We start from the raw sequence: 72,089 nt of genomic DNA, 5'->3' as shown, positions 1-72,089 counted from the left end.
TGAATGGCAGAGAGGTGGAAAAGCATGCAGCCCTGAGGGGGTCTTAGAGTGAGACTAGAGAGCTTGGGAAAGCAGAGGTCTCTGGAATTTGGGTTTAGATGGAGAAAAAGGAGAAATAGGGAGGAATCGTGGGCCTCCTCCTTGCACAGATGTTGTGGATGGCATGTCATGTGAGTTACTCCTTTTCAACCCTACCCAGGAGTTATTATAGCCTCTGTGTGAGTTGAGGTTTGTGAGTCTAAGTGAATTGCCCAAAGATAAATCATTTAAGTAGCAAGAGCAGGATTCAAACCCAGCTCTTCTGATTTACCTGCCTTCACATAGTTAGGCTTTGATGTCCCCCACTTTATACAGAAGAAGACTGAGGTCTGGAGAAGCCAGCTGATGGAAGGCAGAGCAGGAATCAGAACTCAGAGCTCCGGCCTCACTCTTTCTAAGCCCTTCATGATCTGCCTGATTTTCTCTGGTGACACAGGTCTCCCTTATTCCAGGTGGCACTGCATGCATTCCTAGGCTCATCCTGTCCCCAAGGGGGCCGGGACTCCCCCATCCCACAGTCTTCTTCTTCTCCTGCGTCTGCTCATCATGAGCCAGGGAATCCTGGGCAGCCCCTTTGGGGAGGGCAGACATCTGGCTCACAGCTGGCCCAAGTATGGCTCATGCAAGTCTATGACAGAGAATGCAGGCTTTGTGTGTGTTTGTTTTCCTTTTCGCTGTGGATAATAAAATTGGATAATTAGCCTGATGAATGAGACGCCTCCAGAGACTGGTCAGGAGTCCTGGTTCTACCACTTGCTAGAGGTGCTGAGCTGTGCCCCTGGAGTGCTCTCTCTGGATCCCCATGTTCCATGTGAAACGTTGGAAGTTGTACCAAATGATAGCCAAGGTCTTTTCCTAGTGCTGACTTTCTAGAAATCTATTTAAAACAGGTCAGCACATATACACCAAAAGAGTCAAATACTCTTCCTTAGGTAGTGAACTCTAAAACAAATGTAAAATATTTTGATATTTAAATCAAACTTTGACATTTTATGTCCCCTTTATCTTTTTATCCTCAAGTGAATTTTTAAAAATAGTCTTTGTTTTATGAAATAAGTATATTTTCCCTTCATAAATGCAGAGAATTTCAAACTCTTATTCTCATGCATTTCCCCCCCTAAAATGTAATTTAAAAAACCACAAAAATTGCGATGGCTACAGTGAGGTAAATATAAACACTTTGTGGGGTCCCTGTTTATCTCTATCTTATGATGGTTAATTTTACGTGTAAACTTGGGTGAGGTTAGAGTGCAAAGTTGTTGGTCAAACACTAGTCCAGATGTTGTCATGAATACAGTTTTTAGGTTATGAACAGCAGTTGTAGTCAGTTGACTGTAAGTAAAGCAGATTACCCACCCCCCCATTTGTGAGTGGGCCTCATTCAATCAGTTGAAGGCTTTAAAAGCCAGGACTAAAGTTTCCTGCAGAAGAAGGAATTTTGCCTCAAGATTCAACATAGAGGATTCCCTGGTGGCACAGTAGATAAGGGTCTGCCTGTCAATGCAGGGGACACGGGTTAAATCCCTGGGATGGGAAGATTTTGCATGCCATTGTGCAACTAAGCTCTTGTGCCAAGAGCAGCAGCTGAGAGAGTTAATGTTTAGTAGGTCAATAAGGAGTCCAGGGCCCTCAAGGAGGAGAATGGGGTCCAGGGAGAAAGGGACAATTTTTTTTTTTTTCTATATTCCTTTGTCTTAGTCACATGAGAGGTTTTTTTCTTAAGCTCTAAATTGTTATGACAACAATCCATTTTGCCTAAAACTTACTTTCTTTAAGCCCAGAGCTAATGATTACACCACAAAGCAACTCGTCTTGCTCAAGGGTATTTTCCCTTAAACTCTGTGAGTGAAGTCACTCAGTGACTTCCAGGCTCCTCTGTCCATGGGATTTTCCAGGCAATAGTAATGGAGTGGATTGCCATTTCCTTCTCCAGGGGATCTTCCCAACCCAGGGATTGAACCCGAGTCTCCCGCATTGTAGACAGACACTATACCATCTGAGCCACCAGGGAAGTGTGCACTGAAACTCTGTACTAATGATTATATAGCAAAGTATCTTGCTTGAGGACATGTTTCTCCTTAAGAACCTTCTGACTAATCCAGTTATCTTATGTGAGAGTGGGTCTGGTAAGACCTCTCTATTGTTAGCAACCAACTGAAAAATTATATGAGGCCTTGATAAGGCTAGCCAGTGGGGCACTCTACTCCCTTCTGATGTATATATCGCTTTCTCTGTCCCCTTTTCACCATAATAAAACTTCTGCCACACGAAGCTCCGAGAGCCTGAAGCCTCGTCTCTGGTCCCGAAGCTAAATTCTGTCCTTCAGAGATCATGAATCCTACACCATTCACCCTAACCTATCGCAACTACTGAGCGCATGTACTTCTACTACTGAAGCTCACATGCTCTAGGGCTTGTGAGCCAAAACTATGGTGCCTGTGTACCGCCATTACAGAAACTCTTGCACCCTAGGGCTGGAGTGCCACAACTACTGAGCTCATGTGCTGCAACTACTGAACCCACATGCCTAGAGCCTTTGCTCTGCAACAAGAAGGACCACTGCAATGAGAAGCCCGCACACCACAATAAAGAGTAGCCCCCACTTACCACAACTAGAGGAAGCCTGCACAAGGCAGTAAAGGCCCAGCACAGTCAAACATGAAATAAAGATAAATTTAAAAATACTAAATATATTTATACATATATAAAAGATATAACATAGAAAGTGGCCTACTAGTTCTGTTTCTCTGGAAAGTGCTGACTGATATATTTGTTAGATTCAAAGATTTTTTTTCCCACCAGAAATGTAATAAAATTCATTATTGTTATTCATTCCCTCCCCGCCCCCCCCCCCCGCCCCCCCCCCTGCCGGCCCCAGGAATGCTGTCTTCACTCTCTGGCTGTGTTTCATCACCATCATGAGTTTGGGACTCAAGCAACCTGAGTGGGACTCCAGTCCTACTGCTTAATAGTGCGGGGTCTTGTGTGGGCAGGGGTCCCAGTGAAGTTCAGTCTCCTTACCCATCAAGCAGGAGCTGGGGAGCAGAGTGTGTGATGATGACCCCTTTGCTCAGGGGTTCCTGGGAAGGTCAGAAGAGATGATGTGTTAAATCATCTGAAACAGAGCATGAACTTGATAAAGAATAAACACAGCTAATATGATGAATAAGATAGCTGACAAAGGTCTGTATAGTCAAAGCTATGGTTTTTCCAGTAGTCATATACAGATGTGAAAGTTGGACCATAAAGAAGGCTGAGCACTGAAGAACTGATGCTTTTGAACTGTGGTGTTGGAGAAGATTATTGAGAGTCCCTTGAACTGAAAGGAAATCAAATCAGTCAATCCTAAAGGAAATCAACCCTGAATATTCATTGGAAGGAGTGAGGTTGAAGCTCTAATACTCTGGTCACCTGATGCAAAGACCTGACTTATTGGAAAAGACCCTGATGCTGGGCAAGATTGGAGGCAGGAGGAGAAGAGGGCAACAGAGGATAAGATGGTTAGATGGCATCACCAACTCGACAGACATGAGTTGAAGCAAACTCAGGGAGGTGGTGAAGGACAGGGAAGCCTGGAGTGCTGCAGTCCATGGGGTCGTGGAGAGTCGGACATGACTTAGCAACTGAACAGCAATAACAAATATGATGAGTATGACTCTTCATCCTTCTATCAGCATTATTAATGGGACTCAAACAATATTTTTTGGTGCACCAGCTGACTGCCAGATTGTATGTTTTGGTGCTGGCGGTGGGAGATGAAAGCCAACATTCTTCCCCTTCAGGAGCTGAGTTACCTGAGAGTAGAAAGCTCCGTGTATTCCATGATCTACAGGACAAGAAGGTATAAATCATAGCTCTCCCAAGCTTTCAAGGCCCAGCCCAAATCCTATCTCCTTCATGAAACCTTCCCAGACCCCGCCTCTTATAAATTAATCTCCCAGCTACCATGTCCCCAGGCCCTTTGGTTTGTGCCTTTCCTGCGGTCCTTACCACTCTTTACCTTGTGTTAGAGTGATTTATGCATAGGTCAGCCTCTTCTACGATGTGAGTTTTGGGGGACAGAGCTATGAAGGGCCTTCCCGTGACTTTGGCTTTCGCGTGAAGCAGCAACACAACAGCATCAATAATCTGCCTCACATTTAAAAATTATTCTGTGGCAAAATATTGAAAATGAAATATAGTTTAAATTATTTTCATAATTTTAATTCTCATGGCCATCTTCTGTTTCTTGATGTCTATTTTAAAGATGCTGTGCAAGAGGCAGAGAGCTTGCCATGACTTATACAAGGTCACAGAGCCAGTTAGCAGCAAGGCCAAGCCCAGAACTTGGCCTGTTTGGGCTACGATTTAACTAAGATGACTGTGTTCATATTCCTGGTCCTATTAAATCACTCTTACCAAGTCCATATCCCGCCATGCACAAGCAGTTTGGCATCCTAGTCATGTGAGTTCCCTCCCCGTTTAGACATAAAATGAAGCCATATGAAACAAACTGCACCCTTTAACTGCCTCTGCAGTCTGGCTGCGACTCCTGCCTTGATGATTTTCAGGTTGGCAGAGGCCCTTCTCTAGCAATTTCTCAACAAAACCATGTGGATTCAGAGTGATGAGAGCTGGGTGTGCTTGCCCACTGATCTTTCCACTCTTCCTCCCTCAGATTTCTCAAGGCCTTGTGACAACATTGAGATATAAGCTCAATTATCTGCTCTTGACAGATGAGAACCTTGAGACTTGAAAGGGCGGAGTGAGTTACATGCCCAAGGCCACACACAGCCACAGTTCAAATCCATGTTTCTTCTGATGCTAAAGACTTTCCATTATGCCCACACTGGATTCCTTCTCTAATTAGGAGAGACTTGGAAAGCAGAGACTGATTCTCCTATCTATACCTGACCAACTTCATAAGATGCTATTCAAAGGAGTGATTTTCTGGGAGAATTAGTCAAAAGCATTTGATGACGACTGTGACGCAAAGAATCACTTTTGAGATTGGTACCTACTGATAGAAGGCTGAATGTGATTCTTTTTGTTTCCTCTTCTAGTTTGGAGTTTGAACACATTAATTGGCAAAATTCTGCACTGTGACTTCCTATTGCGCCCTTCCTCCCTGCAGTTGCATCTGACTAATGAGAACACTGAGTAAAATCCTTCACCCTCTCACCGTCACGACTTTACTTCTGTCACGTTCCCCACTTGGAATGTCCTTTCTCCACACTCGTAATGAGGCTTCCTTCTTTTCTTCAAGATCTTACTTGATTGGGACTTGGACTGACTGAAATAAATTAATGCAAATTTGTACCTTGGTGAGACCTGGCTTCACGCAATAAATAGGAGAGGAAGAGTCAAAAGTAAAGGACAACTAATAATTGGAGGCAAAGTAGGGATTTGGTAAGGGTCATATTTGATTAAGAAATTTGTACTCCCTTTGTTGGGTGGTGGGAAGCCATGCAAGAGAGGGGTGGGCCATGTGATAGGACTTATGTTTTGGGAGTGTGAGCCTGGTAGGAGAAAATAAAAGCATTTTCACTTTTACTACTCCATGATAGACTCAAAGTTATGTTTTTTCCAGTAGTCATGTATGGATGTGAGAGTTAGGCTGTGAGAAGGCTGAGTGCTGAAGAATTGATGCTTTTGAACTCTGGTATTGGAGAAGACTCTCGAGAGTTCCTTGGACTGCAAGGAGATCAAACCAGTCAATCCTAAGGGAAAGCAGTCCTGAATATTCATTGGAAGGACTGATGCTGAAGTTGAAGCTTCAATACTGTGGCTACCTGATGAGAAGAGTCAACTCCCTGGAAGATACCCTGATGCTGGGAAAGACTGAAGGCAAAAGAAGAAAGGGATGGCAGAGGATGAGATGGTTGGATGGCATCACCGACCTAATGGACAAGAGATTGAGCAAGCTCCTGGAGATAGTGAAGGACAGGAAAACCTGGCGTCCTGCAGTCCATGGGGTTGCAAAGTGTCAGACACGACTTAGCCACTAAGCAACAGCAACAATAATAGACTCATAGAATCATCTAATCATATGGTGGTGAGGGCCTGAGCCAGGGAAGTAGCCATGGACTGGAGAGGAGGGAGAGACCCAGGGTTTTTAGGAAGGACAAACTAGAGTTATTCCCCAATGGAACCTTGAAAAAAGGTGCCACAACACAGAAGAATGTGGGCTCTAGAAGGAAGCAGGCTCGATTTTGAATTTCAGCTCAGCCACCTGCAGGCATGTGACTTTGGCAAGTCATGTGAACTCGCTGAGATTCAGTTTCTTCATCTGTCAAATAGTAATATTATTGACCACTCATAAGCTTTTGTGGGAATCAGCAGAAACAACAAAAACCCAGAGTTAGCCAGTCACATGGTAGGTGATCAGTTAGTGATTATCCTCCTGGGGAACAGAGGGCATCCTGGCTGAGACCTGGGCTAGAAGCATTGGTCTGCTGTCCCCTGCCAGCCGTCTGACCTTGGGCACATGACGGAAGCCAGACGAACTAGGTAAAGTGGAGATGACAGCTGTCACAGATCTCTTGTAATAAACTAAGTTCACTTGAATAAAAGTATGTTAAGTGATGGGCCCAGAGGAAGCCCTCTGGTAGGAGGGAGTTATTATCAGCATATTAGTGCCCCATGGGGCTTCCCTGCTGGCTCAGGTGGTAAAGAATCTGCCTGAAATGCAGGAGACCCAGTTCAATCCCTGGGTCGGAAAGATCTTCTCGAGAAGGAAACTGCAACTCATTCCAGTATTGTTGCCTGGAGAATTCCATAGATAGAGGACCCTGGCGTGCTACAGTCCATGGTGTCACAGAGTTAGACATGACTGAGCGACTAACACTTCACACTTAACTAAGTGCCCCATGAATACCGCTGGTTAGAGAACCAACTTCCATCCCTTCCCTCTTTCCTTTCACATAAAAGAATCTATCAATGAAAATACGCTTTTCCGCAGCTTCCTTTGCAGCTAGGAGTAAACATATGATAGAATTCCGGTGAATAAGACCCGAGCACATGTCTTCTAAGGGTATCCTTTGCATGGATTTACTTCCACAATAAGAGGAGAAGACCCAATTAGTGTGGCCCAGCACCCCACCGCCCCTGATTCCTGCTTTAAATTCAAGGATGATGTCTGAGGCTGGGACCACAAACTCAAAGCCATAGAGAGAAGTCCAAGAGAATGACAAAGATGCCAGCCTGCCCAGCCCTGGGGAGCTGCCAGTGTACACTGGTGCCAGTGGCCATCCATTTATCCAGAGTCCTTGTCATGTGAGAAAAATAAACCCTTATGTCCAAGTCACTGAGTCTGAGTTTCCTGTGTACTTGTAGCTGAAATGTTGGCCCAACTGATGTAAGAGGTAAAGGAAGACAGAAGAGAAAGTCACTAGGAGGTTTTGACCAGCAACTTTCCAGCTCAAGGAAACTGTTACAAATTCTCCACATCGGCTCTCTGCTCTCTCCTCTTTCTGTGCGTTTTCTTACGGGAATCTCCCTAGCAGGAACTTTCCTGCTCTGTTCTGCCTCCCCAACACTCATCTCTGAGTGCCTAAATCTTCCCATTGGAAGAACTGATGCTGAAGCTGAAACTCCAATACTTTGGCCACCTGATGTGAACAGCTGACTCATTTGAAAAGACCCTGATGCTGGGAAAGATTGAGGGCAGGAGGAGAAGGGGACGACAGAGGATGAGATGGTTGGATGGCATCCCTGACTCAGTGGATATGAGTCTGAGTAAACTCCAGGAGTTGGTGATGGACAGGGAGGCCTGGCGTGCTGCGGTTCATGGGGTCGCAAAAGTCGGAGACGACTGAGCTACTGAACGGAACTGAACTGAAATCTTCCCAGGCTCAGCCTAGCACCACCTCATCCATGAACCATCTCCATCTCCATGTACAATGGATCTGTCTTTATATTTCCGTTCTGTTTTGGGGATCTTATTTTTTAAATTATATTAAGTACCGTGTAGTTTGTTATTAGCGTTCGTATCTTATCTCTTCTCACAGAAACTAAGCTCTATTACATACATTATTTCTAAATAAGATTGTGTGTGACAGGTGTTTGGCACAGTCTTACAAAAAATTGGATATTATCATTATTTTGTACTTCCAATGTTTGGTCTATTCAGTCAACATATATGTACCAAGAATCTACTTAGTACAAACATGTACTGACAATGTACGTGTACCATCAGGATTAATAGCATTTGCTCTGAGGATAAACAGATTGGGCTCTATGGGACAACTTTCTCAGTTTCTTCATCTTTCAAATAGGGTAATAGAGATATTATGAGGAATCATTGATTTAATATGTCTGAAGCATACAGAACAGTGTATAGCATGCATCAAACATTCAGGGGATATTATTATCAACCACATTGTCGATTAGTTTCAGGGGATACACCTAACATGCGTTCCACCATATAGTACAACCTCAATAAATATTGAATGGATAACTTTTGGGTAACAGTACATATAAAAAATTCCAAGTAAGACTAATTTAAATTCATATAGAGTTAAGTATATTAACATTCATGAATGATTCACAGTAACAAACATGTGTTTTTAAATTGATTTTCTTTAGAGATTACATTGAGCATTTCACAACAGCCCTTGAAGCAATTGGAGAAGCCCTGGCAAATACCACAAAACCGGAAAGAGGAATGACTTAGGTCAACTAGGAAATTCACTCACTTCCAGACTCCGCAACTGTCTGCATGCTCCATGTTTCACCTCAGCACCTGGGGAGGCTTCTACCGCCTTCTACCAATTTTTCGGAAGTGAAAGTCAACTCTCTCCTCTCACGGGTTCATGGGAACCCCAGCCCCACCCCAGGCTGAGCCCAACACCCGAGATCAGCTTTGTTTTCAACCCCTCACTGAGTCTGGGCTCTGTGGTCAGAATGCCTGGGATCACCCTCCTACCCTGTTGGTGGGAGTGTGAACTGGTGCAGCAACCACAGAAAGCAGTGTGGCGGTTCCTCAAAACACTACAGATAGCGTTGCCAGAGGGTCACGGATGGCTCAGATGATAAAGAATCTGACCACAATGTGGGAGACCCTGGGTTCCATCCCCTGGGTTCGATCCCTGGTTCGGGAAGACCCTCTAGAGAAGGGAATGGCAACCCACTCCAGTATTCTTGCCTGGAGAATTCCATGGACACAGGAGCCTGGCGGGCCCCAACCCATGGGGTCGCAAACAGTTGGACATGACTGAGCAACTAACATTTTCACTTTCACTTTATGAAATGGCAATCCCCCTCCTGGGCATATATCCAAACAAAACTATAACTCGAAAAGATACATGCACTTCCAATGTTCACTGCTGTACTACTCAGCCATAAAAAAGAATGAAATAATACCATTTGCAGCAACATGGAGGGACCTAGAAATGGTCATACGAAATGAAATCAGTCAGAAAAAGAAAGACAAATATCATACATCATTTACATGTGGAATCTAAAGTATGACAAAAATTAACTTACCTATGAAACAGAAATAGACTCACAGACAGAGAATAGGCTTGTGGCTGCCAGGGTGTTTGAAGTGGGAGAAATATATTGTGAGTTTTGGGTTAATAGGTGCCAACTATTATGCATGGAATGGATAAACAGCAAGGTCCTACTGTATAGCACAGGGAATAATATCCAATATCCTGTGATAATGAAAAAGAACCTGAAAACTATATATATATATAACTATATATATAAAACTATATATATATAACTATATATATAAAACTATATATATATAACTATATATATATCTATATATAACTATGTCTATATCTGAATCACTTTGCTGTATGGTGGAAATTAAAACAACATTGTAAATTAAGGATACTTCCATAAAACAGTGGGCTTAAATGGGCTTCCCCAGTGGCTCAGCAGTAAAGAATCTGCCGGCTGTGCAGGAGTTGCAGGAGCCGCAGTTTCAATGCCTGGGTGGGGAAGATTCCCCTGCAGGAGGGCATGGTAACCCACTCCAGTATTCTTGCTTGGAGAATCCCATGGGCAGGGCCTGGTGGGCTACAGTCCATGGGGTTTCAAAGAGTTGGACACGACTCCTTGTGGCTGAGTAGAATTCCATTGTGTGTCGGGACCACGTCTTCTTTGTCCTTTCACCTGTCAATGGACATGTAGGCTGTTTCCAGGTCTTGGCTATTGTAAACAGTGCAGCAGTGAACTTCAGAAGTGCATGTATCTTTTTGAATGCCGGGGCGGGGGTGCGGATTGCCATTTCATAAAGTGAAACATAAAGTGACTTAGCATGTAGCACCCTGAAATAAATTAAAAAAAGAATGCCTGGGTTGAGAGTCTTGTCCTGCTACTTGCTGACAATCCCTCTGGGCCTTAGTCCACTATATGCACAAGGATAGTAAGAGTATCCCCCATATTGAGTGATCGGGGAGCTGAGTTAATCCAAGTAAAGTGCTGAGCACTATGCGTAGCACAGGCTGTGTGCTCAGTAGCTGTGACTCGTCTCGTTCTAGCCCCCAGCAGGGCAGCCTCTCTGAGCTACTCCCTGAGCTCCTTCCACACTTCACAACTTAGCATCTGTTCAGTCCCATACCAGGCCCCTCTCTGATTCAGCATAGATTGAATATTCTACCTCCATTTCAAGAGAACAAGACTCTCTCCCCAGATGTTAGCACTCACTCACATCAAACGGTGACTAGAAAGACATGCCAACATCCCAGACTAGTAGCATCTATGGGTGCTTGGGAAAGGTGTCCTTTAAGGGATTCACTTTTAGGATTGTTGCTGTTGAGAGTAACACACCATTCTTTTTTTTTTTTTTTTTTGGTTCTTCACTGTATAAACAGCTATTGATTCGTCCAGACTCATTACAAATGGCACCCTCAGAGGGTATATGACACGGCACAATCGTACATTCCCAGGTTTATCATCTTCAGGGGGAAACCACAAACAATTGCACTCTCAACAGCCACAGACAATCTTAAAAATGAATCACTTGAAGGACCCCTTTCCCCAGCACCCAGGATATTTAATATGCCTTTCTATTCACCGTTTGAGGTAAGTGAGTGCTAACAAAAGCCTGAGAAAGAGAGCCGTGTTCTCTTGAAACTGAGGTAGAGTATTTGACCTGTGCTGAGTTGGGGAGGGGACTGGTATCTGTGGGATGCCCACCACATGTTGGCCCTGCAGGAGTGGCTTACACCCTCATATTGAATCTTAACTACCATCCTACGAAGTAGATGGTGTTCCTCATTTTAAACACGAGGAAACCGAGGCACAGAGCGGTCATAGTACTTGCTTGCATTTACTCAGCTATATATTGACTCTATAATTTGCATTTGGATCTTTGTGCTGACAGAGGCCTGTCCCCCTGGGTTTCGTTGAAGAGGAGATGGAGCGGTCCGGGATTAGGAGAGAATGAATAGAGGAGTTCGGGCAGGCAGGAAAGCCAGACTTTTCTCCCCTCGCCAATCCTATTAAGGGCTGATTCTGACTAAAATCCTGCCAGGTGTACATCAATAAGAGAGGAAAACATTCCTGCGAAGGCTTCTTTTATTTGCAGAGTGGGAATTACCGGGCCATGATCACCAGAAGAAGTGTTTTGCTTGGAAACCAAGAACTCTGGCCATCGTCTTCTTCTGAATTCGTATCAAATTACTCATGGTGTGCTGGAAAGCCTGCTTTGGAGGAAGTCATTCCTAACTGGGGATCTGGATTCTGACGCATGAGTTGCCAGACTTCAGGCTAGTGATAGGAGCTGATGGAACCTCAGTTGCCTCATCTAAAAATGGGATTATCAGAGATATCAACTCGGAGGATGATAATGAGGGACTGTTAAATGACTGTATATAATTGGTCGTTTGAATGGGGACACTGCCTGGGGAGAGTCCTGCTGAGAATTATGCTGGGAAAACAGGGGTAAACTGATGCCATCCCGTGCAAACTGGTCACATCAGGGGTGAGTTGTAAGAAGTGGTAAGAAGCCCCCCAGCAGATGTGCTGCCACCGGCTAAGTCCCTGCACATGCGCTTCCCTGACAGTATTTTAAGCACAATACCAAAGCCAAGCTACTGTAGTGCACAATTTACCCCTTTTCTGACCGTATTAGACTCACAGGCAGAGATGTGAGCCCAGCCTGGCTCCTATTAGTCGTCAGTTAGTCATATTTCTGAGGCTGATCAACTGTGAACACGTGCAGACTCATCTACATCTGATTTCTAAGTCATATTTCTAAGTCTGACCGACTGTGAACATGTGGAGACTCATCAGAACAACACAGAGGCTTCTCAGAGTAGTCAGAACAAGACCAAGGGAGAGAGTTTGTTCATAGGCAAGAGGAAGGAAGGTGTGTGCTGAAATCTATTTAAAAACAGACAGGAGACACAGCAGCTTCAGAGCAGAAGATGGGAAAGGGGATGTAAATGCACAGTGGGGAACAAGCTAGAACATCTTATTTAGTCACATACATCTGCCAAGAAGTGAAGATGCAGGGGCCAAAATATTCCAGCAAGAAGCGTCTTTAGCAACTGCTGGACAAAAAAGTTATGTTGCTCAGTCGTGTCTGACCCTTTGTGACCCCCTACCGGGCTCCTCCGTCCATGGGATTTTCCAGGCAAGAGTACTGGAGTGGGGTGCCATTGCCTTCTCCAGGCAATAACTGGTGGAAATAACACGGGAGGAAGGCAGAAATCCTAGGATTTCATTCTCCCAGATAAGCAGGGGATACTTAGTACTTATTTGTTTCTTTCCTCTTGCTTCTTTTGTGGTAAGGATTTATAAAGTAATCTGAGCAGGTGATTTACAGTTTACACCCACAGCCTAGAAGCTGATGATCACGAATGCCTGCCTGGTCATCAATTTCTCTTCCTTTCCTCCCCGCTCCCTACCCCCTCCTTTCCTCTCACAGCTCTTTATTGAGCCAGGCACTGAGGATGCGGGGGTGAAGAGACAGGTTCGTATTTGTCAGGGAAGAGGGGCACTGAGCAGATAATCAACCACAACTGGAGGAAGTGCCCTGAGATAGAATCCGCTCCTCACCCCAGACCCTTGACTTTTGCTCTGGTTGACACGTCCCTGTGTCCTCAAAGCATCTCACGTAACACGTCCAGCACTGAGCTCATGGTCTTCCTCCCACGTTCTTCCTGCCCCTATTGTCAAAGTTGATGAGATCACTAACTCTCAAGCCCTTGTCTTTTTACTACACCACAGTGCATGGTTCACCAGAGCAGAGTCTTGGGGAGAATGTGATTTGTGTTCTTAGAGACCTACAGAGAGCTGTGGTGTTGGAGAAGACTCTTGAGAATCCCTTGGACTGTTAGGAGATCAAATCAGTCAATCCTAAAGAAAATCAATCCTGAATATTCATTAGAATGGCTGATGCTAAAGCTGAAGCTCCAATACTTTGGCCACCTGATGTGAAGAACTGCCTCATTGGAAAAGACCCTGACGCTGGGAAAGATTGAAGGTGGGAGAAGGGGACGACAGAGGATGACATGGTTGGATGGCATCACCGACTCAATGGACATGAGCTTGAGCAAACTCTGGGAGATGGTGGACAGGGAGGACTGGTGTGCTGGAGTCCTTGGGGTCACATAGAGTCAGACACAACTGAGCGACTGAACAACGGAGAGCTGATGGGAGAGCAAGTATTGGGGGCTGCACATTCTGACCATTAACTTTGGGGTTGCTTTACAAGTGGATGTGTGTGTGGAGGGGGCAGGAGGGGGATATGGTGGCAGGAAGCAAATTGGTGAGTCAAGATAACAGTCCTGGCTCTGATGAATCTAAGCCCCTCTCCCCTTCTGCTGTGGAATCACCTTCCCCTCTTGCTTTGCCATTTTCATCATCAGTAGCAACAAAAACCTAAAATGCAGAACTCAAGCCTCTGTTCAACCTGTATTCTCAGAATAAGAGAGGCTCATTTGCTAAATGCCTCCTGTGGCAAGCAGACAGCAGCTCTGGTTGCAATCCCCACCCTGACACTCTCCACCCCCATCCCTCCTTATCTATCATCTATTTACCCACTTGAGTAATGGGAGGAAAAACCAGCTCTGTAATCAATCTCATTTTCCCTGAGTGCTCAGAGTTAAAAATCATTTGCATTTCGACAATGGCCCAGCAGTTTCTTACCCCATCCATCAAGGTGAATGATAAATTGGCTGCCCAGTTTCCATCTGATCTTTAATTGAATAACTGCATGCTATCAACACAAATTTGCAGTTTGGCCTAGAGCTTGTTTTGGAGTGGTGGGGTGGGCTTTGCTTCTTTACTAAAGTGTTTCCAATTTTAAATTTATATTATGTCCATATAATAGTGTGTATGTGTTTGGAGAGAAAATGGGGGTAGTGGACAAAGAGAGGGCAGAGTGATGGGGCTGGGAAAGAGGGTACATGAAGGGGTGAAAGCATGCAAACCACTAATTAAAATGGGAAAATAAAATTCTTTCACTTGGGGCCACAGGCAGTGAATGTTTCTTGCAAGAAGAAAAAAAAAAGTGTAGCCCCTAATACTTAGAGATTTGCAACTGGGAAATAACTTTGTAAAATGTGATGGACAGTTACTGGATTATCTCCTTAATCACACCTTTATTTCTATTAAGCAGGGCTTATGCTCCCAGCAGGTTTCAAACATGTGTTAACACTGAACATCCCGTGAAGGAATCAAAGGGCTGTAGCAACTGCAGCTTTGTGGAGGGACTCTACAAATAGAAACATCCAGAGAGAGGGGCAGAAAAACCAGAGCAGGGCAAAAACAGCTTCAGTCTGCTCTGGCTTAAGTAAATCTCTCTTCCCCCCAACCACTGCAGAATGTCAGGAACTTTGGAGGGAGATGATAGAAACACAGGGAAAGGCATACAGATCAGCAATACTGCAGAAATTCTTCTTCTTTTTTTTCCTCAATGAAATCTTAGGATTCTAAGAGTTGGTTGTTTTAAAGGACTAATTCCCATAAGACATAATTAGCATTTATGACATTTTATTATGAGTATTCTTTTTCTTATAATCCAAATGTGTAACCACTCTGAACAGTTAACCTGCCAGTAAACCCTCAGCAAGAGATGAAAATGATCAGAGTCCCAGTTTGTGGTTTAAAATTGAGCTCCTCATAAGGTACAAAGTACTCTAGTAGTTACTGGAATCTCTTCCCAGGAGTTTGCACAGGAGGGAAAAAAGGGGATAGATGCTAATGGAGGATGCGGACCAAGTACTGACTATCTATTAACTTGGCCAATCCTACCTTCTGCGCTGTGGGTTCTGGTATCCCATATTGGAAATGAGGAAACTGAGCCCAGAGAGAGCCATTAACCGGCTCATACTTACAAAATCATAGGATTTAAACTCAGATCCTCCCGCTCATTAGCCAGCTTAAGTGAAAGAAGCGAAGAGCTCAGCAGCTATTTGGAGGTCTTGTCTCTGGATCCTGTTTTTAAGGATCCTTGCTTCCCCTCTGTTTTTTTAAAATTCCCTTCCAATATCCAAATGTGCTCATAGTTTCCACTGACTCTTCCATATTCACTCTTTTCTACCCTGATCTGTGCCTCAGAGAACGGCCACCCTTGCTCTCTGGCATTGTGTCCAGCCAAGGGAGGGCCTGGAGGCAGACTGGAAGGAGGGACGAGATGACATTGGGGTTTCTCTCTCCCAGGCTCCCTGCCTGCAAAGTTGCAGCAGCGGCTGCCCAGGCCCCAGGTGGCCATCTTCACAACTGTCTCCAAACTACAATCATCCAACAGTTCCCTGAGCGCCGAAGAATTTCGAATTCAAACTGCAGTGCTGAAGAGGACTCTTGAGAGTCCCTTGGACTGCAAGGAGATCCAGCCAGTCCATCCTAAAGGAAATCAGTCCTGAGTATTCACTGGAAGGACTGATGCTGAAATTCCAATACTTTGGCCGTCTGATACGAAGAAATGACTCATTGGAAAAGACCCTGATGCTGGGAAAGATTGAAGGCAGGAGGAGAAGGGGATGACAGAGTTTGGACATGAGTTTGAACAAACTCCAGGAGATCGTGAAGGACAGGAAGGCCAGATGTACCGCATTCCATGGGGTTGCAGAGTCGAATACGACTTGGTAACTGAACAGCACCAATAACAGTTTCCAAATGTTTTGATCTCAGAATCCTTTTAGAAATTGTGGAAGACACCCCTCCCCAAGAGCTTTTGCTTTTCTCTCAATGTTTACCATGCTAGAAATTAAAACTGAGAAATTCTCAAACACAAGACCTGCAAACACACATTCCAGTAGCCATCAGAGTGGAGACACCATCTCAGGTCACATAGAAAACTCCCTTGAGCGCTCATGATGGAACAAGAACAGAGGAGGCAAAAAAACTATCTCACTATCACTTGTAAGGTGGTTTTGATGCTGTGGATCTCTGATAGTCTCAGGGATCCCCACAGGCTTCCAGCCTAAGAACCGCTGCCCACACTGCCCCTACAGATTCACTCCAGGACGCTTCCCCAGCCTTGCTAGGTTTCTCACTCTGCCTGTACCTTCGTAATTCAACTTTATGCTTCTCTCCTCCACCATTCCATTTTGAGTATGTCCTCTGTTTTCTACCAGAAGGCTGACTTATCACAGACCAGGGGGTGACTGGAAATTTACCTTGGAAATAGGGCTGGGGCCAGAAGAGGCTGAGGAATGCCAGCAGCAAAGGAAAAAAAAAAACATTCCTTCTGCCTGGGCTGACCTTTTTCCTGTGAACGTTGATTCATCTTTTCAATGGTATTTATTAGTTCCTCACTGATGAAAGGGTGTATGTAGAATCAGAGAGATGACGGCTTCTTTTTCCTGGACTCAGGCCAGAATGTAGAGATGTAGACAAGACAAGCCCTCTTCAGAGGAGACTCTGGAAATGAGTTCATGAGGAAGAAACGAAGGAAAGTTTCCTCTGAAGGAAGGGAATTTCTTCCCGTCTTCCGGGCTCCCACTGAATTTGGATCAGATCTCAGCTGTCCCATATCACTTTATATTGTCATTTATATGACATATTTCTCTCCCCTCTTCTAGACTGTAAGCTCCTCAAGACGCTTTCAGTCACCAAGGCAGTTCTATTTTCAGTGTGTGATACATGTTTGTTGAAGGATGGAGTAGAGAGAGAACTCTTTTTCATAACCACCATTTTGTTACCCGTAGTCAAGAGGAGACAGTTCATGCTTAGCTGCAAAGACCTGTTTTTTTTTTTTTAAAGTTTTCTAGAGGTATAATTGATCTGCAACAAAACTCCATATATTGAAGATGTATAATTTGATGATATTGGACCTACGCCCATGATACCATTAGTACAATCAAGGATAAAGCAAATACCACCTAAACTTTTCTTAAGCTTATGTCTTTTATTTATCATTTTCTGTGGTAAGAATATGTAACATGAGATTTACCCTCCTATACATAACAAATTTTTAAGTACAAATACTGTTAACTGTGGGTACCATGTTGTACAACAGGTCTCTAGAATTTGCTTATCCAGCTTAAGTGAAACTTTATACATTGTTGAACAATGACCTTCCATTTCCCTCACACATAGCCCCTGACAACCGCCATTCTATTCTCCGCTTCTATGAGTTTGACTATTTTAGAAACCTCAAGTAAGTGGAACCATGCGGTGTTATTTTTATAAATCACATGGGAAGTCATTTGATATGCCTGCAGAAGCAGAAAGGGAAGCCCCTGAAATGTTTATGCAGGTGTTGTGATACCTTCGGGATAAATGATTGGAAATAAAAAGCCCCGAGTTTCCATCTCAGCCCCACCACTGACTGGTGGGACTGCCTTTCACAAGTCACTTCCTTTCTCTGAGCCTCATGTCCTCAGAATGAATGGTTTGGACTAGAAGAGTGAATGCCAACTTATGGTTCCACATATCAGGGTGCAGCTACAAGGGATCTGAAATCTACAAGGGTACCAAACATTGTTGGATGCTTAAAAATTAGTATCTCTGACACATATCTGAATTATGTTATCACATATGTGGAGATGTGCTTATAATTGATGAAATATGAGACTCAGGTCATTCTTGAAATTGGTATGTTTATTTTGACTTTTTTCCAATCAAAAGATAATACAATTATTTAGTGTGTCATAATCTGACTCTAGAGAGAAGCTCTTCTTCTTGGAAAAACTGGAAATTGCTGAGCCTCAAGCCTTAGTTTTGCCTCTGAAGGCTCTAGATCTGATGCATGAAGCAAGAATGGACAGTTTTCCTCGCCTGCAGATTGGAAGGGCTTTGCTCACCACTGTTATATACACTGATGGAGGAAATATCTGCCTAAAGCCAATGAACATGTCTTCTAGTTTTCTAGTTCGTTTCTTTCTCCACAGACAGCACCCACGACATAAGCTCAAGCCCCATATTATGAGAAGAGCCTGAAAGTGTTTAAAGTGTGTGGTGGAAAAACTTTTTTTTTTTAACCAGACAAAGCAATTTTTGCTCTCACCTTCACCCATTGTATCTATAATCATCACTCAAAAATATTTTAGAAACTTCCTTTCTCCAACGGATGAGACAGATTTGAAGGAACTAAAGCTACAGAACTACATGTTTGGGGAGCCGCTGAACAGATGAAAAGAAACTTGTTAACTTTCAGGGATGTTTGTTAATGCCCAGTTCAAGAAATTCACTGACAACTGAATGGGAATGGTCAACTCTTAGGACCAATGTACTAAATAATTATGCTTTAAACATTTTTAATAATATTTTTTTCCTATATTTCTGCTACCAAAATGATACATATCTACTGTAGAATTTGGAAAAGATAGAAAGCCTCAAACGAATATCTAAACCACCATCAATCTACATTTAGCATTTTACATGCTTGCATGTATCTTTATACTTGGAAATTTTAAATTGCTTCCTATTATTCATATGTTTGATAACTTGCCTTCTCTTAAAAGCTTTTATTACAGAATATTAGACACATATGAAGAACTGTAAGTTACATTATAAGGCATGATAATAAAATGAATTATGTTTAGAGATTCAAATATCACCATTATTGTTTAACCTGTCTTTATGCTTCTCCTCAGTTCTCCTGACTTGGAATGCAGGTGTAAGGCTGGGAGCTAGAGCAGCCGTATGGTGAGTATGAGGAAAGGCTAAGAAAATTAATGAAAAATCTGACCTTGACCATCCTGGCGCCCATCTCTCTACAAATTTATGCTTATGCCATTTTAAAATCTGGTTATATGATCTGCTTAAATACTACATTTAGTTTTCTGTGAATGAGACTGAATGTAGTACTGATTGGGATGGCATCTCTCCCCCACTTATTCTCCAAACTAGACTCTTAAATCCAGCAGTATCCAAAAAGTTAGTGAGGAAGTTCCACAAATATTCTTTTAAAACATGTTATACTTTAAAAAAATTTTATATATTCATATATTTGGCCATGTCACTTGTGGGATCCTTGCTCCCTGACTAGGGATCAAACACATGACCCCTGCATTGGAAGCATGAAGAGTCTTTGACCACCAGGGAAGTCCCCTCTATAAGCAGGTTTATTAAATCAGGGTTCACATTTCTTAGTGAAGCTCACATGATCTGGCTACTCCCTATTTTCTTATCCTCATGAGAATCACTCTGCCTCTCATGAATTTGGTCACCTACTTTACCCTTTATAATTTCCAAGAAAATACTAAATTCTTTCCAATTTCATGGCTTTCAAGCATTCAATTTCATCTGCTTGGATCTCTTCTCCCCTGAGTTACCGTCCCATTCTAAACGAGCCCCACCTCTTTGTAAGCAAATCACTAGGCTTGGAGTTTCACTAGAGGAAACTCTTTATCAATTTTGTTGATTGTATACCAAGCAGAGCCTAGCACAGTGCATAACAGATTATAATTGCTCAAAAGTATTTTGTTAGATGAGCGGGTGAATACATTATGTGCTAAGCAAGTGTCAAAGAAAACCTATCCTTAGTTCCTCTTTAATTTCCCAAGCCAGGTTCTTCATCTTTGAGATGGGTAAATGATCCTTCTGTTTCAGCATGGTTTGAGAAATAAATGTGATCATTGTGTTTAGGGGCTTAATAGGTGCTTGAAATATGGCGTATTTGCCTCTGATAGGGGAGTCTTTATTCCCCAATTAAAATTTTTTTCCTTCCAACTTCACACTTCAAAACTAACACTTGGTAGAATTATTATTAGTGATAATTATAATCCATTCCAATACATGCTGAGCACTTGTTCATATGCCAATATGTTATATATATATGACCTTATTTTTATGTCATAGGCCTCTGTTATTATCCCTTTGTTGCAGATGAAGAAACTGAGGGTGAGACTAAGGACAAGCTTCTTGGGGTACCTGGCCGGTGCCTACAAGTGGACACTGACAATCAGGCTTCATCAGAAACTAGCCAGCAGAGAGCCTGATATTTACAGGATGTGTTCCCTGCCCTTGCTTCATTTTGTTCTTTTCCTGAGAAAAAGGCAAAGCAGAATAAAATGAGCTGATACCATTTTTTTTTTTTTAAAGAAAAGCAAGTTCCAAAGACTGCTCTGAGGTCAATACAGATTTTTATTCCAATCTTCTCTCCTCCTAGATCCACAGGCTCTGGAATGAAAATTGACACTCAAGCTGGTGACCCTAAGGCAGAATTCTCAACCAGAAAACAAGGCCCGAGTCAGACCTGCGGCAGCGTAACTTCCAGGTCCAGAAAGCAGACTGATACGCAGGACAGAAATTTACCTACAAGAATTGAAAGCAAAAGGCATTTGCTTTAACCTGAGCTCCTTATGTACTGATTGGCCAAAAAGTCTGTTCAGGATTTTCCAAAGCAGTTTATGGCCAACCTGATCTTTGTGGCCAACTCAATAGAAACTTACACATAGGAGGTGCTTAATAATTGCTGGCTGAAATGCATTTCATGGGTCTCATGATATAGTGAGATTTTATGATTTTAATAGAGTTTATTATGTCACACAATTTAATATAGCAACCCATACTCTTCAAAACTTGCCCCAACCTTGCCTTCCAGTTTCTTCTCTTAATAATCCAGCCCTGGTACATAGTTCTAACTACATCTGGGTACTGTTTCCTAGATGTGCCCTAGTGTTTAGTTGCTATGTTTAGCTGCTCTGGGCCTTTGCACCTGCTCTGTACCTGCTTCCAAGAATTCCTGTACCCCAGTCTGACCTCTTTTCATAGACTTGGCCAACTTATCCAGTAGGTCTCTGTTACACAGGCTTTTCCCCCGTGAAGCCCATCCCAGATAAGACAGATCCACACCAGTGAGCTTTCAAATCTTCCAGACATAATTATAGTAACGTTTTCCATTTTTTGGCACAATGTGGCTAGCAGATATTTAATAAAACATGGACTTTAGAGTTGGAAAGATGGGGCTAGAAATTCTAACTCCACCACATTGAAGTCATGCATCCTGGTGATCTACCTAAATGTGAGCTTCCATTTCCTCTTTGGAAATGAGGGTGCTCTGACCTGCCTGTTAGGGCTGTTTGGGAATGGGAGGGGAGGACGTTTATAGTTCCCACCACAGATCTGGTTCACGGTCAGGTGCCTCATGCTGGTTACTCAGGCTCTCAGCTCAAAGTTCTCTCATGAGAATCAATTCGGTCAGTTCAGTAGCTTAGTCGTGTCCGACTCTTTGCGACCCCATGAACCACAGCACGCCAGGCCTCCCTGTCATTCACCAACTCCTGGAGTTCACTCAGACTCATGTCCATCGAGTCAGTGATGCCATCCAGCCATCGCATCCTCTGTCGTCCCCTTCTCCTCCTGCCCCCAACCCCTCCCAGCATCAGAGTCTTTTCCAATGAGTCAACTCTTCGCATGACGTGGCCAAAGGACTGGAGTTTCAGCTTCAGCACTCTTGAGAATGGCCCCCATCTAATATCCCACTCCTCCATTCTACCCTCTTCTTTAAAGCTCTGGGCCCAGGTTGTCCAATTTCAAATTCCAGCTCTACACTTCTGAGTGTGGGTAAGTAACTTAATTCTGTCCTCTCATTTTCCTCACCTGTAAACTGGGGCTAATAATAATAAGGATGGACTCATAAGCCTATCACAGGCACGGAAAGCTCAGATGAGCACCGATGATGAATACTCTAGTTGCAACTGTACTGTTCACTCCTGTGTCCCCGGGGTACACATTAGCGCCTGGCCCAGAGAGCAACTCATCTTGTATTTGTTGAATGAATAAATGCACATGCTCTGGTTCTATTTTCCTTTTCTTACCTCCTATCCCTGTTTCTTGGAATAGAATGTGGGCTCCCCTGGGGCAGGAAGAAGGTGTCATTGCTATTAGGTGGTCAACCGCCAGCTCAGTGTCTGGCACCAGCAGTTAGTCAGTTTCATGGAATAGAAGGGGCATTGTCTGCAGCGTATTCCCACTGCGTTCCCCTGGAAGTGAACTCAATAGCATCAGCTGGCAGAACAGTCAGCACTCCGCCCAACACTCAGCAACCTCTTGCCACCACTTACTCAAGCTCACTTAACAGAGGGTGACCCAGGGATGCTAAGCTGCTTCCTCTCTGGCATGACAAGGACCTGGGCCATTGTCTCTCTTGACTGAGTACAAGACTTATTCTGCTGGCAGATGCATTTAGAGGATGCCCTGTTTGGCTGGCAGCAAGAGGACTCTTTTCTTTCTTTGTGGGTCTAATCCCTTGAATCAATATTTGTTCCCACCTCGCTCTGTTTACAGATGGAGACGGCTGGGCTGAAACGACATGTCCAAAGTAAGAGGACCAAAGTGGGCCATGAGGAGAGAGTCTGGGAAAGAGAAGGGAGGGCCCAACATGAGGCCCTTCAACAGGTCAGGGGCTCTGCTTTCCAGTAAAACCAGTCACTTCCTTGGCGACTTCCCTTAAGCTCTTTGCAAGCTTCCCAAAAGAGGTGGTGCAAGAGTGGAGGGGCAGCCAACTGCAGTTCAGTCTGACCAACAAAGAGAAGTAGGCCATGGCTAACAGAGAGGCATTGATGGAGACCAGCCCTGGCACCAGGAGGCCACCCGGCTTGAATATTCTTTTCTTCCAAAACAAGAGGGCCTCCCAAAGCCTGGAGTCACGCTGTCCGCCTCTGGGTTTGTAAAGTGCGTGTTTCTCTCGCACAGAGCCCGCAGCACCGTCTCTTTGGCCCCGTCTCCCATCCCCTCCCTTCCTCACGATGGGACACAGACTATTTCTGTCCCTTCTCGACACCGTCATCCCTGAGTCTGCCTCCTACTGCCGGATGTAGCCTCTCCGCGCAGCTGCCGGCAGAGTCTGGCTCTGCTACCAGACAGATGCTACTCCATCACACGTGCACTCTGGATGCCAACATGAGAGTTTCCCCTAGTCTTCTGCTGGCTGATCACTTTTCAGGTCAGGAGGGAGGGGAGAGACGGAGGGTGGGGAGAGGGTGAAGAGAGAGAGGGGCAGACTCACCGATGGAGGAAGCCAAGGCAATATGAGACTGGAGAGCTCTGATTTTTATTTATTTAAGATTTTTTTTTTTTGATGTGGACCATTTTAATAGTCTTTATTGACTTTGTTACAACATTGCTTCTTTTTTTATGTTTTTTTTTTTTTTTTTTTTTTTTGCCAAGAGGAACGTGGAATCTTAGCTTCCTGACAAGGGATCAAACTCCCATCTCCCTCACTGGAAGGTGAAGTCTTAACCACTGGACCACTGGAGAAGGCCACTAAATCTCCGACTTATAAACCAGATGTGATGGGAGGGTGCTTAAGAGACGGACGTACTCTACTTTCACTTGTGTGCCCTTGAAAATCGGTATGAAACCTGAGGCAGGAGAATGTCGATCAAAAAAACTCGCAGAATAAAGGACATTCTCCGCAAAGCTAAAAGTCATTAAACATTCACTGACATATATTACTTTCTAGACATAACAGTTGAGTATGTGTGCTGTGCTCGGTTGTGCCTGACTCTTTGTGACCCCGTGGGCTGTAGCCCTCCAGGCTCCTTTGTCCATGGGACTTCCCAGTTAACAATACTTCAGTTACTTGCCATTTCCTTCTCCAGGGGATCTTCCCAACCCAAGGGTGCAGATCTTGTCTCCTGTACCTCCTATGTTGGCAGGAGGCCGCTTTACCACTGTGCCACCTGGGAAGTCCAACTTATTTTACTTTTTCAAAGCAACAGTTCAGATATTGGCCATCGATTTTACATGCAATCATTTATTTGGCTTTTTTCTTGCACAACCGAACAGAAGTTGGTGTGCTTCAGCCTAAAATGGGTCCAGCTGAGGCCACAGTTTATTTTTGGACAGGCTTAACATACGCCTGCTGCCCCACCTCAGCTCTATTAAGGTAACAAGGCCAGCGTTACTTCCTGTAGCTGTCACTTGGCTATCATAGCTGGCTTCACTGTGATTCTTGTCATAGATGAGCGAGGGGACATTGCTGTAGTCTGGGGGTCAGCATCTCCATGTTCAAGGTGTTTATTTCATCAAGTGAATGCCAGCAGCACGCGAAGCAGAAATGTCCTGCTTGCTAAAAAGTCAAAAGTCAAACAGTCTAGGGCCATTGGTGGTGGGTCAAAAATTGGGCTTTGTCAACAAAGGAGGGATTGAATCCTGTTTGCTGGTTCTGAAGCTCTTTCCATAGCGTCTGGGGTCCAGAAGACCAGGATACACTTAAAGGTCAATGCCATAAATAGCACCATCATCAAGAGCTAAAGCCTGATCATGGGAGGAATAAGGAATCAGAATAAGAATGAGCCCTATTGTCAGCTAGTAGTGAAATTTATTGGCCCTGGAGGGGCCTGGCCAGTTTTAACACTTGGCAACTCTTTCGTCTGTCAGCTTACCAAAGCCACCCAGGCTGGGCTTCCGTCCTTTTGAGTAGAACACAGTGAAGGTCATAGATTTCAGAGTCCCAGAGCCCTGGCCCAGGAATGGGCTTCCCATCTTCTGCACAAACTTGGGTACATTCATTACAACCTCTGAAATTTGATTTCACTTATCAAATGAGAATAGTACTGTTTACTTTATACTAACTCTGAACAGGGTCACAGGGTTCAGATGGACGCACATATGAAATTATTAGCACAATCTGACACATGGTGAATCCTTCGACTGGTAGTTCTCAGTGGAGGATGGCTTTGCTGCCCAGCGGACATCTGGCGACATCTGAGGAGTTTCCCAATTCTAGGACTAGGGGGAGTAGATACTACAAGCATCTAGTGGGTAAGTCAGGAATGTGGCTAAGCATCCTACAATCCACAGCCCCATAGAGTAAGGGACCATCTGTCTCAGATGTCAACAGTGCCAAGGCTGAGAAACTCTGGTGAGATAAATAACAACCATTATGTGCCAGGCATGTTCCTGTATGAATGGAATATCTTTAAACTGTACAGGTTCCAAAATGCGGATGCTGACTTAAAAGGCTGATCACAATGACAACACCTAATCATTTACAAAGAGCTTTCACATACATACTACACTATTTCATTTGATATTCAAAAGGACCTGTTTCTAAGTATTAGTGTCAACTTATCCTCCAGGGGATCTTCCTGACCCAGGAACAGAACCCATATCTCTTGCATTGGCAGGCAGGTTCTTTACCACTGGCGCCACCTGGGAAGCCCTATTTTATAGGTTGTCACACTTAGGCTGAGACCTTGGATCACTCAGCTGGTAAACAGCATCCCAAGTTTAGGATACAGTTCTCCTGTTTCCCTGTGTACCATCACAGGCATCTGGCATATTTAGATAACATGGCTGCTCAGCTTTGAAGAGTTTGGGTAACGGATTCAGCTGTGAAAGGGACATATCATACTGATCATTAGGGAGCTATCCTTTGCAAGGAGCACACGAAATGATATGCACAGCAGGCACTCAAAAATCAGAGCTCGATCAGATCAGTGTCCCTGAGTCCTGTTGATGACTGGGCAGAATATAGTCCTTAGCCCCCATTTGTAAGCCAAGAGACCCCCAAGGCCAAGCCAGGCCTCATGTGCTGTCAGGTCTCCCAGCAAAAGCCTGTGCAGGAGCCTCAGGCTCAGACAGCAGCCCACTGTCCACAGTCACTTTGTTCAGTGAGGGATGCTGCCTGTTAGGTTCCGCCCTGTGCTGGTTAGCGAGTCCTTCTGGCACCTGGTACCCCAGGGCTCATGCCTTGACAACCACACTACCACCTTGTCATTACCTATCGGGAAGGTCACCTTTCTGACAGACAGCTTTGAAAATTATTCCCTAAATTTTTTTTTTTTTTTAGTAGCAAAGACAGATTCTAGTTCTGACATGCTCTGCTTATTATGACATGAAACAGCATTCTTGTTTCTTTTTCTTGGAGACGCATAACTGCCGACTTTGGTTCACGTGGCGTGTCACTATGGTATAGTGGTTATTTGCTCAGATCTTCCATAACATTTACATATGCCTTCATCCATTCATTCACTAGACTCTGCATGTGAATCTCTACGGTGAATTTAGCACTCTGCTGTGCAATTATTGGATTGACAAAACACGTTTCTATTCAGTCCTTGGCCTTGAGGACTTCTCAGTCTAGTGGGTAAGGCAAGGGTGTAACGAGGATACATTTTTAAAGTGGTCAGTGAAACAAAAGAGGTATGTATCGTACCTGGCAGGATGGAATTCAGAATTATTTGTGGATTGCAGAGCTGGTTGCCTGGTTCACTCTGGATGGTGAAAGACGGGGTAACAGCAGAGGCTGAAGACTGGATTTTGTTGGAATATGCCATCATCTGTGTGCAGGGGATGGAAGAGAACTGCGCATCTACAGCTGACAAAAGCTGATGACACTTTGGTCTGGAAGAAGGCCTGGATGCCCGAGTTTTGGCCCTGAGTGACTCTTAGTGACCTTGATGCGCCCTTGGTGAATGACATTTCAAAGGCACCACTGAGTATCTGAATGTACTAGCAAAAAGCTGTAGAAAAGGAGCTGCTAACACTGCGTGGGGTAGGGGTGGAAGCAGTGCCCCAGAAGATGTGTTATTTCAACAGGGCAGAAAGTATTTAGAAAGGCTCCCCGGTGGGGAAGGGAAGCGGGGTATTTCTGGGCAGAGCAAGAGTGAAACCAACACACTCGAAAGATGACAGTGTTGTTGGATCAAAGCAAGGGATGAAGCTTGAGGGCCCTTTGGGGTCATTCGAATGCTGGGCTAGGGGGGAGAGGTCCTACCTCTGCAGGGGACCTGCTGGGTTGTGGCTGATTTATGTGGAGGCGTGATCTGGTAAGATCTACACTGTGCATGCATCTCTCTGGAAGCGATACGGGGCTGTGGGAGGCTGGACTGTGAGCTCAGATCAGGGGGCAAAGGGACAAGTCAGGCAGCTGCTGCAACCACCCGAAAGAGACTGTGAGCCCTCCTCAGGCTTCACCCAACAGAACAGTCTGTACCTTTGCCCAAGCTGGTTACCTATGCTTCCCACCAGATGCCCCAGCACATACTCAGAGCAGAAAAAAAAAAAAAAAAAAAAAAAACAGGGAAAAGGCCAAGAATAAATGAAACAAAACTAAGATGTGTTTCAATCCTAAAGGAAATCAACCCTGAATAATCATTGGAAGGGTTGATGCTGAAGCCACCTGATGTGACAAGCTGACTCATTGGAAAAGACCCTGATGCTCAGAAAGATTGAGGGCAGGAGGAGAAGGGGACGACAGAGGATGAGCTGGTTATGTAGCACCACGAATCTGAGGAAACTCCGGAAAACAGTGAAGGACAGGAGAGCCTGGTGTGCTGCAGTCTGTGGGGTCACAAAGAGTCAGACATAACTTAGTGACTGAACAACAACAAAGATGTTTAAATACTCAAGTACCTAGTAGAATTTGTAGTCCCTATACTTCATGGTATACCTGCTTATTTATATGGTATACCTGCTTATTTATACCATATACCTGTTTATTTAACTTATATGCAAAGTACATCATGTGAAATGCTGGGCTGGATGAAGCACAAGCTGAAATCAAGATTGCTGGAAGAAACATCAATAATCTCAGATCTGCAGATGATACCACTCTTATGATAGAAAGCGAAGATCTAAAGAGACTCTTGATGAAGGTAAAAGAGGAGAGTGAAAAAGCTGGTTTAAAATCAGTATTCAAAAAACTAAAATCATAGGATCTGTCCCATGGTAAATAGATGGGAAAACAATGGAAACAGTGGGAGGCTTTATTTTCTTGGGCTCCAAAATCATTGCAGATGGTGACTGCAGCCACGACCAACATAGACAGCATATTAAAAAGCAGAGACATTATTTTGCTGACAAAGGTCCATCTAGGCAAAGCTATGGTTTTTCCAGCGGTCATGTATGGATGTGAGAGTTGGACCATAAAGAAAGCTGAGCACCGAAGAATTGATGCTTCTGAACTGTGGTGTTGGAGAAGACTCTTGCGAGTCCCTTGGACTGCAAGGGGATCCAACCAGTCCATCCTAAAGGAAATCAGTCCTAAGTATTCATTGGAAGGACTGATGCTGAAACTGAAGCTCCAGTACTTTGGCCACCTAAAGTGAAGAACTGACTCATTGGAAAAGACTCTGATGCTGGGAAAGATTGAGGGCAGGAGGAGAAGGGGACGACAGAGGATGAGATGGTTTGATGGCATCACTGCATCGATGGACATGAGTTTGAGTAAGCTCCAGGAGTTGGTGGTGGACAGGGAAGCCTGGCGTGCTGCAGTCCATGGGGTCACAAAAGAGTTGGACATGACTGAACGGAACTGATACTTGATGGAATAAATGCGCAAAGACGTGAGAAGCAAGAAAGTGGAGAGTGAGGGTGAGTGTCTACTCAAAGGAGCTCTGAAAATATTTTTATCTTTCTGTGGTTCTAATATCACCCCCAGTCCCTGACGGGGGTGAAGCTGGGGTTAGTGATGGGACTTATCCTCTGGGTGAGAGCCAGCGCTCTCACCTGTGGGCTGGCTGTTGCGGTTCATCGTGCATGATGCTCAGGGTGCCACATACACCATCTTAGTTCTTCCTTGTCACAGCTACAAAGCAGACTTTACTGGTGAGGTGCAGACAGTTTAGGGATGTGCCCAAGGTCGCAGTCTGGCAAGTGTGAAATTGGGATTTGAACTCTAGTCTGTCCGGCTCTAAAGCCTCCTGCGTTAGTGAGTACATTACTGAAGACACCAGCCTCACCGCAGCAGGATGAGAAATACATCCAGGTTGTTAATATTACCTCTCTTTCTGACCCTAATTCAGAGTCTTTAAATATGGACGTGAACAGGAAAATCTGATTTGGGGTAAGAAAGAAAATGGTAGGAAAGAGAAAAAGGAAAATAAAACATCTACCTCCAATTTTTGTTGTGGGCTTGTGTAAGGTCATTACCCTCTTTGGGTCTGGGATTTTTCTTCAATAAAATGAAATAAATCAATTAAATCACATGCAAGCTATATTCTGTCTCAGTAGTCCTGGGATTCTATGCCCCAAGCTGAACCTTATCATGCAGTAGAAAGTAGCATCATGAAGTGTGATGGTGCTGAGATTTTTAAACTCATCTGAAGATAAAATAGGAAGCACTGTGTGCAGTTTCAGAAGAGAATGGAAATGTAGTTTCCAGATTTAGCAAATAAACACTGAGGGTGTTCATTTAAATTAGAATTTCAGACAGGCAACACATATTTTCTTAGTATGACTATGTCCCATGCAATATTTGGGATGTAATTATACTAAAAGTTTTTCATTATGTACCCAAACTTAAAACTTAACTGGGTGTCCTGAATTTTACCTGGCAAGCCTAAAATCTTGACAAAATAAAAATAGTGGCATAGTTAATTAAAGTCAGGAAGGAAAGGTTGAGGAAAGCATGGAGGAGCAGGCTTTCTCATCTCACAAAGCAGCAAACAAATATATCTCAGTGCAGTGCAGTTCAGTCGCTCAGTCGTGTCCGACTCTTTGTGACCCCATGAACCTCAGCACTCCAGGCCTCCCTGTCCATCACCAACTCCGGAGTTCACTCAGACTCACGTCCATCGAGTCAGTGATGCCATCCAGCCATCTCATCCTCTGTCGGCTCCTTCTCCTCCTGCCCCCAATCCCTCCCAGCATCAGGGTCTTTTCAAATGAGTCCGCTCTTCGCATCAGGTGGCCAAAGTATTGGAATTTAGAAATTTAGGGTTAAATAAACAGAGTTTAAGTTTGGCATCTGCAGTTAGAAAGATGACCAGTAGAAAAACTGATCAGGAAGGTACAGTAATAATAATAAAACCACCAGGAGGCTGGGAGAACAGCAAGGACGTAATACAAGGGCACCAAATTCTTCTTTTAAAGAAAGGAGCCCAGGATAGACTCTGCAGTGGATGAATCAGGAAGTACAAACATAAAGACATTATTTAGCAATATGGTGGGATTGCCAAAGATCTGAAAATGAAACAATTACACATGGCTTTCTCTGGGCAGTAAGATTTGGAAAGTGGGTACTGAGAGGGAGTTACTTTTCATTTTGTTCTACTCTCATTAGATTTCTAAATTTTATGCCATGGGTAACATTAAATTAAAAATAAAGTAGTTATATTAATCACTATCACTGCCACTCATCATTCCTCAGATTCTTTCTCATGGATACTATCATGTTCTCAATCCAAAGCTTCTTTTATTTGCCTCTACCATTTTCATTTGGTATCAGTTCAGTTCAGTTCAGTTCACTTCAGTCGCTCAGTCGTGTCCAACTCTTTGCGACCCCATGAATCGCAGCACGCTAGGCCTCCCTGTCCATCACCAACTCCCGGAGTTCACTCAGACTCACGTCCATCAAGTCAGTGATGCCATCCAACCATCTCATCCTCTGTCGTCCCCTTCTCCTGCTCCCAATCCCTCCCAACATCAGAGTCTTTTCCAATGAGTCAACTCTTCACATGAGGTGGCCAAAGTACTGGAGTTTCAGCTTCAGCATCATTCCTTCCAAAGAACACCCAGGGCTGATCTCCTTTAGAATGGACTGGTTGGATCTCTTTGCAGTCCAAGGGATTCTCAAGAGTCTTCTCCAACACCACAGTTCAAAAGCATCAATTCTTCGGCACTCAGCTTTTTTCACAGTCCAACTCACATCCATACACGGCCACTGGAAAAACCATAGCCTTGACCAGATGGACCTTTGTTGGCAAAGTAATGTCTCTGCTTTTTAATAAGCTATCTAGGTTGGTCATAACTTTCCTTCCAAGGAGTAAGCGTCTTTTAATATCATGGCTGCAGTCACCATCTGCAGTAATTTTGGAGCCCAAAATACAGTCTGACACTGTTTCCACTGTTTCCCCATCTATTTCCCATGAAGTGATGGGACCGGATGCCATGATCTTCATTTTCTGAATGTTGAGCTTTAAGCCAACTTTTTCACTCTCCTCTTTCATTTTCATCAAGAGGCCTTTTAGTTCCTCTTCACTTTCTGCCATAAGGGTGGTGTCATCTGCATATCTGAGGTTATTGATATTTCTCCCAGCAATCTTCATTCCAGCTTGTGTTTCTTCCAGTCCAGTGTTTCTCATGATGTACTCTGCATAGAAGTTAAATAAGCAGGGTGACAATATACAGCCTTGACGTACTCCTTTTCCTATTTGGAACCAGTCTGTTGTTCCATGTCCAGTTCTAACTGTTGCTTCCTGACTTGCCTATAGGTTTCTCAAGAGTCAGGTCAGGTGGTCTGGTATTCCCATCTCTTTCAGAATTTTCCACAGTTTGTTGTGATCCACACAGTCTGAGGCTTTGGCTTAGTTAATAAAGCACTTTCACAGCATCATCTTTCAGGATTTGAAATAGCTCAACCGGAATTCCATCACCTCCACTAGCTTTGTTCATAGTGATGCTTTCTAAGGCCCACTTGACTTCACATTCCAGGATGTCTGGCTCTAGGTGAGTGATCACATCATCATGATTATCTGGGTTGTGAAGTTCTTTTTTGTACAGTTGTTCTGTGTATTCTTGCCACCTCTTCTTAATATCTTCTGCTTCTATTAGGTCCATACCATTTCTGTCCTTTATCGAGCCCATCTTTGCGTGAAATGCTCCCTTGGTATCTCTAATTTTCTTGAAGAGATCTCTAGTCTTTCCCATTCTGTTGTTTTCCTCTGTTTCTTTGCACTGATTGCTGAGGAAGGCTTTCTTATCTCTCTTTGCTATTCTTTGGAACTCTGCATTCAGATGCTTATATCTTTCCTTTTCTCCTTTGCTTTTCTCTTCTCTTCTTTTTACAGCTATTCATAAGGCCTCCCCAGAGAGCCATTTTGCTTTTTTGCGTTTCTTTTCATTTGGTATAAAACTATTAAAAATCCGATAGATGAACCCAAAAGATGCACAAATATGTTCCATTGCTTTGCCACGTGTGGCAAATATATTTCCATGTTTTCTAGTATATAACATAGTAAACTTCTGATGAATAAGCATGGCTCACTTAATTTAAAACAAATATTTAGGGAGAGGCACTGCCCTAGCATGTCTTTGATTATGAGTTGCTGTACATTTCCCTTAAAACATACTTGCAAATGAATCAGGCTTTCATAAGCAGAAATTGGAGTAACAACTGGAGCAAAGTTTAGTTAAATTGCCATGGGCTTGATTGATCTACCTTAGAAATACATGGATTTTCACTGGATACTCCCATTCATTCAGAAAGAGGGCACACAAGTTCAGTTGAGGCTATTAGAAAAAGTCAAGTATTAAGAAGTTGTTTGAAGTCAAGGCCTGATTTCGTATGGGTGTGTGTGCACATACACACGTTTGAGTGACACACAGCATGTCTAAGAGGCAGATGGTTTGGACTATAAAAAAGTTGCTGATTCCAAAGTGAAGTTGCATTAGGAGAATTCTTGTTAAGCACTATACAGATATACAGCTGTAGCTTGTGACTCATGGTGCTTCTACCCAAAACATTACTGATGCATCCTGCAGCCCACAAACCCCAAGTCACCTTACCTCAGACCAATCTTTATCATCCTTAAACTCTCCTGCCATCACCAGCCGATTGGAGGTCCCTTATATGAACTTTACAATGTAATGTACTCAAGTATACCATATTTCAAAGGGCATTAAAGATCCTTGCCAAGCTTGCTGATTTCCCAGGACAAAGTTCAGTATATAAACTGCATTCCTGGGCGGTACTCATGGAAGCTCTGAGGGGACACCCATAGCAACCACTCTCAGCCAGATCTTCTCACTTTGCCCTGATATGGAACGAACCTTCCTTTACAGCCTGGCCCAAAGGCCACTTCTTCCAGAAAGACCTTCTGTCTCCCCCCACATCAAGAGCTAATATTTTATTCTCAACTCCTCCAGAGTTATTTTGAAGAGTAAATAAGATGATGGTGGAAGCTTATTAAGGAACGGGTAATTTATAACATGCAGAAGGGAAAAGCTAAGGCCAATCTGGTTCCAGGGTAAAAGATAAGAACTTTAAAAATAACAACAAAAAAGCAACAGCTACTACTCCTACGATTTTCGTCTTTACTGAGTATCTATTATGAGAACATTAAGGGTTTTACAATTTTCTTCTCAATTTAATTCTCACCATGGGATGGGGCATTGTTATCACTCACTTCAAAATGAAGAAAATAAGGTCCAGAGGAGTTCATATCCAAAATAAATAGTGAACTTGTATAACTCAAAGGCAAAACCCCCAAATAATCCAGTTTAAAAAATGGGCAGAGGAACTGAACAGACATTTTTTCCAAAGAAGACATGCAGATGGCCAACAGGCACATGAAAAGATGCTCAGCATCATTAATCATCAGGGAAATGCAGATAAAAACCACAATGAGCTTCGCCTCACACCTGTTAGAATGGTTATCATCAAAAGGATAAGACGGAACAAGTGTTGGCAAAGATGTGCAGAAAAGAAACTCTTGTGCTCTGTTGAGTAGGAACGTAAATTGATGCAGCCTCTATGGAAAACAGTATGGAGGTTTTTCAAAAATTTAAACATAGGATTGCCACATAATCAAGCAATTTCACCCTGGGTATTCATCTGAAGGAAATGAAACACTATCTGAAAAATCTGTACCCCTATATTCATTGCAGCACTATTCATAATAGCCAAGAGAGGGAAACAAGCCGAGTGTCCATTGATAACTGACTGGATAAAGAAAATGTGAGATATATATATATGTATACACACATATATGTATTTGTATACATACAGTACACACATAATAGAATATTATTCAACCATAAAATAGGATGAAATCTTGCCATTTGCAATAACATGGACAGACCTTGAGGATATTATGCTAAATGTAATAAGTCATATAGAAAAAGACAAATATCATATGGTCATATTTATATGTGGGATTTTCTTTTAAAAGGCATCAACGTTATAGAGGACAACATATTTGTGGCTCAGCAGTAAAGCATCTGCCTGCTGGTGCAGGAGACATAGGAGATGAGGGCTTGATCCTTGGGTCAGGAAGATCCCCTGGAGGAGGAAATAGCAACCCGTCCCAGTATTCTTGCTTGAAGAATCCCGTGGACAGAGGAGCCTGGCGGGCTAAAGTCCATGGACTATCAAAGAGTTCGACATGACTGAGCACACACACAAGTCAATTGTATCTCAATAGAACATTTAAAGAAAGAAGAAGGCACAGACAGCTTAAGTAAGCAGACTAGCATCACAGAACAAAGAAGCTACAAAGCCATGCTTTAAGCCCACCTTTCAGTGGAAGATGATGACACAGACCAGCCCACGGAATTGCCTTTCTGAGATCTAGTAAGAAGGCTGCAGGAGAAACCGACACAAAATAGCAGAAGTGGTTTACAGACAGTTGGTTCGTTGGTTCAGTCGCTCAGTCGTGTCTGACTCTTTGTGACCCCATGGACTGCAGCACGTCAGGCCTCCCTGTCCATCACCATCTCCTGGAGCTTGCTCAAACTCGTGTCCATTGAGTCAGTGATGCCATCCAACCATCTCATCCTCCGTCATCCCCTTCCCCTCCTGCCTTCAATCTTTCGCAGCAGCAGGGTCTTTTCCAATGAGTCAGTACTTCACATCAGGTGGCCAAAGTATTGGACTTCCCAACAAGTGCTGACAATTTGAGTGCAGTAGACATTAGCTATTTTAAATCCCGTGCCTAGAATCCCCTTTTAGGAGGCCATGCCTCCTCCCAGAATGTTGAAGCATGCACGAACATGTGTTGACTGAGGAGTGCCCACAGAACAGGATGCCCTGTTACTGCACCACCACGGTGGCAAAGAAAAGAAGGAAGTGGGGGGCTGTCAGCCAACACAGAGGCTGGGGTTCCACAGCCCTGAGTAGCAGCTGAGCAGCCATGGACCTTGAGATGCAACCCAGCCTTTTGCCTGGACTATACAAGCCAGGCAGTAAATGAAACTGATCAGATACACCATCCGGTGTCTGCTACTGTGGGCCCCCAGGGAGACAGTGGTCCCCTGGAATGGCTTCTGATTGCCAGGAGGGGCTTTAAGAGCAGGCAACAACTTCTGAAGCTCTTGACAGGCATGAGATGCTCTGTGTGTGTGTGCTTAATCGCTCAGTTGTTGGCCAACTCTTTGTGACCCCATGGACTGCAGCCTGCCAGGCTCCTCTGTCCATCCAATTCTCTAGGCAAGAATACTGGAATGGGTTGCCATGCCCTTCTGCAGGGGATCTTCCCAACCCAGGGATTGAACCCAGGTATCCTACACTGCAGGTGGATTCTCTACTGTCTGAGCCACCTGAGAAGCCCAGAGAGGCATTTTTATGGGCCAGTCTATGAGGGCACAGCACAGCTTCATACCAAAACTGACCTGGGTTTAAATTATAACTTGCAGCTTTTTTTTCCTTTGTGATTCTGGGCTTGTTACTTCACCTTTCTGTGCCTTATTTACCTCACTTTGAGGTGAGGAATAATCATGCCCATCTTGTGATGAGAATTAAATGAGAGAAAAAGGGCAAACCCTGTGACATACCCATGATGATAGGTAATAAATGGTGGAAGTGGTGATAGTAGTCGCTGCTGATTTCTTGTTACTTGTATAATGCTTACGGCTTTTGCTCTGAAACCAGACAGGCCTTGGCTTTTTTTTTTTTTTTCTTCTGACTCCAAATCAGACTTGCCAAGTTACAGCGCTGGCCTAGCAACAGTGAGCAAGCTGCTTCCTGGCTGGACCTGAGGCTGCCTCGAGATTTGGGTTTGTCCGCTGTGAGTGTGGCTTCCTCGCTTCTTCCCTCTGGCCCCGTTCTCCTCCTCCCTCCCCACTTCTGATTTTACCCTTGTCTCTTCTTTGCCCTTTTTGGTTCCTCTGGAATTCCTGGTTCCTGTTGCCATGGCTTTTGTTTAATTGATTTTCTTGCCTGTAGAGAGAGGTCTTCTTCCTGCCTCCTTTCTTCCCATCTTCCTTGACACAGCACATTCTCTACTGCACCAAATACCATAAATATAGAAGAGGGACTACTTCCCAGGGACGTGACGACACCACCAGGAAAACATTATGCATGAATCTATAATATGGGATAGACTCTACTAAATGTCATTCTTAATGTGTTTATTCACTCAGGAAACAGTGTTTTCATCCCTTCTAATTACTAAGCACTGTACTTGGCACCGATACAATGCTATGGGGACTTAAGAAGGGCCCAATTGATTCTGCCTAGCCAGTGGCTGCCAAGAGGGCAATACTAGCAAAAATAGAACCCTTACCAAAGATGAATGTTAGGCTGTTACAAGAAAGTCTTACTCCTTTACATTTTGTTTTACATTGGCCAATAAAATAGGAATTTCTGCTGATACTTCTGCTCCTCTCCAGCCTGTTATGGTAGCTGTGTCCACAGGTACCATCTCATCACTCACGCACCTGCTTGTGTACCATTTCTCTCTCTCTCCTCTGTATTCCCCCGTGACGGATTCTTTGCTTTTCGTTCTCTTTTTTTCTTTCTCAGCCGTGAGTTTCAGCTTTATCTGGGGACTTTCCTGAAGATTATAACCCAGGAGACAGCCTCTCGGAAAACTTCGAAGAATTTCTCTTTTCCTTCTTCCTTTTCTCCTCTGTTTAACTCCCTTTATTCACTCTGGCAGCTTTATTTTTTTCATGAGTGGCGCTCAACTCAAAATGCTCGCCACCTTCAAAGTGCTCAGCAGTGACATTTTGATCGTGAGATATTTTCAACAGCAACATATTTAATATTGGATGTGTGGTTCTATGAACTAGTACTGGTCACTCTTTTCATGGAATATCATGGAGGCTCTCTTTATTCAGTCCTTTGCTTAACTGCATCTCCTCAGACAGGCCCTCCCTCAAACGGCACACTACCCTCCCACCCTACCTCGATCTCCCTCGGTGCCTTTACAGCTTGCTAAGCGATTCACTTCTTGTGTGTCTCCTTCAGAACCTGGCAGGCTCCCTGAGGTCAACAGCTTTGTCTTCTCTGCTTGGCATCTGGCAGACAGTCAATAAACATTTCTTGATTGATTGGATAAGTTTAGGCATTATATATAATATTTAATAACATGGAATTTCTCCTTATATTAAATGAAATGGAAGAAAATTATGCTGTATCATGTCAACTGAATGAAATACACAGCGGAGAAAAACTATGGAAGGGAAGGATTCATGTTCATGGTGCTTATCTCCGGGTGTTCATATTTTCCTTAGATTGAGGCAAGCATGTGTGTGTGTGTGTGTGTGTGTGTGTGTGTGTGTGTGTACATAAATCTGAATTCCCCTGATATCTTCCAATGATCACATAGTTAAAATAATTTTATTGGAGGATAATTGGTTTACAGTTCAGTGTTGGTTTCCACTCTACAACAACATGAATCAGCTATGAGCATATATCCATCCCCTCCCTCTTGAGTCTACCCACCAGCCCATCCCTCCCATGGAGGCCATCACAGAGCACCAAGCTGAGCTCCCTGGGCTGTATAGCAGCTCCCCACTAGCTGCCTACTGTACATGTTGTTGTGTATATACATCAAGGCTATATTCTCAGATCATCCCACCCGCTCCTTTTTTTATATATATATAGTTTCATTTAAATAATAGCGAATGCAAAGCTTTTGTGGCTAGGACAGATTGAGCACTGTGAAAGCGACTGAGGGATCAGTGCATGGCAGGGAAGACCGTCCAGATCTAGGTGACTCATTGCCCTGACCCACAGCGGATGATTCCTTTGATTACTAGCGATACGTTTAAAGTGAATGTTTTGATGACATAAGTGAAAATGAAGAAGTAGAATCAACAGGCTCAAGATGGTTTGAGGGGTGTGAGGGTTGAAACATGAAAGTAAGTGAGGGTTTGGCAGAGCCCTTGTCTTGGCGGTGCCAAACCCGAGATGATCCAAAACTGCTTCCAGATGTGGAAGAAACCTCAAACAGAGGTTGCGCACAGGCCGCTCATGCAGTCCTAATGCTTCCCAGCCCCAGGACAGGCTGAGATGGAAGATAACTCCCCTGGCAGAGCTGAGAAAGGGAGGCTTTCTGGAGGAGGGTTTACTTTCTCCTTGACCTTTCCTTTGCTGCCATTTAGCACTATACCCGACCCACAGCCTCAGCTTTCTTCTTCTCCGAGCACATCTAGCTTCAGAAGAGCATGTCCAAACTCAGCCAGTCTCACTCTCTGAATTTTCACCCATTCATTTAGCCAATGTTTATGGCGCGTCTGCTGTGTTCCAAGCACTGGACTGGACTCCGGGAAATACAGGCATGAATAACCCAGATAAAAATCCTTGCTCTGGTGAAGCAGACATTATAGTCGTGGGCTGGTCGTGTCGTCTTGAGTGCTTGCCAAGCCCCAGTATTCTCTTATTGCTTTTGGAAAAAATTTCTGGATTAGCTTTTCATTTTTACAATGGGACGGTTGCCTCAGTTTCCGAATTAGCGCTAGTTCCTGGAAGGAGCTGGAAACAGTCTTGGAAAATAACTTTGGCCATGACCTCGACCTTGCCTCTATCAGATTATCTCCTGAAGAATCTGGTGATTTGTTGCCCCTTGATCCCTAAGAGCCATGGAGAGTTTGACCTTGAACCAAATGTTTAACCAGAACAACCACTCTGTTAGCTGTTCATCCTAATAAACAATAATAGCTATCATTTATTGATCACCCACTCACCATGGACTGGAAATGTGCCAAGATTTTTCTTTCATCATCTCATTTAACAGTCACAATACCTGTGAGGTTTCTGCTTTCAGTATAGCCAAGTAAACTCCTACCAGATCCCACCCTTCTGTAGATAACATCTATAAACTGTGAGCCAAACACAAAAACAAGGATGGAAATCAAAACAATGATGTGCAGTCACTAGAAAGTGAAAAAATAGCAGGCAGATTCTGCAGGAAATAAAAACTTCAGAAGAAGCATGTAGCCTGTGGTTGCCGAGTTGGAAAACTATAATACAAAACCCCTAGTCTTTCTAGTGAAGAGCAAAGTAAGAGAGTTCAGGGTGACCACAGCCCCTGAAAAGTGAGAGCGCAATCTGGGAAGAGAGACAGAGGCAAAGTGTGTTTATAAACCCTGTGAAATCCCCCACTTACTCCTGCATGTGTGGGGCAAGCTGGAAGTAGCTTGTACTTAAGGTTTAAAGAATGCACATCTACTACAAGTGTGCAGCTTTGCAGTGTGAGTCTAACCAAGTGTGATGGTTGGCTTGATGCGCCAGGCAGGCAGGCTGCAGTCACAAACTGCACTTTGCAATTACTTTGTTGCTGTCATTCAGTTGCAAAGTCGTGTCTGACTCTTTGCAACCCCATAAACTGCAGCACACCAGGCTCCCCTGTCCTTCACTATCTTCCAGAATACGCTCAGGTTCATGTCCATTGAGTCAGTGATGCCATCTAACCATCTCATCCATCCACCTTCTCCTTTTGCCTTCAGTCTTTTCCAGCATCAGGGTCTTTTCCGATGAGTCAGCTCTTCGCATCAGTTGGCCAAAGTATTGCAGCTTCAACTTCAGCATCAGTCCTTCCAAAGCTATTCAGGGTTGATTTCCTTTAGGATTGACTGGTTTGATCTCCTTGCAGTCCAGTTACTCAGTCTAATACTAATCTAGTGAAGGTTTGCTGACATGGTTAATATCTACCATAGGTCGACTTTAGCTAAAGGGGATTACACTTGGCAGTGCAGGTGGGCCTCATCCAATAAGATGAAGGCCTTCAGAGCAAACACCGAGGTTTCCTGGAGACGAATTCTCTCTCAAGACTGTACATCAAATCCCATCTGAGTTTCTAGCCTGTAGCTGACAGATTCCAGGTTTGCCAGCTCTGTAATTTTGTGACCTAATTCCCTGAAATATACCTCTTTCATCATAATCATACATACTGGTTCTGTTTCTTGGGAGAATCCTGACTCAGACACCAAGTTAATTGCTAAAACAAAAAGATAAACACTCTTCAGAACTGTAACTGAATCTAGAGGTTCCAAAACACAATGATCACAATGATCAGGATAAAATCCAAAATAACTTAATATACCAAGAACCATAAAATTGTAACCCAGTTGCAAGAAGAAAGACAACATGCTAAGAATGACTCTAAGATGACCCAAGGGTTGGAATTAGCAGACAAGGGTTTTATTTTTTTTGAAAGTATAAATCTGTAGAATTTATTCATGGTTTGAGATATCATGTAAATATTTAGCTTTGAAAAGGAGTAATAAAATTTGCATTTTTGAATTTATACCTAGGTTTGACATCCTCTAGACCAAGACAAAGAACAGATGCTGTCAATACAAACTGCACCGCTTATGTAATACTGTGACATACTTAAGTGAATGGTAGTATTTTTCTCAAAGATCTTTCCCTTGCAAAGCAATCACTTTTTAGCAGTTGTCCTTCATTTACAATATATGGCCCTCACTATCTTAGAATTTCTTTTTTCTTTTTTTAAAATTATTATTATTATTATTTTTTTAATTTTTATTTTTACTTTATTTTACTTTACAATACTGTATTGGTTTTGCCATACATTGACATGAATCCACCACAGGTGTACATGCGATCCCAAACATGAACCCCCCTCCCACCTCCCTCCCCACAACATCCCTCTGGGTCATCCCTGTGCACCAGCCCCAAGCATGCTGTATCCTGCATCAGACATAGACTGGCGATTCGATATTTACATGATAGTATACATGTTTCAATGCCATTCTCCCAAATCATCCCACCCTCTCCCTCTCCCTCTGAGTCCAAAAGTCCGCTATACACATCTGTGTCTTTTTTGCTGTCTTGCATACAGGGTCATCATTGCCATCTTTCTAAATTCCATATATATGTGTTAGTATACTGTATTGGTGTTTTTCTTTCTGGCTTACTTCACTCTGTATAATCGGCTCCAGTTTCATCCATCTCATCAGAACTGATTCAAATGTATTCTTTTTCATGGCTGAGTAATACTCCCTTGTGTATATGTACCACAGCTTTCTTATCCATTCATCTGCTGATGGACATCTAGGTTGTTTCCATGTCCTGGCTATTATAAACAGTGCTGCGATGAACATTGGGGTACACGTGTCTCTTTCAATTCTGGTTTCCTTGGTGTGTGTGCCTACCAGTGGGATTGCTGCAGACAAGGGTTTTAAAGTAGCCATTTTAGCTATGGTCAGTGAAGTGAAGGAAGATGTGGTTGTGGTGAGTGAAAAGAGACACAATTTCAAAAGAGAAGGAAGCAAATCTAATAATCAAATGGAAATGATCAAACTGTAAAATAGAATATGTGAAATAAAAATTCTCTGGGTGGACATAATAGGATGGAGGTGATGAGGGAAAGAGTCTAGATATTATCTGAACTGAGAGTAGAAAGGAAGAAAAAATTAATAAAAATGAAAGGAGACTCCAAGGAAGTAGGGTAGTAATAAAAGATTTCCTTCTGAATATCAGAAGGAGGAGAAAGATAGAATCGGGCAGAAAAATTACTTCAAGATACAGTGCTTGTTGGGATGGTTAATACTATGTGTCAACTACACTGAGCCAACAGATCACTGTGAAACAGGGGTCCCCAACCTCCAAGATCTAATACTTGATGATCTGAGATGGAACTGATATAAAAATATTAGAAATAAAGTATACAATAAATAAAATGTGCTTGAATCATCCCCAAACCATCCCTGCCATCTTCTAGTCCATGGAAAAATTGTTTTCCTTGAACCCAGCCCCTGGTGCCAAAATATTATTTCTGGTTGTGTCTGTGTATGGATGTGAGAATTGGACTATAAAGACAGCTGAGCACCGAAGAACTGATGCTTTGGAACTGTGGTGTTGGAGAAGACTCTTGAAAGTCCCTTGGACTACAAGGAGATCCAACCAGTCCATCCTAAAGGAGATCAGCCCTGGGTGTTCATTGGAAGGACTGATGCTGATGCTGAAACTCCAATACTTTGGCCACCTCATGCGAAGAGCTGACTCATTGGAAAAGACCCTGATGCTGGGAAAGATAGAGGGCAGAAGGAGAAGGGGACAACAGAGGATGAGATGGTTGGATGGCATCACCGACTCAATGGAGATGAGTTTGAGCAAACTCTGGGAGTTGGTGATGGACAGGGAGGCCTGGCATGCTGCAGACCATGGCATCGCAAAGAGTCAGACACAACTGAGCAACTGAACTGAACTGAACTGATGTGTCTGTGAAAGCATTTTCAGAAGTCATTAGCATTTGAATGGGTGATCAAAGAAAGAAGATCACCCTCCACATTGTGGGTGGGTATCATTCAATTAGATGAGAGCTTGAATCAAAGTAAACAGTGGAGGAAGAGTGAACTTGCACCCTTCCCTCAGCTGAGCCGTCCATCTTTCCTTGCCCTTAGCCATCTTGATACATGAGAATCAAGTGCCATAATTCAGAACTTGAGCCTCATGTACTGAATTATACCACCGGATTTCCTGGTTCTCCAACTTACAGATGACATATCATGGGAATTCTCAGCCTCTGTAAGAATATGAGCCAATTCCTGTAATAAATCTCTGTTTTTATGCCTCTTTTTATGTCTTGGTTCTGCTCTTCTGGAGAACTCTAAGACAGCTGAAAATTTCCAGTCTTTGGGAAAGACATAAATGTTCACATTCAAGAATTAATTAAAGAAAAAAATTTTTTTTTGCTTTACAATATTGTATTGGTTTTGCCATACAACAACAAGATGATAGACAGAAGGGAAGCCACGTCCAGGAAAATCAAAGTCAAATTGCTGAGAACCAAAGAGGAAGAAAAGCCTTTAAAGCACCCTAAGGAAAATGATACATTACATAAAAGGTGATAACCATTCAGAATCTTGCTGACTTCTCATCAGTAACCATGGAGTCAGGAAACAGGTGAAAGTATCTTTGAAGTGCTAAAAGAAAAACAACCCAGAATAAGAATATCCATTGATATTTTCCTTCAAGAATAAAGCTGAAATAAATATTTTTAAAAAATAAAACAAAACTAAGAGGACTTTATTATCTGAAGATCTTCTGCATGAAATAATAAAAGGAGGTGCTTCAGGCTGAAGAGAAGTTATACCAGATGGAGACTTGAGTCTTTGGCAGGGATGAAAATGTACTGGAAATTGTAAATAACTGGGTAAATGTAATAGACTAGCTTTTTTTTTCCTGTGAAAGCTCTTGTTTAAAATATACAGGACTCATTAAAGCAAAAACTATCACATTGTCTTGAGGGGGTTATAATGTATGTAGTTGTAATAATAGGGCAATTATAACCCAAAGGAAGATGAGATGAGATAAATAGACCTATTGGGTTGTAAGAGTTTTACATTTTATGACAAGAGTTGCAAGATTAACTGTAAGTAGAGAGAAAATAAAAGAATGTATATTGTAATCAATAGAGTGGTCACTTTTAAAATGCAAAGAGATACAAAAAAGAAGAGAGAAACTTATATAAAAAAGTGACCTATATAAGTCACTTGACTTATATAAAAAAGTCAAGAGAGAAAGTAAAAATTGACTCCTTAAAAAATTCCAAAGCATGTTGTAAAGAAGAAAGAAGCAAAAACAGAGGACACAAACTGAAAAAAAAAGTTAATAAACTAATAGAGCTAAAACCAACCATATCAATAGTTACAATACAATAAATGTGTATGAAGTAAACACTCCAACTAAAAACCAGAAACTTGAAAGAATTAAAAAAAAAAAAAAGTACCACCTATAGACGCTACCTAAAAGAAATGCATTTTAAATATAAAAATGCAGATTGGTCATAATTAAGTGTACAGAAGAAGATAAACCATGCAAACCGTAAGTATAAAGTGACTTGACTTGCTTGATCTCAAATCAAACAAATTGCACCTTTTGCCAGTAAATAATTTTTTTTGTTTCTTATCTCCAATCGATCCTCCTTGGCCTGTTTGTGATGTTAGAGGCAAATATTTCACCTTTGCCGGCTCTGTTACGTTTTGCCAGTAGAGGGCGCTGTAGGGTCACTTCAGGAGGTACAGGCTTCTCTCCCAGATTGGTGTGTTCTTTCCTTCTCCCCGGGGCACGTGGCGGTCCACAGTGCGTGCGGGACCTCCATGGCGCTCACTTCTCAAGGACTTTCAGTGGCATCCTTGTGGGTGGCTTCTCAGCAGGTTGACACCGGCATCCGAGCTGGCAATCCAAAGACTTCTGCAGGTGCCTCATAGGTACCTTCACAGTGAGTTCCAGAAGCACCGTAGCAGATATCTTCCTGGACAGTTTATTTGGTGCCTCAGAAGGTAGCTTTCAGCGAGTCTCAAGCGACGGCTCATTAGATAGTTTCCTAGTGCATTTCATCAGCTTACTGGTATGTTCTTTCCTGTATGAGAGCTCTGGTGTGTGGCACCTTGCTGACCTTCTCTGCCACCAATGTGCCAAATCACACATTTTCCAACAAGATCTGAGTCCCGTGCTTAGGTGTCTCTTCCTTGTGTACTATTGCTCTGCCCCAGACGTAGTGGCTGCTCCCTACATCAGCTTTTATTGTGCTCTGTAGAGGTCTTGTTGTCCCTTAGTAGTTAATCCTCTATCATTAATTAATAACTCTTTACATGAAACTTGCTCCTCAAATGCTGTGTGACCTCTGAACCCTGCCTGATACAGACTTCAAGACAAGGAGCTTTGGGAAGGACAGAAAGACCGTTTGTAATGATAAAAAGATGCTGGACAGAATTAAAGAGATACGTAGTGATCATAGTCATAGATGGAGACTTTAACACCCTTCCCTCAGGAACTAGGGAAAAAAAAGATAAATTTTCTGAACAGCACTGTCAACCATCTTAACCTAATTGATATTTGTAGAGCATTATACAATGACATAATGCCATTTTTTCGAGCGCACGTGACCATTAAGAAAGGCCATAATTGAAAAGGATTGAAATCGCCGGGAGCATGTTCTCTGACCTCACTGTAACTAAACTGAGGTCTGTAACAATACAATATCTAACAATAGCTAAAATATTTGGTTAGCAACATACTCCTGAATAAAATATGGACCAAAGAAGAAATTGGGAGGGAAATCAGAAAATATTTTGATCTGAATGCTAACAAAGATACATAAAAATTTTTAGAATAGGACTAGAGCAGCGTTTAGAGGGAACTGGTGATTTAAATGCTTGTGTTTAAAAAAAAAGAAAGCTTAAAAAACAATGACCTCTTATTTCACCTTGAAAAGTGAAAGTGAGTCATTCAGTCTTGTCTGACTCTTGGGACCCCATGGAGTGCAGCCCACCAGGCTCCTCTGTCTGTGGGATTCTCCAGGCAAGAGTACTGGAGTGGGTTGCCATTTCCTTCTCCAGGGGATCTTCCCGACCCAGGGATCAAACCCGTGCCTCCCACACTGCAGGCAGACTCTTTACTGACTGAGCCACCAGCAAAATCACACTGTAAGAAAACTTATTTCACCTTAAGAAACCACTAATAGGATAGCAAAGTAAATGCAAAATAGACAGTACAAAAGAAGTGTAGCAATCAAGCAAATGCAAAATTGGTAAGCAATAAACAAAGTCAACAAAATAAAACTCCATTCCTTGAAGAGTCTGAGAAATTTAGTAAAACTCTAGCTAGATGGATCAAGGAAAAGAGAGATAACAGAAATTACCAATGTTAGATATAAACGAGGGATAGTGATCACAGACGCTACAGGCAGTTAAAGGACATTTGGAGGATATTAGGAATAACTTGCCACGGATTGAACAACTTAAGAATTCAATATATTTCTTGAAAAATACAAGTTAGTAAAACTGACTTGAGAAGGTCATTTGAATAGTCTCATATCTAATAAATCTGAACCATCAAACACACCCACAGGAAAAAAATACTAGACTTTGAAGTTTTGACCAGTGAATCCTATCAGATACCAAAGGAAGAAATAATATCCTATCAGAAATTAAAGAAAGAAGTTAACCAATTTTACATAAATTCAGAAAATAGAGAGGAAAAACTTTCCACTTGTCTTATACATAAGACATTTACTATCTGAAGCATTTTAAAGTGGCAGTTCAGCATAACCACAATACCAAACCTTGACAAAATATTACAAAAAAATTAGACTAACCATGCTTGCCCATAGATGCAAAAATACTTAAAGGGAGATTAGCAAATTGAATCATGGAAGGCTGCCTTACCATTTAAAAATCAATTAATATTATTTGCCACATTAACACAGGATCACTTTAATAGGCATAGAAAAAGAAATTTACAAATTTCAAAACCCATTCATTGTAAAGAAAAAGTTTAAAAAACTAGGAATAGTTGAGAATTTCTGTAACTTGATGAAGCACTCCTATAGAAATCCTATAGCAAACTTCATACCTAACAGAGAATAATAGAGAAATATTGGAAAGGAACAAGTTGGAAAAAAAAGGAAGGGAGGAAAGAAGACAACTGATTGCAGTAGAGAACAGCTGATTCTACAACTGATTCTATTTTCATGCAATACCATCATTTACACAGAAAATTCAAAGGAAACTGCATATCTCAGCCCTCATAAATGCATTTAATAAGATAGTAGGGTGCAATATTAATATGCCTAAATTACTTGTAATTATGTATCCTCATAGTTAATATGCAAAAGATTTCATTTAAACTAGTGTTTATAAAGCAAAAAACATTTTGGACTACATTTAATAAAACATGTAGAAAATCCCTATGCTAAAAATGATGAAACAGTGCAGAGAGAAATTAAAGTATATCTAAATAAGTGGAGGAATATGCCCTATTCAGTTATGTAAGTTATGTGACATGTAAACTCATCCTAAACCGCACAACCCGAGAAGATTTATGTATTTATTTTTTTAGGTGAGGGGAAGACATTCACAACCTGATTCTAAAATTTATATGGAAATGCTAAGATATGCAAGGCAGTTTTGAAAGAGTAAAGTTGGAGATCTAATATTACCTCATTTAAAAACTTACTATAAAGCTACAGTATTCAGGATAATATTGTCTCGATATAAAGATCTAGAAATAGATTAATAGAACAGCGTAGAGAGATGGAAATAGACTCCTGTTGATACTGCCATTTTATTTTTTTCAACAAAGACGTCAACGCAGCCCGATAGGGAAAAGACTTTTCCCCAAGTTTTAAAAATCTGTGGTAAAACACATAGAGCATTTACTCTCTGAAGCATTTTAAAGGGACAGTTCAGTGGCACTAAGGACATTCATGTTCTGCAGCCGTCACTGCTGTTTATTTCCAGAACTCTTTTCATCTTGCAAAATTTAAACTCAGTACTCATTAAATGCTCACTTCTGTCTTCCTTCCAGCACTTGGCAACCTCCATTCTACTTTGTTTCTCTGAATTTGACTACTCTAAGTACCTCATTGGAAGGACTGATGTTGAAGCTGAAACACCAATACTTTGGCCACCTAATGCGAAGAACTGACTCATTTGGAAACACCCTGATGCTGGGAAAGAATGCAGGTGGGAGGAGAAGGGGACGACAGAGGATGAGATGGTTGGATGGCATCACTGACTCAATGCATATGAGTTTGAATGAATTTCAGGAGTTGGTGATGGACAGGGAGGCCTGGCATGCTGCAGTCCACGGGGTCGCAAAGAGTCGGACACGACTGAGCGGCTGAACTGAACTGAAGTACCTCATATAAATGGAATCATAGTATAATTTTTTGTGCATGTGACTTACCATATCACTTAGCATAATGCCCTCAAGCTTCATCCATGCTGTAGCATGTGCCAATATGTAGCACTCCCTTTCTTTTGGAGGCTGAATAATATTGCACTGCCTGTATACACCACGTTTTGCTTATCCATTTATCTGTCAACTAAAGCTTGGGTTACTTCCACATTCTGGACATTGTGAATAATGCTGCTAGGAATCCCTTTAAGATCCTACTCTCAATTCTCTTGAGCATGTATCAAGAGGTACAATTGCTGGATTATATGGTAAACTGATTTTTAACTTTTTAAAGAATAACCATACCATTTCTCAGAGTGCAGTATTTTACATTCCCACCAACAGTGCACAAGGGTTCTAACCTCTCCTCATCCTCACCAGTTAGTTGTCAGAAAGGTAATTACGTATTTTTATTTTCTAGTTGTATCCATGGCTAAGACGTAATCAGTTCAGTTCAGTTCAGCTCAGTCGTCTCTGACTCTTTGCGATCCCATGAATCACAGCATGCCAGGCCTCCCTGTCCATCACCAACTCCCGGAGTTCACTCAGACTCACGTCCATCGAGTCCGTGATGCCATCCAGCCATCTCATCCTCTGTCGTCCCCTTCTCCTGCCCCCAATCCCTCCCAGCATCAGTCTTTTCCAATGAGTCAACTCTTCGCATCAGGTGGCCAAAGTACTGGAGTTTCAGTTTTAGCTCAGTCTTTCCAAAGAAATCCCAGGGCCGATCTCCTTCAGAATGGACTGGTTGGATCTCCTTGCAGTCCAAGGGACTCTCAAGAGTCTTCTCCAACACCACAGTTCAAAAGCATCAATTCTTCAGCGCTCAGCCTTCTTCACAGTCCAACTCTCACATCCATACATGACCACAGGAAAAACCATAGCCTTGACTAGACGGACCTTAGTCGGCAAAATAACGTCTCTGCTTTTAAATATGCTATCTAGGTTGGTCATAACTTTTTTCCCAAGGAGTAAGCGTCTTTTAATTTCATGGCTGCAGTCACCATCTGCACTGATTTTGGAGCCCCCCAAAATAAAGTCTGATACTGTTTCCACTGTTTCCCCATCTATTTTCCATGAAGTGATGGGACCAGATGCCATGATCTTCGTTTTTTGAATGTTGAGCTTTAAACCATCTTTTTCACTCTCCACTTTCATTTTCATCAAGAGGCTTTTTAGTCCCTCTTCACTTTCTGCCATAAGGGCGGTGTCATAGTAAAGGATATGCAGCTGGCTCATAAGGGAAAAGGCAGGTGGAGTCTGGAGGAAGCCCTGTGGACATTTCCTCCTGTTCTCTCCCTTCCATAAAGGGACAAACAATGTGAACACATCTCCCCAGCACTGAAAATGCAGAAACTTATGTGCAACATTTTTGCCTACAAAAGCTCATTAGAGAGGCAGTACCCAAGATTTTTTTTGGGGTGAGGAGCTGGTCACATAAGCACCAGCAGTGAAACATTTTTAACAAATGTGCTAGAAAAACTAGAGGCCTGTAACAAAACAAAAAACCCACTGTGACCCTGCATCCCTACCTGTCACAATATACAAAATTGTTTCAAATGAATCCTTTAACTCTTGAGTAGCCACAAGCAGGGGATCAGAGCAATGAAACCACGCTAAGGCAACAAAAGTAAATGAGAGTGAGGCTTTGAAGGCAGAGCTCTCTGTCTTCCACACCTGTGTGGTTCATTGATCTTCAAGCTCCATCCTAGAGTTCTGCCTAATCATCTTTTTCTTCATGGAGCCTCCAGGGCCCAGGGGCATCTGGTTGCTAGTAGACACCTTGTAAATATTTGTTGAAGAGGTGACTGACTGATCGTCAGAACATCCTGCTGCCCACTGGAGCGCAACCCTTCCCACAATCTGCTGCACATGCCGAGTAGCCAAGATCTTCCCTGGCTACCTCCTCTGGAAGGAGCTTGGTTTTCAAGCTTCATATTTTGTGACTGCAGCCAAATTATGAGAGAGTGATTGCTAAAGGTCTGTACTATTACTACTACTAAGTCGCCTCAGTCATGTGCGACTCTGTGCGACCCCATAGATGGCAGCCCACCAGGCTCCCCCGTCCCTGGGATTCTCCAGGCAAGATCACTGGAGTGGGTTGCCATTTCCTTCTCCAGTCTAAAGGTCTATACACTAGATCAAAAGTAGTTTTTACACAGAGAGTGAGTGACATGCGAATCTAAAGTAAAATATATTAAAAAGATTTGAGCTCAAAAATCAACATCATTTTCCCTCTGATTCCATTTAGAGACAGTTTCAAATACTCAGAAGACCCTGGGAAAGATAGAGGGTAGGAGGAGAAGGGGACGACAGAGGATGAGACGGTTGAATGGCATCACCGACTCAATGGGCATGAGTTTGGGCAAACTCTGGGAGATGGTGATGGACAGGGAAGCCTGGCGTGTTGCAGTCCATGGGGTCGCAAAGAGTTGGACACAACTGAGCCAATGAACAACAAAAACTAAGAGAGAGAGAAGTCGCTCAGTCGTGTCCGACTCTTTGCGACTCCAAGGACAGTAGCTGACGAGGCTCCTCCGTCCATGGGATTTTCCAGACGAGAATACTGGAGTGGGTTGCCATTCCCTTCCCCAAAATACTAAGAGGGGACCATTGAATTCTATCTAGGATGTATTTGAATTAAGGGAGAGACAAGACTTTTAGGAGGATGGCTGAGACTGGAAGACAAGATAGAGAAAATGTGGAAGGGTGAGTAGGGGGAGGGGCCAGCGAGGGAATGCTCTGCTCATTGAACAAAGGCGGGAATCAGGCTCAGTTTTAAAGTATCTAAATGGCCAGCACTATATCCTGCGGAGTTTTGCCTCCCCTGTGAGTCCTGATCCCTGATGTTCTTGGGGTGACCCTGGGTTCCCACAAGTGTGATAGTCTGCTTTTGAAATCTAGCCTCAGGGTAGAGACAAGCCTGTGCGTACTCGGGTGGTGGAGCACATGGCATCTCTCGAGTTAGCATGAGCAACCCTCCTGGAAGCCTCGAAGGGAAAGAATAAGGGAAGTAGAGGCACCGGAGCCACCGTGGTGTCCACAACACACCATCCCAGCCACTGCGGGAGCGAAGTCCAGGGACTCGGGCCTGGCTTCCTGCCTTCTCTGCGGCAGGTCTGCCTCCCCCGCCGCCACCTCGTGCCCCTCAGGGCTGTCTGCAAGTGTCTGCTGCGTCACCTTTCCAAGCAGGGCCTCCAGACCCGCTTCGTTCCTTCCCTTGAACAACTTGTACCCCAGTTTCCTTTGGCTGTCATCAAGAAAACGACACTTCCGTGGTCCTCAGCCACCCATGCTGAGGGCATATGGACTTTCCAGGCTTTTGCTGAGAAGCCACAATTTATGGTTTGACTGGGGCTCCCCTGTAACTGAGCTGGACCCCATGGGGCCTTCTCTGGGCAGGCCTTCCCCCATATCCTCTGCTTTAGCTGTGCTTTGAAGCACCCAGATGATAGTATTTGATGCACATTTCCTGAGTTGTTTTGCAGATGTAAAAAACCTCACCCTCTCCAACAAAAGATGTTAATTACTAGAAGCTGGGCTTTCCAGGTGGCTCAGTGGTGAAGAATCCACCAGCCCATGCAGGAGAAGCAAGAGATGCGAGTTCGATGAGTTTGCTAACTGGGTAAGGAAGATCCCCTGGAGAAGGAAGTGGCAACCCACTCCAGTATTCTTGCCTGGGAAATCCTATAAACAGAGGATCCTGGTGGCTATAGTCCATGAGGTCATGCGCGAAAGAGTCGGACACGACTTAGTGACTAAACGAGAACTGTCTTGCGGTCTGTGAGCACATGGCCACAGGCCTCCTGGAGCCCAAGGGCTGACGATGTTAATCCCTGCGACACTACCCTGCTGCCTCACCATCAGCCAAAGAGAACTGTGCACTAACTAATCACAGACTCTGCAACCTGCTCCCTCTCCTCAACCTGGCTTTATAAAAAATTATTTATTTTTAATTGAATGATAATTGCTTTACAATATTGTGTTGGTTTCTGCCATGTGTCAACATGAATCATCCATAGGTATACCTATGTGCCCTCTCTTTTGAAACTCCCTAAACTGGCTTTTAAAAGTGCTTTGCTGAAACCCTTTGAGGAGTATGGGGGCTTTGTAGGGCATGAACCACCTTCCTCTGTGCAGGGACCTGCAAAGAACTTTTCCCTGCTCCAAACTCCAACGCTTCTGTTTGTTTGGTCTCATTGCACATTGCACACACAAACTTGTGTTAACACTTAGCCATTCATACAATTTATCAGTCAAACCTGAACACTTCTTTGAACACAACAGAGCCCTGTTAGTAATGGGGACAAGAGCCACACATATGTGGTTTGGGGCTGGATGTGTGGGCATCCTACCCAATCTGTCCTATTACAGTTTATAATACAAATCCTCAGCCAAACGATAACGAGTTGGTTTTCTTCCAGAAAGAAAGATAAATGGAGAGAGTCATACACCTAAAACTATACAGGAGGGTGAGAGGAAAAGAGAGGAGGAGAAAGATCAGAAGAGAGACACTGTGGAGAATATTCTCTGTAGATATTGGAGTGAATGCTCACAGCTTCACAGCTTAGGTCTTTTTCCGTGTTTATATAGGAGATACTTGTCCTTTGAAATGTTAAATGTTCTGTTTCTTTCATGTGAAGAGGAAATTCTTATCATATCTTAAGATGCATTTTCATATCTTAAAGATTTTGAAATATGAATGTGTATTACAAGGAAGGCCAGAAAGAACCTTCTCACTGCTCCCAGGAAGAGAAATAATTTGTGACAGAGGTTTTATTGCCTGTATATGTATGGACTTGGCCATGTGTAGAAGATAGATCTATTCAGACTGACATCTCAGGTGAGATATTTGCAGTGGTAGCCCCCCATTTTGAATTTTACATTGAATTTTGATATATATATATATTGCTCCAAATGTCCCCAGAAAGCTTGTATGAGGATGTCATACTATAGCAAGAAGTTACAACCTCTGGAGAATGACCTGTACTTTCCAGGCAGTGCAATGAAAGGCAGTGGAAATCACCTAATCTCTTCAAGTGATTCATATAATTTTCAAGTCTAATAGAAGTAGATGTTGACAAGTCACGTTTCAAGAAGACCTAACACTTAGGTGCCTGTGGTCTGTCTGTCAAAGGCTAAGGCTGACTTTTAAGAGAAATCTCTAGAGATAATTTGCTTAAGCAAAAAGGCTGGGAGAAGCTATGAATTTAACCATACGGCTGATGTAGATCAGTGGTCTCCCTCCACGTATCATTAAATTACACTTAACAGAATTAATTTATTTATTTTAATTGGAGGCTAATTACTTTACAATATTGTAGTAGTTTTTGCCATACATTGACATGAATCAGCCATGGGTGTACATGTGTTCCCCATCCTGAACCTCTTTCCCACTTCCCTCCCCATCCCATCCCTCTGGGTCATCCCAGTGCCCCAGCCCCGAGCACTCTGCCTCATGCATTGAACCTGGACTGGTGATCTATTTCACATATGATAATATACATGTTTCAGTGCTAAATTACACTGTCTTTTGCAGAGGTGTCAAAAAGGATGAAGACTAAGCTTACCCCATAAGGCAACACAAGACTGCAGGTAGCCAAAAGATTCCAAGTGCTAAGCAGTTTCAGACTCAAATTTTCACGACACTTAAAATAAGTGGTGTGTATATGGGTTGATATATTGATGCTGTTGATTATGTTTTCTAAAGTTAATTTGCACATAAATAAGTGTGTATTCCATGTATATCAATAACTACCCCCAAACACTATGCCCGAATTAATGGTCCATTTCCTAGTTGACTCTGCCTTTCAAAGTTAAAAATATATATATATATATGATACTTGCCACCTCCACACCTGCCTTAATCCTAGTCTCTTGAGAATCCATTATCAAATGGCTAAACCCAAGTTGCCTACTCTGGCAGGAATCTTTGAAGACACAAGAGTAATAATTAAAACTCTATGTCTTCTAGGGCTGAGAGAAATGTATCTCTGAAGTGAAAAATTTATATTCCTGATATTGGTATATATTTTAGAGATAGATATCAGTGGCTCAAGGTGTCCAAACTAAGAAAAATGCAATAAGTATGTGATAGCAACACCACTGCAGAATATTATAGGATAATTTGATAGCATTCATGTCACATCAGTACATAAAACAGTAGCCCCGTCAAGTGGCTACTGGAACATTTAACATTAAAGGTAAATGCCAGATATGAAAAGATTTATTGGTCCTCAAACTAGTAAACTTTAGCCTTAATGTGAAACAAGATATTCACTGATGGTGCTTCTCAGATAATTTCTTTCAGATTTTGAGTCTTGTGTGCCGAAGCTAGGATCCAGCAGAGCACTGAAAAGCCTGAGGAAAAAGGCCTAAAATCATCATCGAAAAGGGTAATCATCCTTGTAGCACTAGCACTATTATCTATCTATTGTTTCAGAGCATATTTACGGAAATATTTTTGTTGGGTTTATGGTAAGTCATTCTATTCAATTTGCCCTAGAAGTAAAAACTGACTCCAAATGAGATTAATGTACTATTTCCCTCTTACATAAATAATTACACTAAGACATGTGATGTTCTGTCACGTATTAATATTAACTACTGAACTGGATTAAACAGCATTGTAGAGATGAAAATGATTCCTTCTAGGTGTGCTGAGGGACATACCAGAAAAGTTCCTTGCAATTTATTTCTGGGGCATTTTGGGATTTGAAGATGCATGTGATATATTTTTCAAATGTAACTGAAATTTGAATTTTGTTTTCTTGTGATGTTAAAAAAATGAAAAAAAAATTCAAGTACATCAATGTTTTCCACAATGTGCCAACCATCCAAAGGTGATTGCATTGTACTGGATGAGAAAATAGAAATGAAATTGGCTTAGAACCAAAAGTAAAAATACAAAGACATTTATAATGTGTGGTGATGGGAATGGAGGAAGGAATGGAGAAATATGTGATCAGGTTGGTAGAAGGAATACAATGGCTTCATTTTTTGAGCCCCAAATTAAAATGCAAGATCTAAGACTCCAAATATATCAGTGGGATAAAGGAGAGAAAATTACGGCTGCCCCAGAAAAATTCAAATATTGTTGCTTTAGTAGTGTATGAAGAGGTAGTGAAACATTGACAAAGTGTTAATACAAGGAAAGAAAACTACAAAAAGAAACCAATTATTGTAAAGTGAATTAGATTCTTCAAATCTGCTTCTGTTTTCCCCAAATTATCGCTAGTAGCACAGGCAAAATGTGTGGGTATGAAAAAAAATGTGCTATGTTAACTGTGTCTTCTGAGTACTCTTATTATTCCCAATTTACGCATCAAGGAATATTTTGCGCTGAAAGCAAGAAACAGCTTAGTCTCCAGAATGAACTCTTTTCTTTATAGAAACAAGACAAGCTTCTTATCACACACCTCTAGGTGCCTCCTGGTAAACAAAACTCCAAATCAAACTCCCTCAAAAAAACAAAACAAAACACTAGAATGGTATCCCAGTCCATCACTCAAAAACTATGAAACATGCTCTGAAGAAGAGACCAAAACAGACAACACGTCTGGAAATACATTCCGCTCTTCCCTGGGAATACAGCTAATGTGAAGGTCAGAACTCTTTTCAAGAAGTTTTGAAAGATCTCATTTTAATATCTACCCTTTGATTTTTCTCAATCTGGGGCAAACACTGCATCTTGTCATCATTATTTCAACAACATCGCAAAACCAAAGTAGTTATGACAGCAAAGTTTCGTTGTTGAACAGAAGGTACACTTCCAGATGACTTGTTGAAGGAGAAACAAAAGAAGTGACGATTAATTTTTCAGCTATATTTATCATATTTTAACAGGACTCCCTTAAACATAAATTTCTCTAGAGGATGTGAATTTTATATTTGCTTCACAAATATTTGGTTTATACACAACTCTTCAGCAATGCTCTCGTGGCCTAAAGAAAGTTGACCTCTGAAGGTCTATTGAATACCCATATGCCTAGCAGAATCCAAGCTACGAGCCCGGGAGGTTCGAGAATCATGAACACAACATGACTCAAGAATAAAAAGTACCATTCAAATCAGTCTCTGACCACAGCTCTGCTCATGACCACAGGTGACACATGAGAAGTAAACAACCACATAACTCACCAGTGTCACCGTTATCTGGGTAGAAGTTCCCGCGGCAAATCCAAGCTCAACCAATGGTTGTCCTGTAAAGAGAATGAGGAAGAGTGTTATCACTTCTGTAGCCGTGGAGGCATCTGTGAGCAAGGAATTCAGCTGACCACATTTTGATGGAACCCAAGGCAGGCTTGGGTACCTGGTGGAAAGGAAACGAAGACTGAGTATTAAAACTGCCTTGTTTCTGCTTCTTTAGCCCAAACCCCGTATGTCTACTGCACAGATAGAAGCCAGTTCCAACCCTCAGCAAGAAGTAACTAGCGGGGTTTTGATGAATACCTTTTAATATACCATCAGTTGTACTTTCATTGGGCTTTCAAAAATGCAGATACCATCAAGGTACTTCTCTGCTGAAACGAGCGCCCCACTTTGAAGGTCAAGGCAAACTCCTTACCAAGATTTCTGGGGTCCTGCAGGACCTGATTTTAGCCTCTTTGCCTTTCCAACTTGCTATCTCCTTCCCAGCCTCACTAACTCATGTGTATCTTTAGAAAACCAAGCACTCACCCTCATCCATACACGAGTATGGGGACCCTGCTGCCTTGAAGAACAGGCCTCCTTAGTACTCATAAGCCTTCTTCCAGCCCGATCTCATTCATGCTCAGAACTCAGTTATCATCTCCAGAAAGCCTCTCCTGACCACCCAAGGCTGATTCAAGGGCATGCATACCACATTCCTATAGCACTTTATTTCTAATTCTGCCTTAGTGTTTAACAGCCTCCTGCTGCTGCTGCTAAGTTGCTTCAGTCGTGTCCGACTCTATGTGACCCCATAGATGGCAGCCCACCAGGCTCCCCCATCCCTGGGGTTCTCCAGGCAAGAACACTGGAGTGGGTTACCATTTCCTTCTTCAATGCATGAAAGTGAAAAGGGAAAGTGAAGTTGCTCAGTCATGTCCAACTCTTAGCAACCCCATGGACTACAGCCTACCAGGCTCCTCCATCCATGGGATTTTCCAGGCAAGATTACTGGAGTGGGGTGCCATTGCCTTCTCCTATTTAACAGCCTAGATTGTGATAATTTATCAAAGGATCTGGTCTTTATATGTTGTTTTGTTTTGTTATGTATCTTGTTTATTGCCATATGGTCAGTACCTAGCCAAGTTCCAGGCATACAATAAATGCTTAATGCATGTCTGAGGCATAATTTACATAGACAGTGAATAAGCATGTGGCAGAACACGCAAATCATTTAGTTACTGTTTATCAGGCACTTATATACAGGGTCCTGTGCTAAACTCATTACGTATATTCACTCTGTTCTTGCCTAGATTCTGTCACAAATGGTATAAATGATTTGTCTTGATTCCCTAAACCTATTTCATTCTCAAAACTATTCATTATTCAGGTTTCTAGCTGGGGTTCCTGGCTTAATTTCCACATCTGGAGTTTGCCTGAGGAGACCTATCTTAGTGGACTTTCTTGAACTTGACCCAATTTGTGTGACCACAAGAGTCTGCCAGAACTGTTCTCAGTTTTTTAAAAAAATTAATTAATTTATTTTAATTGGAGGCTAATTACTTCACAATATTGTAGTGGTTTTTGCCATACATTGACATAAATGTTCTTAGTTTTAAATGAAGCTTTTGGGTTTTTTTCTTACGATAAGAGCTTTGAAGCTATTAAAGGCCAATAGGCTATTTGGTTTAGTGAGGCCACTTGGTTTAACTTAAGAGGTTGACAAACTCTAGCCCATGGGATAAATCCAGCTCACTGCCTCTTTCAATAAATAAAGGTTTCATTGGCTCATAGCCATACCCATTTGCTTACAGACTATCCATGGCGGCATTTCCACTACAACAGCAGAGTTGGCTAGTTGTAGAAGAGACTGTTTGACTTGGAAAGTCTAAAATATTTACAATCTGGTTGTTGACATGAAAAGTCTCTCAACTCCTGATCTAGATCTTCTTTTCATCTAAAGATGGCACCTTCCTCAGCATTTTCACTGAAATGTTTAACTTGCTAATTTATTGGAAGATCTAACACAGAAAGACCTCTTTTATGTCAAACTGAATCTATGTGCTACAAAGGAAAAGAAAAAGATGAGAAGGAAAATCCAAAATGTTAACTTTCTTTGGTCACTTGTATATTTGAATTATAGATTTAAAAAAACACCTTACTTCTTTAGTTTTTTAAAATGGTTTTCTTTAGTGAATCAATGCTGCTTCTATAAGTGAAAAAAAATGAAACATATAAACTCTTCTACCTATTTGTCCTAGATGTATCTACTTATTTGAGCTCATTATGGTGGCAATAGACTCTTTCAAGAATTTCTCTGTAAAGGTGGATGATAGACAATACGAGGGTCAAAAGAAACTGTGGTAATACAAACAAAATTACGGGAGAAGCAGATAGCTTCTGGCTTGTGTTAGTGGCTTTAGTAGGTCTAGAATAAGAAGGCAATGGTATAGATGATCTCATCTGCAAAGCAGAAAAAGAGAAGCAGACATAGAGAATAAATTTATGGATAACAAGGGGGAAAGGTGGGGTGGGAAGAACTGAGAGATTGGGATTGACATAAATACACTATTGATACGATCTATAAACTAGGTAACTAATGAGAACCCACCATGTAGCACAGGGAACTCTGCTTAATGCGCTGTGGTGACCTGAACGGGAAGAAAGTCCCAAAGAGAGGGGCCATATGTATATGTATGGCTCATTCATTTTGCTGTGAAGTAGAAACTAGCTCAACATTGTAAAGCAACCATACTCCTATAAAAAATAATTTTTAAAAAAGGCCATTGAGAGTTACCCTATGGATAGAGAGTCATGTGCGTTCTTCTCCTTGGACTTCCTGCCTTCAATCTGCTTTTCCAAGAGTTCTTGAGACCACCAAGGCTCACAGCTACAACCTGAAATGTCCTTTGTCCTTCCTTGATCTCCCCTGTCCAGTCCTTTAGACTTGTCTCCGTCTCCACCTCTGCAGACTCATATGACTCATCTCTAATGACGGGGGACTCGCTTTCTCCAGGGGCAACACATTCTGCTCCTGAGCTGTAAAAACATTCTTTGATCTTCCGTGTTACGACTGATCTGGCATCTTCCATTCACTGGTCCTAATTCTTTCCAAGTGACCCTACACCCCAGCCTGCTCCCTTTTTCATGGCAACTCCGGAGAAGTGCAGATCCCTTAGCTTCTTCCTTTTCCACCTGAACATCGCCAGTTCTTCCAGATTTTCCTCATGGAGCACTCTTTCTGGCTCCCTCACCATCCTTTATGCCTTCTCTGATCACACTCCAACCGGTTCCTGTTTCAAGTGTGGTTTACCCCAAGACAGAGTGATTCCACTCCTTTCTACTTTCAGACACTGTGTTTTACTAAAGCACAGGAGTCCAGTGTTGCATTATACCCAATGTTATGCCCTTGCTCATAGCCACTCAATGCATGGTTATGTATAAATTCCAGGTTTCGACATGGTTCCAACATCAACATTTTAGATCACTTTACTTCATCCTTTCTGGAAAAGACCACAAATTTCTGTGGCTAGTTTTCTGGTATCAGATATTTAGGTTATCATTATAATTTCTCCTGTTATAAACAACTCCACAATAAGATGACTTTTCCCCAAAAAAACTTTTTCTAATTCTTAGAACTATCTTAAAGATTTTTCTTCCCAGGTAATTACTTTCATCAATAAATAATTTTTGGTTGAAAAATTGTAAGACAATAGAATATAAGCACATTTTCGAGATCACTGAGTCCAATTTCTCATTATAAGTAAAGTGGCTTGAATGGGAACAAATAGCAATTTAGCAACAGAACTTATACACCAGACTCATGTCTTGATGACTTTCCTTTTTTTTGCCCCCTCCCATCCTAGAACTACTATCTCTTTTCCATTTAACGAGGTACATAAAGTCCAGGTGAGTATACCACCTTCCAAATAAACAGTTATTAACACGCATAACAGAAAATAAAACAAATTAATATATTCTACAAATATATTCTATGATATATTAGATATATATCTAATATATATAAATATACAATATATAGATATGTATATTTGTATATTTATTTATATATTATATATATTAATTATAGCTATATTATACATATATATAAAACACCTATAATATATATAGATATATATCTACCCCAAGTAAATATATTTTGAAAATATTTCCATTTCAAAGATTTAGATAATTTGAGGAAACAAAAGGGTGTAGATTTCTGGCATATGTAGATCTCTATATAGAGAAGTCTTTAATCATTTAAAACTCATGAAATTGCTCAGCTTTTAAAGCTTGTCTATATGAGAAATGCTCTTCCACTGTAAACACATATATTTTAAAATATGTACAACTTCTTGGATTATATGCAGGACTGGCCTCAAAATCCTTAAAAAGATTTCTCCAAGCACTAGCAGCACTCTCAAAATCCTAGACACTGAAAACACTTATCTAATCCTCGCTTGGAGCAAGACAAATGCTATGGGCCAATATGGCAGCGAATACCCTCCAGTGCTATGTCTGATATGTTAACTTGGGAAATAACTTCCCTCACCTCCTTTCCTTCATTTGTTACTCTTTTAGCAGCAGGTAGGGGGTTTAATGAATAATACCTTCCCCTTGAGTTTTATGAATGGTTTAGTTAACAGACCTCCCATTTTCATTGAGTGCCAGGCACCAGGTTGGACACTAAGAACAAAGCTGTGAACAGATGGGTGTGGCTCCTGCCTTTGTGGTCGAAGTGAAAAGTCGCTCAGTCATGTCCGACTCTTTGCAACCCCGCGGACTACAGCCTCCCAGGCTCCTCAGTCCATGGGATTTTCCAGGCAAGAGTACTGGAGTGGGGTGCCATTTCCTTCTCCAGGGGATCTTCCTACTCAGGGATTGAACCTGGGTCTCCTGCATGGCAGGCAGACGCTTTATCCTCTAAGCCACCAGGGAAGCCTTTGTGGTAGTTACTACCAACTACTTGTGGAGGCAAACAATCATTGTGATCTTTAAGCCTCTGATTCTAGCTTCCCCCCCTCATTGTCAGCAGACTTCTGAGAAAAAGGATAATTTAATAAGGGGAAAATGCCAGACTTATTTCAGGGTCTGGTCAGTTTACAATTTTCTCTTTAAGCCCACCTCCATGCCCACTCACTTTCATAGATTAGACCTGAAGCAGTCACTCTGATCAAAAATAAACCCTTTTGGGCCACTACTGCTTGTGCCAAGCACTATCGTCTTGCGACTTGGAGTTCTTTCTCCAGCAGTTTGTAAGTTTGTTGTTGTTATTCAGTTGCTCAGTCATATCTGACTCTTTGCAACCCCATGGACTGTAACACACCAGGCTTCCCTGTCCATCACCAACTCCTGGAGTTTGCTCAAACTCATGTCTGTTGAGTCAGTGATGCCATCCAACAACCTCGACCTCTGTCGTCCCCTTCTCCTCCTGCCTTCAGCCTTTCCCAGCATCAGCTCTTTTCCGATGGGTTGGCACTTTGCATCAGGTGGCCAAAGTATTGGAGCTTCAGCATCAATCCTTCCAATGAATATTCAGGGTGGATTTCCTTTAGGATTGACTTGTTTTATCTCCAGTGTGAAAGCTGGACCCAGAGAATGAGATTTTTTTAGGTGGCTGGATTGTAATTTACACATTTGGAAGCACAAAATGACCATGTCTTTCCCCCTAAATAGAAACCAAAGAAAGCCAGTCCTTGAGGGAGAAGAATAAGGTGGCCGTGTAGACAGAGGCAGAGATGAGTGATGGAGGAAGTCCAGACAGCACTGTGAGCTTCGCTTCCTATTCTGACCTTGTTTTTTTTTTTTTAATTGATTGATTGATTTTAGGCTGTGCTGGGTCTTTGTTGCTGTGTGGTGGCTTCCTCTCGTCACTTTGAGCAGGGGCTACTCTCTAGTTGAGGTGCCTGGGTCTCCCATTGTGGTGGCCTCTCTTGTTGTGGACCATGGGCGCTAGGGATGCTGGTTCAGTAGTTGAGTCTCACAGGCTCTAGAGCACAGCCTCCATAATTGTGGCACATGGCCTTAGTTCCTCCACAGCATGTGGGATCTTCCTGGGCCAGGAATCGAACCCATGTTCCCTAGTTGACAGGTGGATTCTTAACCACTGGACCACCAGGGATGTCCCTGACCTTTTTCATGAGAGAAATTCTTTTTCTTATAATAAATCCCACTCTTTGCTTAAGCTACCACAGGCTGGTTTCTATAATCTAAAGTCAAATGACCTAACTAATATGCTGGGGGTGGGGATGGAGATTAGGTTTGCTTCCTCAACAAACTCGAGTATAATGGTCTCACAGCAAGGGTGATTCAGGTGACTGTGGGAGACTCTTCTGGGCAGTGGTTCCAAGATGAAGGGGGGTCATGTGCCAAAACACCATGTAAGTGAAGAGGAAACATCAAAATGAGAGATGACCAAAACTCAGCGCTGCCAGAATTTGAGAGCTGACACAAAGAGCCTTCTTAATCATCGAGAAAAAGAGCCTTGGAGATGTAAATTTAAACAATAAAACAGAGGTGAGTTTTAAGTAGAGTTATTCACAAGGCCTGGTTGAACACTGGTCTTGCATTTAAAGTAATGAGATTGTTTTAACAGAAAGACTAGAATTTAAACATAAAAATCATCCCTGACTCATTTAAGTGGTCACCTAAAAGGGTGGAATTCTTATTCCCATAAAGCTGTGAAAGCCAATTCCAGAATGCGGATTGTTTAGATCCCCTGGTACACAGCTAGAGAGTGCTTTAGATGGAGCCCAGCTGGCTTTACAGTTACCAGCTGTGTGACATCAGGGGAAGGCACAGAACCTCTATGGGCCTTAAGGTCTTTCATCTGAAAAATAGGGCAATGTCTATGCAATTTAGAGGCCATAGCTGAGAATAAATGACACACAGTAAGCAGCAGAAGGCCTGGTGTATTATCCGTCACTTACTATGTTTGCTCCCTCTCTTTTCAGCTCTTGATGTGGCACTTATGTTTTTGGTTAAGCCAGAAGACATTTGGAAGAAAGACTAGTAAATGCAGACAAAGTGAGAAATGGTGTCGGAAACAAGGTGAGATTGTCTCAGTTATTTATTTAATATCTACTGTTTGCTGGACCCAGGGCCAAACTATCAAGCAATGAAGCATATTAACTTCTCTCATATTAACTTTGCTGAACACAAATTTTGATTTTCTTAGTCTTAACTGACATTCCAGATGAGGACAAGTCATTCAGTAGAACACAACTGCTTCACAAAAATGAGGGCCCATGACTTCCTATGTCTGTGCTGCACGTCCTGAAACAGCTAAACAAATGAATAAACCAACAGCTCCCCACCCAGCACACAGTGTTATTACGGCATGGCTACTTGTTGGAAGGCCTGGACGCACTATAAGCTTACTGATGTTTTCCGCCTGATTAAATTCCCAATTCTGAGCGAACTGCCTGATCCGCAATAGGTGGTGTAGGAAGGAAGGGAAAAATAGAAGGATGGAATGAGGGAGGAAAAGAAGGAAGAAAGCGAGGAATATGTGTGTGTGTATATATATATATACACATATATATATATATATATAAAATAAAGGGACATGGACTTGGATAATTTTCAGGGGCTTTCTACCATGTTTACTTTATGATTTTGCAAGTCTATTTCAAGAAGATACACAGTAGCAGAGGACTGCTTAGACTTCTACCCTGATGCCCCTACCAGGAAAATAACACAGAGAGCCTTGTGCTTTTTATAACTTATCAGAAAGAGTCAAAACATTCTCCCAGGGAGCAAAATTCACACAGAAGCCCTAGTTGTGAGTTGGAGCAGAAAGGACAAGGAATCATCTGCAGAGGTCCAGCTCTACTGGCTGAAACATATAGATACAAACCCAGGATGGGAATAAACTCCCAGGAGGGAAAAGCTGATGGGCTGCACAGTGCTCAGGGCAAAGGCACCGTCCAACAACCCCCAGATGTGAGTGAGCACACTCACGTCTTGGGCAGATCTAAATCTGCAGTGAATAGGAGAAAGATAAGAGACAGATGTTCTAGGATTCTAATTTGCCACTGAGTCTTTGGGAGACAGTCTGATTCATTTACATACACACATTCAATTACTTATTCAGATAATGTTTACTGATCAGGAAGGCCAGTTATATGAAAGTACTTGGGAAGAACCACCAACCTAGCCTTAGAATTTAGGGAGTTAACACCAAATGTTAGGAGGTAGCACTTCAGATGAGAGAATGGATGAGTCTGAGCTGGTCAGCTGAAGAGATATTGGTGTTCAGTTGCTCAGTCATGTCCGACTTGTTGTGACCCTATGAGCTGAAGCACACCAGGCTTTCTTGTCCTTCACTATCTCCTGGAGTTTTCTCAAACTCATGTCCACTGAGTTGATAATGCCATCCAATTGTCTCATCCTCCGTTGCTCCCTTCTCCTCCTGCGCTCAATATTTCCCAGCATCAGGGTCTCTTCCAATTAATCAACTCTTTGTATCAGGTGGCCAAAGTATTGGAGCTTCAGGTTCAGCATCAGTCCTTCCAATAAATATTCAGGGTTGATTTCCTTTAGGACTGACTGGTTTGATCTTCTTACAGTCCAAGGGACTCTCAAGAGTCCTCTCCAGAACCACAGTTCAAAAGCATCAATTCTTTTGATGTTCAAAAGCATTCAGCCTTCTTGATGGTCCAACTCTCACATCCATACATGACTACTGGAAAAACCATAGCTTTGACTAGATGGACCTTTGTCAACAAAATGATGTCTCTGCTTTTTAATACACAGCCTGGGTTTGTCATGACCTTTCTTTCAAGGAGCAAGCATCTTTTAATTTCATGGTTGCAGTCACCACAGTCATCCACAATGATTTTGTAGGCCAATAAAGTAAAATCTGTCATTGTTTCCACTTTCCCCCCATCTATTTGCTGTGATGAGACTGGATGCCATGATGTTAGTTTTTTTAATGTTGAGTTTTAAGCCAGTTTTTTCACTCTGCTCTCTCACCCTCATCAAGAGGCTCTTTAGTTCCTATTTCTGCAATTAGAGTGGTATTTCTGCATATCTGAGTTATTGATATTAAGAGATAATTAGGAGATAAGGATGTTATGTCTGTCTTTGGTTTACAGATGCTTCAGGTCATGTCTCCTCCGTGGCGTGCATCCCACATTACAGGCCTGGGTGTAGACTAAGCGCTTCACAGAGCAGTCGTCATCACGTCGGTGCTGACATACCGTCGCTGCCTGTCAGTGGTGGCCAGCATCAGGCCTGTAGCCACGCTGTGATATTTGCTAGATACCACATGCAGCCTGGGGCATATTTTTTATTCTTTAGCTTGTCAACACCCAAGGTCAGGGACTCTATCTGCTTCACTTCCTTGAAGCTATAAAACCACAGCACGACTAATGCGACACAGCAGAGCACAGAGTGACCTCAATTTCCCCACTGGTTGGAAGGCCCTGAGGTCAGCTCTTCTCAGGGATCAGGCTTTAACAGAGCGAGGGACCTCTGCACTTCGGCATCACCCCTGCCACGTGCAGGCCACAGTTAAATGTGCAATTTTAAGAGAAATGAAATTGAATTCAGAAAGTGGTTGCTGAGGCTGTGGGCATTTGATCCTGTTACTTGGGCACCCGTGAGTGGTAGAGATGCACAGTCTTGGATTCCAGGGCCGTCAAGGTGATCTTGCGGTGTCAGGGATTTTCATGACTGCCCTTGTCCAAGCTCTTCAAGGTACAAAGTATGTACACTAATTGTTCTGCCTATGGTCTATTTCCACCTACTACGAGGAGAATGTAAGCTCCATGTGGGGAGTTTGTTTGTTTGTTTGTTTGTTTTTGATCTGTTTTCATACTGTATCCTCAGGGGTTAGAACAGTACCTGGCACAGAGTAGGTGCTCAGTTAGTAGTAGTTGGGTAATCAGATTAGCTGAATGAGCTTGGGGAAGATTATTTGAAATCCAGCTTCAGGTTGATTCATATTTCAAATGGGACTAATCATATATATCTTATACCTCTGTCAGGGCTCTTTTAAAGGTAAAATCAAAACGGAAAGACCCTTAATTGAATGTTCAGTTGCCATCTTTTGTATTTTACCAAGTTTATGGTATTGTAGCTGACTATCCATCCATCCATCCATCCACCCATCCATCATTTTAGTTTAGGACCCACTATGTACCTGGTAGACCATCTACTGTGATTCCAAACCAAGGATTGTTCTAGACGTGATGTGACCATCTGGGATGTTTGCAGCAGGACTGCAGTATGATGTCCTATATCTTCTTTTTGTAAATGAGGGAGTTGAGGCTTAGCAAGTTCACACGTATGGACAGTGCCAGGGCAGAGATCCACGCTCCATGTCTGCCAAACTGGCTTTTGACGCCTGGCTCTTCTACTGCCTCTCTTTGAATTTTCTCCTCTGCCTGCTTCACAGGACAGTGTATGTGCCTGGCATATCCACAGTAAATGATATAAAGCACCTACTTGGCACCACATCAGCCGCTGCAGTTACAGGTGTCCCCCGGGGCTCCCCTAATGGTGATCCTCATGGCAAATCACGTTCAGTGTTCTTTTTTGATTACCCTCCTGTCAGTCATCATTTAAGGCCATTCCAGCAGGAAAATTACATGAGGTTGCCAACTGCTGCAGATCGCTGGTGTGCGTTGGCACCTAGGTGTCCTCTGAGCTTCGGAGATTCCTCCTCAGCTCTGTATCCTCTCCAGTCCTGGGTGAACGCTCACTCCTGAATTCAGATGCAGGCTGTCTCTGGGGAAAACTCCAGATGTTTCCTTATGGCCTCTCATCCAGCCCTTCCTATTTTAATTCCCCGAAAGAGCCTTCTCTTCAAGAATCCATTCAGTAAACAAAATAATATTCGATAAGAATAATAAAAGTAGTGTCCTGTGTATTGTGTTATACAAAGCATAGAAAGCAGTATTAAACACAACAAAGAATACTCGTATTTCATTGACCCCTATTAAAAGTGGCATTTGGGGGTAGCTTCATACAATATCAGGTATGAACCTTGTTTGTTAGGCCTTTTGGTAAACACAGGCCCCAACCCAACTCAGCTGTTCTGAAGAAATTAATCTGCTGTGGGGACCGTGCCTTGGACACAGAGTCATGCCCCCTGGAAACTGTTTTTTCTCTTGTTTGGCTTCTGTTTCATCATGGCAAGGAGGAGAAGGCTGCTATCTGAACATCGCAGCAGCTAGCTCCACACTCACATCCCAGGGGAGCAGAGGGTTGGGAAATCAGTTCCTGGATACCTACAGTGAGCCAAACAAAGGAAAAGGTGCTCCATCTGTCTCACACAGGGTTCATTTTTCATGGCCCTGCGAGGCGCATGATCCCCGTTTGTAGGAGTGTCACCTGAAGCTCAGAGGCCTAACATCATTCTTCCCCATCACACAGGAGGACATCTGGAAACTGAGCCCGCATTTCTCTGATTCTAAAATGGGCACTCTTTCCACCCCACCACCTCCATACTTAGAACTGCTCGTTTTTACTTCGGTGCCGTATATTATTTGTGTGTATGGCTTTTAGCCTCTTTTGACACTGAAAAGAGTATCTTCCTTTTTCTCTTTATTTTTCATCTTGTCCTCTAGCTCCTAGTATATTACAAGTGCTCAATACATCCTGCTTTTAAAACATATATGGACACGCTTTGCTTTCATTATTTACTATTAACTCCATGCCCCAGACAGACATGAGAATCAGACTTATTCATCTTAAATCTTTTCGGTTGGCTTTATTTGTGGCCGTCCATGCTTAGAACTGTCTGGGAGATGTCGCCCTTGAAAAAGAGTGGAGCTTTTTATTCTTTTAGTTATGAGGGTACAATAACAATCCCCAAACTAATAATGTTTTGATTTTTTTCTTAGTTGCCTTTTTTGAACTTCTATTACTTATATAAAAATGGCAAACTGCCTTCTTTATTGCTTCAAATTACTTTTGTTAAAACATTTCTCTGCCACCAAGTTTCAACCTGAAACCAATGTTTGTATCCAAGTCACATATAGGAATGAAGGATATATTTGGGTACCTTTCCCCGGCTTTCATTTTCAGCACTTCAATCCAAAGTTTCCTCTGTAACTATATGTCTGTTAACATTTAGACACTGAGATAAGAGTGCTTCTTTCCAATGATTACATTTGAAAGAGCTTGACCCTGCCTCTCTTTGATTGAGTTCCAGTGGAAGCTAAAGAAAAAGAGAGAAGCAAGACTGTGCTGTACTCATAAGGAACAAGAGGTCTGTTGACATGCAGGGCTCTGAGATCAATGATGTTGCTCACAATGCAAAGCTCTGGTCACTCAAAACAGAAATCCTCCTCAAGCAACAGAAATATGCATTAGAGACAAATGGCAACCTCAAAGAGATAATCGAGCTGTCGTATTTGCCAGCAGAAATGAAACAATTCTTAGCTTCTAATGGCTCCTTGTTTCTATTCTATGCTGGGAGGTTACATGTCGGAGGGGGAACCAATTTCTTGGAGCATGCTATCCCCTTCCACCTTTGGAAAGAAACAGGGAATCATGCTGGGATCCAAAGAAGGAAACTAGAGCGTCTAGTTCTGCCCCTAGGTTGTATATTGAAGAAGCATTCATGCTTAGTCACTCAGTTGTGTTCAACATTTTGTGACCTCCATGGACTACAGCCCGCTTGGCTCCTCTGTCCATGGAACTTTCCAGGCAAGAATACTGGAGAGAATTGCCATTTCCTTCTCCAGAGGATCTTCCCAATCCAGAGACGGAATCCGTGCCTCCTGTATTGGCAGGCAGGTTCTCTACCACTGAGCCAGCTGGGAAGCCCAAACAAGAATTCGATTTCCTACCCTCCCCTCCTTCAGAAGAGCTTCCCAAGAAGGCGTGTGGGATAGGGCCCGGGGCACAGGTCTCAGGGGGAGTTGTACTTTCTTCAGGCATATTCAGAAACCGAGCATGGCGCAGACAGTGGCTGGTTGGGAATGTTATCTCAGCTGCTTCTTCTTTGGACACCACAACTAACAGCTTGATTTCTCTGACCCTTGGTTTCTCCATCTATAACAAAGGGGTACATATTGTTGTTTCATGGTAAATGAATTGGGACAGATGACAGATGTGAAGTTGCTTTGATAAGGCTGCACCAATCTGGAGGCCAACTGCTGGGGTTTGGATCCTACCGCCACCGTTTACTTGCTTCACCGTTTACCAGTGTGGTCCTGGAAAACTTACTTCACCTCTCTGTGCTTTGCCTTCCTCTCTTGTCAAGGGCATATGGAGTTCTTGTGAAAATTAGATGAGTTCGTATATATAAAGCACTTTGAAGTCTGTGTGGCATGCAATAAGCATCCATTATTGTTAGCTCTATCCTTGTATAAGTCCAGGGTAGTTCAATAGCATATCCTAAGCTGGCACTGCCTGTGACCCAGGGATATTCAAGACTTAAATGGGACAATAATGTGTTTTCTATTATTATTAGAAACATGAGTTATGGATTTATGCATTCTATCAACAAAAATTTTTATAAGCATCAACTATGCCAGGCATTGAGCTGGATACAGAGACATCCAGGGCACATGTGCTCTGCCCACAAGGAATTCTGAGTCCAGAGGGACAGACCAATGGATAAGCCAGAATCACGATAGCCTGGGAGTTCCTGGCTGTAAGGACATCATGGAGAAAGCACTGAGCTCAGCCTGTTCAGTCTGGAGAGATTTCAGAGGAGGCACAATGTTTGTTGAACAGTGGCCCAGAGCTCCTGGGAAACTGCACTGCAGGCAAGAAGGAGCGCAGGTACAGAGGCCTAGAAGTGGAAAAAAGCAGGGTGTGTGTGTGTGTGTGTGTGTGTGTGTGTGTGTGTGTGTGTGTATGACAGAAAGAGCATGTGCGTGAGAACGGAGAAGACAAGGAAGAGAAGCTAGGATGGCAAAGAGACCCCTGGGGTCACTCCATCTCCAGACAGGTTCTCTTCGGGGATCCTGGGAAGGTGGGGTGGGGAAAAGAGGTGATTCTCTCCTTCTTCCTCTTCTTCCTGCAGACACACCTCTGATGCTCACTTTCCCTCTCTTCCCATCCTCCTCCATATCATCCACGGTGAGCTTCATTCAGCCTCTGGAGCATCGTGGAGCTTCCTGGCCCAGGGTCTTTGTTCCCTGTCTACACTACTCTCTCTGTTTTCTATCTTTTCAGCTAGTTTGCTTCCACTTAACCCTCAGATGTCTCCTGGATATCGTGTCCTTTTAGGAGCAGGAACCCTTCCTCTGGGCTTCCATGGCCCCCTCCCTTACCTGTCCTAGCGTTTATCTCTGGGCTTTCCTGCTCTATTCTTAGCCTCCAGCATGCGGCCTGCCACATAATAGGTAACTTAGTGAATATTTGTGCAATGAAGGAGCAAGGGATTCTCCTTATAGACTTCCTCTACTATTTCTCCTTCCTTCCTGGCCAAATGCAATTGTCACCAAGCTTTGTTCTTCTGGATGTCCCTCTCCCGTCTCCCCACTTGTCTTCTCTTGCCTGGATCACTGCTAGAACCTTCTCGTATCTCAGGGGGGATCCCTGCTACTGGAACCTATAATTTCCCTCTTAGAATCCACCTGTGGCTCCTACTGCCTCATATTAACATTCAGCATCCTTGGTTAGCAGTACACAGGTCTCCATGTTTGTCTAAAATAGCTTCTGAGGTCATCAAAGGTTTGTCCTATATCTCCTGATAGCTAATGCCCAGCAGAGTATCTGGAACACAATTTACGTTTAGCAAATATTTGTCTAAAGAGTAACTCAGACTCCTATGAATCTAATGTGGCAAAAGATGATTTTGTGTTTGGCTAAAAAGCTCTTCAGCAGAGCACCTCGTTTCAAGGGAAATGTCCTAGCAAGGAAACGAGAGTTAAATTCAGCACAGCTGACTGCTTAACAATGCCATTCGAGGACATAAATGAAATGAACTTCTCTTGTCACATTTACTAACAGGGCGGGTGAGCAGGTGCTCAGGGAGGCCGTCTGCCATGGTTACAGAGAAAGATCCCACAATGGAAACCACCCACAGTAAACCCAAGGTATGCTGAACTCCTAAGTTTCATTCATTGCCAATTAGCTGGTGTTAATGTCTTTTCCTTTGGGGGTGGAACTTTTCTTTCCATTTCCTTTCTTCTATCCCTTTCTCCTGCACTACCTCCCTCTCAATTCTTTTGCAGAAGATGTGGTCTTGGTAAGCAACTTAACAAAATCAGTTACTTCTTTTGAAAATCACCCCCTTCCTCAGATTTTTCTTGTAACGATTAGTAGTGTCATTGTTATCAGTGGTAGTGAGAATATGAGCAGCTTAACATCTATCTGTTGCATAACTCCATGCCAAGCACTGGGCTGAGTACTTTTGCTGAGAATTTTTGGAGATCTCCACTTAAATGAAAGAAGTAACCCCAAGCCCCTTAATTCTTAGCATGGTGCTTGCTGCAGCTGCTGCTAAGTCGCTTCGGTTGTGTCCGACTCTGTGTGACCCCACAGACGACAGCCCGCCAGGCTCCCTCATCCCTGGGATTCTCCAGGCAAGAACACTGGAGTGGGTTGCCATTTCCTTCTCCAATGGGTGAAAGTGAAAAGTGAAAGTGAAATCGCTCAGTTGTGTCTGACCATCAGTGACCCCATGGACTGCAACCCACCAGGCTCCTCCAACCATAGGATTTTCCAGGCAAGAGTACTGGAGTGGGGTGCCATCACTTAGCACAGTATAAATTCTCAAGAAATGTTAGTCATTATTGTAAAGTTATCATATAATCCTAACAGCTAATTTCTGAGGTGAGTGTAACTTTTATATTTTCTACTGTGGTTTAGTAGATGAGGAGTCTGAGGTTTTCAGAAGGTAGTAATATTTAAGTGTGAACGTGGGGGCCACACTCAAGATGACTGTCTCCAAAGGCCATGCAATATAACAGATGTAAAGCCCTCTGTGAGACACAGGGCTGTGTACATACAACAATGAGGTTAAGTAGTAAGAGGGCACGGGAAATAAATGGGGATGCAGAGGAATTGTGTGTGTTTGTGGATGCGTGCACACAAGTCTAGAGAATTTTTTGAAGATTATTTAAGGACAAAA

Source organism: Ovis canadensis, chromosome 21 (assembly GCF_042477335.2).
Source record: "Ovis canadensis isolate MfBH-ARS-UI-01 breed Bighorn chromosome 21, ARS-UI_OviCan_v2, whole genome shotgun sequence".
Lineage (NCBI taxonomy): Eukaryota > Metazoa > Chordata > Mammalia > Artiodactyla > Bovidae > Ovis > Ovis canadensis.
This window is presented reverse-complemented; position numbering follows the sequence as displayed.